The sequence below is a fragment of the Cherax quadricarinatus genome, chromosome 56 (genome assembly GCF_038502225.1).
Source record: "Cherax quadricarinatus isolate ZL_2023a chromosome 56, ASM3850222v1, whole genome shotgun sequence".
In the NCBI taxonomy this organism is placed as follows: Eukaryota; Metazoa; Arthropoda; class Malacostraca; order Decapoda; family Parastacidae; genus Cherax; species Cherax quadricarinatus.
Window position 1 is genome coordinate 11,988,770 of NC_091347.1, and position 60,000 is coordinate 12,048,769.

General features: G+C 45.6%; 1 protein-coding gene across 1 annotated transcript; it reads left to right on the plus strand.

Annotated features, from left to right (window-relative positions):
* Positions 1–21,760: 21,760 nt before the first annotated feature.
* Positions 21,761–35,278, plus strand: LOC138854371 (uncharacterized). The gene is made up of 2 exons (XM_070097079.1): positions 21,761–21,927; positions 32,851–35,278. Exon 2 carries the CDS (start codon positions 32,988–32,990, stop codon positions 34,506–34,508), a length of 1,521 nt encoding a protein of 506 aa, XP_069953180.1. The 5' UTR covers positions 21,761–21,927; positions 32,851–32,987; the 3' UTR covers positions 34,509–35,278.
* The last annotated feature ends 24,722 nt before the right edge of the window (positions 35,279–60,000 follow it).

The window sequence follows — 60,000 nt, forward strand, 5'->3', positions numbered from 1 at the left end:
TACTGTGTGATTGTCATCCAGGATACTATGTGACTGTCACCCAGGATACTGTGTGACTGTCATCCAGGATACTGTGTGACTGTCATCCAGGATACTGTGTGACTGTCATCCAGGATACTATGTGACTGTCATCCAGGATACTGTGTGATTGTCATCCAGGATACTGTGTGACTGTCATCCAGGATATTGTGTGATTGTCATCCAGGATACTATGTGACTGTCATCCAGGATACTGTGTGACTGTCATCCAGTATACTGTGTGAATGTCATCCAGGATACTGTGTGACTGTCATCCAGGATACTATGTGACTGTCATCCAGGATACTGTGTGATTGTCATCCAGGATACTATGTGACTGTCATCCAGGATACTTTGTGATTGTCATCCAGGATACTGTGTGACTGTCATCCAGTATACTGTGTGAATGTCATCCAGGATACTGTGTGACTGTCATCCAGGATACTATGTGACTGTCATCCAGGATACTGTGTGATTGTCATCCAGGATACTATGTGACTGTCATCCAGGATGCTTTGTGATTGTCATCCAGGATACTGTGACTGTCATCCAGGATACTTTGTGACTGCCATCCAGGATACTGTAACTGTCATCCAGGATACTGTGTGATTGTCATCCAGTATACTGTGTGACTGTCATCCACGATACTGTGTGATTGTCATCCAGGATACTGTGTGACTGTCATCCAGGATACTATGTGACTGTCATCCAGGATACTGTGTGACTGTCATCCAGGATACTGTGTGACTGTCATCCAGGATAATCACTAAATTTTGATTCTTAAAACAAAAATGATCACTAACTCCCTGCCTCTCTCATTCCTTCCCTCCCTATCTCCCTATTCCTTTCTACTTCTTTCTGTCTCCAATATATATATAATATATTGTCTATGCAAATTTGTGTATGCAATAATTTCGCAAAAATCGTTGTGAACATAACGAATATATATATATATATATATATATATATATATATATATATATATATATATATATATATATATATATATATATATATATATATATATATATATATATATATATATATATATATATATATATATATATATATATATATATATATATATATATATATGTATATATATATATATATATATATATATATATATATATATATATATATATATTTATGTATATATATTTATATATATATATTTGTTATTTTTATTATCACACTGGCTTATTCCCTAGCACCTTGCTCCCGGCAATTTAGTCGCCTCTTACAACACGCATGGCTTACGGAGAAAGAATTCTGTTCCACTTCCCCATGGAGATAAGAGGAAATAAACAAGAAATGGAACTAGAAAGAAAATAGAAGAAAACCCAGAAGGGTGTGTATATATATGATTGTACATGTATGTGTAGTGAGACCTAAGTGTGAGTAGAAGTAGCAAGACGTACCTGAAATTTTGCATGTGTATGAGACAGATAAAAAAAAGACACCAGTAATCCCACCATCGTGTAAAACAATTACAGGCTTCCGTTTTACACTCACATGGCAGGACAGTAGTACCTCACTGGGTGGTTGCTGTCTACCAACCTACTACCTAAGATATATATATATATATATATATATATATATATATATATATATATATATATATATATATATATATATATATATATATATATATATATATATATATATTATTTTTTATTATTATCACACTGGCCGATTCCCACCAAGGCAGGGTGGCCCGAAAAAGAAAAACTTTCACCATCATTCACTCCATCACTGTCTTGCCAGAAGGGTGCTTTACACTACAGTTTTTAAACTGCAACATTAACACCCCTCCTTCAGAGTGCAGGCACTGTACTTCCCATCTCTAGGACTCAAGTCCGGCCTGCCGGTTTCCCTGACTCCTAAGTGCACCACTCATCCTTTTCCCCTCATCAATTCTATGATTCACCTCATCTTTCATAGACCCATCTGCTGACACGTCCACTCCCAAATATCTGAATACATCCACCTCCTCCATACTCTCTCCCTCCAATCTGATATCCAATCTTTCATCACCTAATCTGTTTGTTATCCTCATAACCTTACTCTTTCCTGTATTCACTTTTAATTTTCTTCTTTTGCACACCCTACCAAATTCATCCACCAATCTCTGCAACTTCTCTTCAGAATCTCCCAAGAGCACAGTGTCATCAGCAAAGAGCAGCTGTGACAACTCCCACTTTATGTGTGATTCTTTATCTTTTAACTCCATGCCTCTTGTCAAGACCCTCGCATTTACTTCTCTTACAACCCCATCTATAAATATATTAAACAACCATGGTGACATCACACATCCTTGTCTAAGGCCTACTTTCACTGGGAAATAATTTCCCTCTTTCCTACATACTCTAACTTGAGCCTCACTATCCTCGTAAAAACTCTTCACTGCTTTCAGTAACCTACCTCCTACACCATACACCTGCAACATCTGCCACATTGCCCCCCTATCCACCCTGTCATACGCCTTTTCCAAATCCATAAATGCCACAAAGACCTCTTTAGCCTTATCTAAATACTGTTCACTTACATGTTTCACTGTAAACACCTGGTCCACACACCCCTTACCTTTCCTAAAGCCTCCTTGTTCATCTGCTATCTTATTCTCCGTCTTACTCTTAATTCTTTCAATAATAACTCTACCATACACTTTACCAGGTATACTCAACAGACTTATCCCCCTATAATTTTTGCACTCTCTTTTGTCCCCTTTGCCTTTATACAAAGGAACTATGCATGCTCTCCGCCAATCCCTAGGTACCTTACCCTCTTCCATACATTTATTAAATAATTGCACCAACCACTCCAAAACTATTTCCCCACCTGCTTTTAACATTTCTATCTTTATCTCATCAATCCCGGCTGCCTTACCCCCTTTCATTTTACCTACTGCCTCACGAATTTTCCCCACACTCACAACTGGCTCTTCCTCACTCCTACAAGGTGTTATTTCTCTTTGCCATATACATAAAATCACAGCTTCCCTATCTTCATCAACATTTAAAAATTCCTCAAAATATTCCCTCCATCTTCCCAATACCTCTAACTCTCCATTTAATAACTCTCCTCTCCTATTTTTAACTGACAAATCCATTTGTTCTCTAGGCTTCCTTAACTTGTTAATCTCACTCCAAAACTTTTTCTTATTTTCAACAAAATTTGTTGATAACATCTCACCCACTCTCTCATTTGCTCTCTTTTTACATTGCTTCACCACACTCTTAACCTCTCTCTTTTTCTCCATATACTCTTCCCTCCTTGCATCACTTCTACTTTGTAAAAACTTCTCATATGCTAACTTTTTCTCCCTTACTACTCTCTTTACTTCATCATTCCACCAATCGCTCCTCTTCCCTCCCGCACCCACTTTCCTGTAACCACAAACTTCTGCTGAACACTCTAACACTACATTTTTAAACCTACCCCATACCTCTTCGACCCCATTGCCTATGCTCTCATTAGCCCATCTATCCTCCAATAGCTGTTTATATCTTACCCTAACTGCCTCCTCTTTTAGTTTATAAACCTTCACCTCTCTCTTCCCTGATGCTTCTATTCTCCTTGTATCCCATCTACCTTTTACTCTCAGTGTAGCTACAACTAGAAAGTGATCTGATATATCTGTGGCCCCTCTATAAACATGTACATCCTGAAGTCTACTCAACAGTCTTTTATCTACCAATGCATAATCCAACAAACTACTGTCATTTCGCCCTACATCATATCTTGTATACTTATTTATCCTCTTTTTCTTAAAATATGTATTACCTGTAACTAAACCCCTTTCTATACAAAGTTCAATCAAAGGGCTCCCATTATCATTTACACCTGGCACTCCAAACTTACCTACCACACCCTCTCTAAAAGTTTCTCCTACTTTAGCATTCAGGTCCCCTACCACAATTACTCTCTCACTTGGTTCAAAGGCTCCTATACATTCACTTAACATCTCCCAAAATCTCTCTCTCTCCTCTGCATTCCTCTCTTCTCCAGGTGCATACGCGCTTATTATGACCCACTTTTCGCATCCAACCTTTACTTTAATCCACATAATTCTTGAATTTACACATTCATATTCTCTTTTCTCCTTCCATAACTGATCCTTCAACATTACTGCTACCCCTTCCTTTGCTCTAACTCTCTCAGATACTCCAGATTTAATCCCATTTATTTCCCCCCACCGAAACTCCCCTACCCCCTTCAGCTTTGTTTCACTTAGGGCCAGGACATCCAACTTCTTTTCATTCATAACATCAGCAATCATCTGTTTCTTGTCATCCGCACTACATCCACGCACATTCAAGCATCCCAGTTTTATAAAGTTTTTCTTCTTCTCTTTTTTAGTAAATGTCTACAGGAGAAGAGGTTACTAGCCCATCGCTCCCGGCATATATATATATATAATATATATATAATATATATATGCAATAAGATCACAGTAAACAGGTGATTTCAGAATATGCAAAACAACCACTCTGAAAGAATAGAGAAATTCCAAGCGCTTTCGTGACTATTCACATTATCAAGGAACTATGAAAGTAAAGCATCCAAGGAAGCTATATAAGGGGTTTGGTCGGCACCTCACTATCAGATCCCACAACGGTTTAAACACGTGACGCGCGGCGAGCCAACTTGGAAAGGTCCTTGGCACAACTCACCCCACAAACTATTCTACCCAAGAAATAAGAAATTTTAAAGATTATTTGTCCAGTGTATTATTAAATTCTTCCCAAATTCTATTAATTATAAATGGATCTAATTTATATAAACCAAAGGAAATATTCATATTATTGTCAAAACTGCTTTTTATGAAACAAGATTCAATTATATTCCTGTCGACCATGGACTTGCTTGATACTACTTTCTCAACTTTTTGAAAATCAATTGGATGGTTAAAATCTCTTACATGAATAAATAGAGCATTGGAATCTTGTCCAGTTCTAATGCTATATTTATGTTGTTTTAATCTTAGTTCGAGATTTTTACCAGTTTGACCGTAATAAACTTTATCGTAAATTTTACAAGGAATCTTATAGACACATCCATCAGCATTTTGGGGGGAATTCTTTATCAAAAGTTTTTTTACTGTATCGAGATTTTTTAATACAACTTTAATATTAAAAGTCTTAAGAAGAGAAGGCATATCAACCAAGTTTTCATGGTAAGGGAGAACCAACATATTTTTATTTGATAAACATATTTTATTTGATAAATCTTTTAAAGTTGCCAGAAATACTTTTTACAATCCAAAAAGGGACAACCAGCCTTATTCAAATAAAAATATGTTGGTTCTCCCTTACCATGAAAACTTGGTTGATATGCCTTCTCTTCTTAAGACTTTTAATATTAAAGTTGTATTAAAAAATCTCGATACAGTAAAAAAACTTTTGATAAAGAATTCCCCCCAATACACACACACAATACTCACACACTACTCACACACTACTCACACACTACTCACACACTACTCACGCTACTCACACTACTCATACACTTCTTCACTATATACTTCTATCTTTGTCTTCTGTTTTTCTTCCTTCTCAAACTATTATTTATGGGTTAAAGAACAGACATAAGATAGGAGGGAGAGATTATGTCAGGGAGAGGAGTGTGTCAGGGAGAGGAGTGTGTCAGGGAGGAGAGTGTGTCAGGGAGGAGAGTGTGTCAGGGAGGAGAGTGTGTCAGGGAGAAGAGGGTGCCAGGGAGGAGAGTGTGTCAGGGAGAAGAGGGTGCCAGGGTGGAAAGTGTGTCAGGGAGAAGAGGGTGTCAGGGAAAAGAAGGTGTCCGGGAGGAGAGGGTGTCAGGGTGGAGAGGGTGTCAGGGAGGAGAAGGTGTCAGGGAGGAGAGTGTGTCAGAGAGGAGAGGGTGCCAGGGAGGAGAGTGTGCCAGGAAGGAGAGTGTGTCAGGGAGAAGAGGGTGTCAGGGAGGAGAGGGTGTCAGGGAGGAGAGTGTGTCAGGGAGGAGAGGGTGTCAGGGAGGAGAGGGTGCCAGGGAGGAGAGTGTGTCAGGGAGGAGAGTGTGTCAGGGAGGAGAGTGTGTCAGGGAGGAGAGTGTGTCAGGGAGGAGAGTGTGACAGGGAGGAGAGGGTGCCATGGAGGAGAGTGTGTCAGGGAGGAAAGTGTGTCAGGCAGGAAAGTCTGACATGGAGAAGAAGGTGTCAGGGTGGAGAGGGTGTAAGGGTGGAGAGGGTGTCAGGGAGGAGAGGGTGACAGGGAGGAGAGTGTGTCAGAGAGGAGAGGGTGCCAAGGAGGAGAGTGTGCCAGGGAGAGAGTGTGTCAGGGAGAAGAGGGTGTCAGGGAGGAGAGGGTGTCAGGGATGAGAGGGTGTCAGGGTGGAGAGGGTGTCAGGGAGGAGAGGGTGTAAGGGAGGAGAGGGTGTCAGGGTGGAGAGGGTGTCAGGGTGGAGAAGGTGTCAGGGAGGAGAGGGTATCAAGGAAGAGAGGGTGTCAGGGAGAAGAGGGTGTCAGGGAGGAGGGGGTGAGGAAGGAAGGTGTCAGGGAGGAGAGGGTGTTAGGGAGGAGAGGGTGATTGAAGAGAGGGTGTCAGGGAGGAGAGGGTGTCAGGGAGGAGAGGGTGAGGGAGGAGGGTGTCAGGGAGGAGAGGGTGTCAGGGAGGAAAGTGTGTCAGGAAGGAGAGGGTGTCAGGGAAGAGAGGGTGTCAGGGAGAAGAGGGTGTCAGGGAGGAGAGGGTGAGAGAGGAAGGTGTCAAGGAGGAGAGGGTGATTGAAGAGAGGGTGTCAGGGAGGAGAGGGTGTCAGGGAGGAGAGGGTGTCAGGGAGGAGAGGGTGAGGGAGGAGGGTGTCAGAGAGGAGAGGGTGTCAGGCAGGAGAAGGTGTCAGGGAGGAGAGGGTGTCAGGAAGGAGAGGATGTCAGGGAGGAGAATGTGTCAGGGAGGAGAGGATGTCAGGAAGGAGAGGGTGTCAGGGAGGAAAGGATGTCAGGGAGGAGAGGGTGCCAGGGAGGAGAGGGTGTCAAGGAGGAGAGTGTGTCAGGAAGAAGAGGGTGTCAGGAAGGAGAAGGTGTCAGGGAGGAGAGTGTGTCAGGGAGGAGAGTGTGTCAGGGAAGAGAGTGTGTCATGGAGGAGAGGGTGTCAGGGAGGAGAGTGTGTCAGGAAGGAAAGGGTGTCAGGAATAAGAGGGTGTCAGGGAGGAGAGTGTGTCAGGGAGGAGACGATGTCAGGGAGGAGAGGGTGTCAGGGAGGAGAGGATGTCAGGGAGGAGAGGGTATCAGGGAGGAGAGGGTGTCAGAGAGGAGAGTGTGTCAGGGAGGAGAGGGTGTCAGGGAGGAGAGGGTGTCAGGGAGGAGAGCGTGTCAGGGAGGAGAGTGTGTCAGGGAGGAGAGAATGTCAGGGAGGAGAGGGTGTCAGGGAGGAGAGGGTGTCAGGGAGGAGAGGGTTTTCAGGGAGGAGAGGGTGTCAGGGAGGAGAGGGTGTCAGGAAGGAGAGGGTGTCAGGGAGGAGAGGATGTCAGGGAGGAGAGGGTGTCAGGAAGGAGAGGGTGTGAGGGAGGAGAGGATGTCAGGGAGGAGAGGGTGTCAGGGAGGAAATGATGTCAGGGAGGAGAGGGTGTCAGGGAGGAGAGGGTGTCAGGAAGGAGAGGGTGTCAGGGAGGAGAGTTTGTCAGGGAGGAAAGTGTGTCAGGGAGGAGAGTGTGCCAGGGAGGAGAGGGTGTCAGGGAGGAGAGGGTGTCAGGGAGGAGAGGATGTCAGGGAGAAGAGGGTGTCAGGAAGGAGAGGGTGTCAGGGAGGAGAGGATGTCAGGGAGGAGAGGGTGTCAGAGAGGAGAGAGTGTCAGGGAGGAGAGGATGTCAGGGAGGAGAGGGTGTCAGGAAGGAGAGGGTGTCAGGGAGGAGAAGGTGTCAGGGAGGAGAGGGTGTCAGGGAGGAGAGGATGTCAGGGAGGAGAGGGTGCCAGGAAGGAGAGGGTGTCAGACAGGAGAGGATGTCAGGGAGGAGAGGGTGTCAGGGAGGAAAGGATGTCAGGGAGGAGAGGGTGTCAGGGAGAAGAGGGTGTCAGGGAGGAGAGTGTTTCAGGGAGGAGAGTGTGTCAGGAAGGAGAGGGTGTCAGGGAGGGGAGGGTGTCAGGAGAGGTGGGAGGAAAGGGGGAGGGTGTGTACGAGAAGAGTGAGGGAGAGGAAGAGGGCGAAGGAGGAGGAGAAGGTGAAGGAGTATATGAGAAGTGAATGGGAGGGAGGGAGGGAGGGAGGGAGGGAGGGAGGGAGGGAGGGAGGGAGGGAGGGAGGGAGGGAGGGAGGGAGGGAGAGAAGGTGAACGAGAGAGAAAGTGAGGCAGAGTAATTTTTAACGAAAGAGAATGAGAGTCAGGGGAAAAGAGGATAACAAGTAGAGTGAGGAACCAGAAAAAGAGAGAGAACCTTACCACGAATAATAATAATAATAATAAAAATAATAATAATAATAAAAATAATAATAATAATAATAATAATAATAATAGTAATAATGATAATAATAATAATAATTATTATTATTATTATTATTATTATTATTATTATTATTATTATTATTATTATTATTATTATTATTACTGTTATTGTCTTTATTATTATTATTATTATTATTATTATTATTATTATTATTATTATTATTATTATTATTATCATTATTATTATTATTATTATTATTATTATTATTATTATTATTATTATTATTATTATTATTATTATTATTATCATTATTATTATTATTATTATTATTATTATTATCTTCATTATTATTATTATTATTATTATTATTATCATCATTATTATTATTATTATTATTATTATTATTATTATTATTATTATTATTATTATAATAATATTCATTTCTAAAATGTACAATATACAATTGATACAGGAATAGTTGATATTATCGGCAAAAATTATACAAAGCGCCAGGTTATGCCGAGCATTTCTGGCAGCCTTAAAATGAATATATTACTAACAGTACGTTTATATAATTAAGTTGGTTAATATGACTGCTATGATTTACAATCTCGGACATTAACTCTTTGACAGTAGTTAATGATCGTGACACTCTCTGAAGATACAACTTGCACACATGATAGTGATCGTGACACTCTCTGAAGATACAACTTGCACACATGATAGTGATCGTGACACTCTCTGAAGATACAACTTGCACACATGATAGTGATCGTGGCACTCTCTGAAGATACAACTTGCACACATGATAGTGATCGTGACACTCTCTGAAGATACAACTTGCACACATGATAGTGATCGTGATACTCTCTGAAGATACAACTTGCACACATGATAGTGATCGTGATACTCTCTGAAGATACAACTTGCACACATGATACTGATCGTGATACTCTCTGAAGATACAACTTGCACACATGATAGTGATCGTGACACTCTCTGAAGATACAACTTGCACACATGATAGTGATCGTGATACTCTCTGAAGATACAACTTGCACACATGATAGTGATCGTGACACTCTCTGAAGATACAACTTGCACACATGATAGTGATCGTGACACTCTCTGAAGATACAACTTGCACACATGATACAGTATCATCATTGATGTTTTTTTGAATTCTCTAGTTATCAATGGGGCTTATTGATAGGTTAGAATTATTCACTATTACATCATCATGGAACCTGAGTTAAATATCACAGGTATCCATAAGTACCTAGGTAGTAGGTTGGTAGACAGTAAACACCCAGGGAGGTACTACCGTCCTGTGGTAGTAGGTTGGTAGACAGTAAACACCCAGGGAGGTACTACCGTCCTGTGGTAGTAGGTTGGTAGACAGTAAACATCCAGGGAGGTACTACCGTCCTGTGGTAGTAGGTTGGTAGACAGTAAACACCCAGGGAGGTACTACCGTCCTGTGGTAGTAGGTTGGTAGACAGTAAACACCCAGGGAGGTACTACCGTCCTGTGGTAGTAGGTTGGTAGACAATAAACACCCAGGGAGGTACTACCGTCCTGTGGTAGTAGGTTGGTAGACAGTAAACACCCAGGGAGGTACTACCGTCCTGTGGTAGTAGGTTGGTAGACAGTAAACACCCAGGGAGGTACTACCGTCCTGTGGTAGTAGGTTGGTAGACAATAAACACCCAGGGAGGTACTACCGTCCTGTGGTAGTAGGTTGGTAGACAGTAAACACCCAGGGAGGTACTACAGTCCTGTGGTAGTAGGTTGGTAGACAGTAAACACCCAGGGAGGTACTACCGTCCTGTGGTAGTAGGTTGGTAGACAGTAAACACCCAGGGAGGTACTACCGTCCTGTGGTAGTAGGTTGGTAGACAGTAAACACCCAGGGAGGTACTACAGTCCTGTGGTAGTAGGTTGGTAGACAGTAAACACCCAGGGAGGTACTACCGTCCAGTGGTAGTAGGTTGGTAGACAGTAAACACCCAGGGAGGTACTACCGTCCTGTGGTAGTAGGTTGGTAGACAGTAAACACCCAGGGAGGTACTACCGTCCTGTGGTAGTACGTTGGTAGACAGTAAACACCCAGGGAGGTACTACCGTCCTGTGGTAGTACGTTGGTAGACAGCAACCACCCAAGGAGGTACTACCGTAGTGTGGTAGTAGGTTGGTAGACAGCAACCACCCAGGGAGGTACTACCGTCCTGTAGTAGTAGGTTGGTAGATAGCAACCACCCAGTGAGGTACTACCGTCCTGTGGTAGTAGGTTGGTAGACAACAACCACCCAGGGATGTACTACCATTCTGTGGTAGTATATTGGTAGACAGCAACCACCAAGAGAGGTACTACCGTCCTGTGGTAGTAGCTTGCTAGACAGCAACCACCCAGGGAGGCACTACCGTCCTGTGGTAGTAGGTTGGTAGACAGCAACCGCCCAGGGAGGAACTACCGTCCTGTGGTACTAGGTTGGTAGACAGCAACCACCCAGGGAGGTACTACCATCCTGTGGTAGTAGGTTGGTAGACAGCAACCACCCAGGGAGGTACTACCATCCTGTGGTAGTAGGTTGGTAGGCAGCAACCACCCAGGGAGGTACTACCATCCTGTAGTAGTAGGCTGGTAGGCAGCAACCACCCAGGGATGTACTACCGTCCTGTGGTAGTAGGTTGGTAGACAGCAACCACCCAGGGAGGTACTACCGTCCTGTGGTAGTAGGTTGGTAGACAGCAACCACCCAGAGAGATACTACCGTCCTGTGGTAGTAGGTTGGTAGACAGCAACCACCCAGGGAGGTACTACCGTCCTGTGGTAGTAGATTGGTAGAAACAACCGCCCAGGGAGGTACTACCGTCCTGTGGTAGTAGGTTGGTAGACAGCAACCACCCAGGGAGGTACTACCGTCCTGTGGTAGTAGGTTGGTAGACAGCAACCACCCAGGGAGGTACTACCGTCCTGTGGTAGTAGGTTGGTAGACAGCAACCACCCAGGGAGGTACTACCGTCCTGTGGTAGTAGGTTGGTAGACATCAACCACCCAGGGAGGTACTGTCGTCCTGTGGTAGTAGGTTGGTAGACAGCAACCACTCAGGGAGGTACTACCGTCCTGTGGTAGTAGGTTGGTAGACAGCAACCACTCAGGGAGGTACTACCGTCCTGTGGTAGTAGGTTGGTAGAAGCAACCGCCCAGGGAGGTACTACCGTCCTGTGGTAGTAGGTTGGTGGACAGCAACCACCCAGGGAGGTACCACCGTCCTGTGGTAGTAGGTTGGTAGACAGCAACCACCCAGGGATGTACTACCATCCTGTGGTATTAGGTTGGTAGACAGCAACCACCCAGGGAAGTACCACCATCCTGTGGTAGTAGGTTGGTAGACAGCAACCACCCAGGGAGGTACTACCATCCTGTGGTAGTAGGTTGGTAGACAACAACCACCCAGGGAGGTACTACCATCCTATGGTAGTAGGTTCTTAGACAGCAACCACCCAGGGAGGTACCACCATCCTGTGGTAGTAGGTTGGTAGACAGCAACCATCCAGGGAGGTACTACCATCCTGTGGTAGTAGGTTGGTAGACAACCACCCAGGGAGGTACTACCATCCTGTGGTAGTAGGTTGGTAGACAGCAACCACCCAGGGAGGTACTACCATCCTGTGGTAGTAGGTTGGTAGACAGCAACCACCCAGGGAGGTACTACCATCCTGTGGTAGTAGGTTAGTAGACAGCAACCACCCAGGGAGGTACTACCCTCCTGTGGTAGTAGGTTGGTAGACAGCAACCACCCAGGGATGTACTACCATCCTGTGGTAGTAGGTTGGTAGACAGCAACCACCCAGGGAGGTACTACCATCCTGTGGTAGTAGGTTGGTAGACAGCGACCACCCAGGGAGGTACTACCATCCTGCCAAGTGAGTGTAAAACGAAAACCTGTAATTATTTTACACGATGGTATTATTGCTGGTGTCTTTTTTCTGTCTCATAAACACACGGGGTATCAGGTATATCCCGCTACTTCTGTTTATACTCAGGTCACATTACATATGCATATACACGCATATATGTACACACCCGTCTGGGTTTTCTTTTATTTTCTTGTATAGTTGAATGCTTGTGTTTCATGGAAAAGAGATTCCCCAGTTTGTTAAGATGGGGAGTGATTGTATTGGTCACTTTGCAGACACGATTTATTGTACCTCGTAAGTAAGATGCCATGAACCGAGATTTGTTGGATGGACGAGTTTTGGTGAAATGAGGCTCTGTGGTAGTTGATGTTCTCTTTTCACTTATGTATCTGCTGAAGAAGATTGCAGAAGGGGATCGAGAAATAGAGATCAAGGTCCCAGGACCGAAACGTTTTCAAATGAATAAGATCAATCAATCTCCTGTGTCTCTGTCTCCCTCTGGGTTATTATTGAACACTGAACTTCTTATTCCTGTGTATATTGATCCTGTTGTCAAGGGATATATTGAACCTGTTGTTCATCTATACATTAAAACTTTTGTCCATATATATATATATATATATATATATATATATATATATATATATATATATATATATATATATATATATATAGATATATATATGCAATAAGATCACAGTAAACAGGTGATTTCAAAATATGCAAAACAACCACTCTGAAAGAATAGAGAAATTCCAAGCGCTTTCGTGACTACTCACATTATCAAGGAACTATGAAAGTAAAGCATCCAAGGAAGCTATATAAGGGGTCTGGCCAGCACCTCACTATCAGATCCCACAACGGTTAAACACCTGACGCGCGGCGACCCAACTTGGATAGGTCCTTTGCACAACTCACCCACAAACTATTCTACCCAAGAAAATTTAAAAATTATTATTTGTCCAGTGTATTATTAAATTCTTCCCAAATTCTATTAATTATAAATGGATCTAATTTATATAAACCAAAGGAAATATTCATATTATTGTCAAAGCTGCTTTTTATGAAACAAGATTCAATTTGGGAAGAATTTAATAATACACTGGACAAATAATAATTTTTAAATTTTCTTGGGTAGAATAGTTTGTGGGTGAGTTGTGCAAAGGACCTATCTAAGTTGGGTCGGCGCGCGTCAGGTGTTTAACCGTTGTGGGATCTGATAGTGAGGTGCTGGCCAGACCCCTTATATAGCTTCCTTGGATGCTTTACTTTCATAGTTCCTTGATAATGTGAGTAGTCACGAAAGCGCTTGGAATTTCTCTATTCTTTCAGAGTGGTTGTTTTGCATATATATATGTATATATATATATATATATATATATATATATATATATATATATATATATATATATATATATATATATATATATATATATATATATATATATATATATATATATATATATATATATATATATATATATATATATATATATATATATATATATATATATATATATATATATATATATATATATATATATATATATATATATATATATATATATATATATATATATATATATACATACATATAGAACCAGTTATTCATATATAGGTCGAACCTGTTCTTCATGTATATACTGAACCTAGTATCCATGTATATACCAAACTTCTTGTTCATAAACCTTCTGAATCTATTGTTCCAAGCTCTTCTCCCACAATGAATATACACAAAGCATTTGTCATACAGGATTGCAGTCTTGTTGATCCTGGGTACAAGGGACGGACGTCAGCAGTACCAGAATACAAGGAACGCAGTTCAGCAGTACCAGGGTACAAGGGGCGTAGTTCAGCAGTACCAGGGTACGAGGAACGCACTTTAGCAGTACCAGGGTACAAGGGACGCACGTCAACAGTACCTGGGTTCAAAGGATGCACTTCAGCAGTACCAGGGTACATGGGACGTACTTCAGCAGTACCAGGGTACAAGGAACTCACGTTAGCAGTACCAGGGTACAAGAGACGCATGTCAACAGCACCTGGGTATAAAGGATGCACTTCAGCAGTACCAGGGTACAAAGGACGTACGTCAATAGTACCATGGTACAAGGGGCGCACGTCAACAGTACCAGGGTACAAGGAACACACGTCAGCAGTACCTGGGTACAAGGGACGCACTTCAGCAGTACCAGGGTGCAAAGGACGTACGTCAATAGTACCATGGTACAAGGGACACACGTCAGCAGTACCAGAGTACAAGGGAGGCACGTAAGCAGTACCTAGGTACAAAGGATGCTCGTCAGCAGTACCTGGGTACAAAGAACGCACGTCAGCAATACCCTGGTACAAAGGACGTACGTGAATAGTACCAGGGTACAAGGGACGCACTTCAGCAGTACCAGGGTACAAGGAACGCACGTTAGTAATACCAGGGTACAAGGGACGCACGTCAGAAGCACAATGGACGCACGTCAGCAGTACAAGGGTACAAGGAACACGTCAGCAGTACTTTGGTACAAAGTACGTACGTCAAAAGTACCAGGGTACAAGGCACACAAGTCAGCAGTACCAGAGTACAAGGGACGCAAGTCAGCAGTAGCTGGGTATAAAGGACGCACGTCAGCAGTTCCATGGTACAAGGGACGCACGTCTACAGTACCAGGGTACAAGGAACGCACGTCAACAGTACCAGGGTACAAGGGACGCACGTCAACGTTACCAGGGCACAAGAGACGCACATCAACAGTACCAGGGTACAAGGGACGCACGTCAACAGTACCAGGGTACAAGGGATGCACGTCAACAGTACCAGGACACAAGAGACGCACGTCAACAGTACCAGAGCACAAGGGACCCACGTCAACAGTACCAGAGCACAAGGGACGCACGTCAACAGTACCAGAGCACAAGGGACGCACGACAACAGTGCTAGGGCACAAGAGACGCACGTCAAGAGCACCAGAGCACAAGGGACGCACATCAGCAGTTTCAGGGCACAAGGGACTCACGTCAACAGTACCAGGGCACAAGAGACGCACGTCAACAGTACCAGAGCACAAGGGACGAACGTCAACAGTACCAGAGCACAAGGGACCCACGTCAACAGTACCAGAGCACAAGAGACGCACGTCAACAGTACCAGAGCACAAGGGACCCACGTCAACAGTACCAGAGCACAAGGGACGCACGTCAACAGTACCAGAGCACAAGGGACGCACGTCAACAGTGCTAGGGCACAAAAGACACACGTCAACAGTACCAGGGTACAAGGGACGCACGTCAACAGTACCAGAGCACAAGGGACGCACGTCAACAGTACCAGGGCACAAGAGACGCACGTCAACAGTACCAGAGCACAAGGGACGCACGTCAACAGTACCAGAGCACAAGGGACGCACGTCAACAGTACCAGGGTACAAAGGACGCACGTCAACAGTACCAGGGTACAAGTGACGCACGTCAACAGTACCAGAGCACAAGGGACGCTCGTCAACAGTACCAGGGTACAAAAGACACACGTCAACAGTACCAGGGTACAAGGGACGCACGTCAACAGTACCAGGGTACAAAGGACGCACGTCAACAATACCAGGGTACAAAGGACGCACGTCAGTAATACCAGGGTACAAAGGACGCACGTCAACAGTACCAGGGCACAAGAGACGCACGTCAACAGTACCAGAGCACAAGGGACGCACGTCAACAGTACCAGAACACAAGAGACGAACGTCAACAGTACCAGACCACAAGGGACGCACGTCAACAGTACCAGAGTACAAGGGAGACGCACGTCAGCAGTACCAGGTACAAAGGATGCACGTCAACAGTACCAGGGTACAAAGAACGCACGTCAGCACAATACCCTGGTACAAAGAGACGTACGTCAACAGTACCAGGGTACAAGGGACGCACGTCAACAGTACCAGGGTACAAAGGACGCACGTCAACAGTACCATACAAGGGACGCACGTCAACAGTACCAGGCACAAGAGACGCACGTCAACAGTACCAGAGCACAAGGGACGCACGTCAACAGTACCAGAGCAAGGGGAACGTCAACAGTACCAGAACACAAGGGACGCACGTCAACAGTACCAGAACACAAGGGATGGTACAAGGGACGCACGTCAACAGTACCAGGGTACAAGGGACGCACGTCAACAGTACCAGGGTACAAGGGACGCACGTCAACAGTACCAGGACACAAGAGACGCACGTCAACAGTACCAGGGTACAAAGTACGCACGTCAACAGTACCAGAGCACAAGGGACGCACCTCAACAGTACCAGGACACAAGAGACGCACGTCAACAGTGCCAGAGCACAAGGGACGCACGTCAACAGTACCAGAGCACAAGGGACGCACGTCAACAGTACCAGAGCACAAGGGACGCACGACAACAGTGCTAGGGCACAAGAGACGCACGTCAACAGCACCAGAGCACAAGGGACGCACATCAGCAGTTTCAGGGCACAAGGGACTCACATCAACAGTACCAGGGCACAAGAGACGCACGTCAACAGTACCAGAGCACAAGGGACGCACGTCAACAGTACCAGAGCACAAGGGACGCACGACCACAGTACCAGAGCACAAGTACGCACGTCAACAGCACAAGGGACTCACATCAACAGTACCAGGGCACAAGAGACGCACGTCAACAGTACCAGAGCACAAGGGACGCACGTCAACAGTACCAGAGCACAAGGGACGCACGTCAACAGTACCAGAGCACAAGAAACGCACGTCAACAGTACGCACAGACACGTGCAGTACGAGAGCACAAGGGACGCACGTCACAGTCAAGAGCACCAGAGCACAAGGGCACGTCAACAGTCACGCAGTCAACAGTACCAGGGCACAAGGGACGCACGTCAACAGTACCAGGGCACAGAGGCGGTCAACAGTACCAGGGCACAAGAGACGCACGTCAACAGTACCAGAGCACAAGGGACGCACGTCAACAGTACCAGAGCACAAGGGACGAACGTCAACAGTACCAGAACACAAGGGACGCACGTCAGCAGTACCAGAACACAAGGGAAGCACGTCAACAGTACCAGGGTACAAAGAACGCACGTCAACAGTACCAGGGTACAAGGGACGCACGTCAACAGTACCAGGGCACAAGACACGCACGTCAACAGTACCAGAGCACAAGGGACGCACGTCAACAGTACCAGAGCACAAGGGACGCACGTCAACAGTACCAGGACACAAGAGACGCACGTCAACAGTACCAGAGCACAAGGGACGCACGTCAACAGTACCAGAGCACAAGGGACGCACGTCAACAGTACCAGAGCACAAGGGACGCACGACAACAGTACCAGAGCACAAGGGACGCACGTCAACAGTACCAGAACACAAGGGACGCACGTCAACAGTACCAGAACACAAGGGACGCACGTCAACAGTACCAGGGTACAAAGGACGCACGTCAACAGTACCAGGGTACAAGGGACGCACGTCAACAGTACCAGGGCACAAGAGACGCACGTCAACAGTACCAGAGCACAAGGGACGCACGTCAACAGTACCAGGGCACAAGGGACGCACGTCAACTGTACCAGGGCACAAGAGACGCACGTCAACAGTACCAGCGCACAAGGGACGCACGTCAACAGTACCAGGTCACAAGCTACGCACGTCAACAGTACCAGTGCACAAGGGACGCACGTCAACAGTACCAGGGCACAAGGGACGCACGTCAACAGGACCAGAGCACAAGGGACGCACATCAGCAGTTTCAGGACACAAGGGACTCACGTCAACAGTACCAGGGCACAAGAGACGCACGTCAACAGTACCAGAGCACAAGGGACGCACGTCAACAGTACCAGAGCACAAGGGACGCACGTCAACAGTACCAGATACAAGGGACGCACGTCAACAGTACCAGAGCACAAGGGACGCACGTCAACAGTACCAGGAGACAAGTGACGCACGTCAACAGTACCAGAGCACAAGGGACGCACGTCAACAGTACCAGGGCACAAGGGAGCACGTCAACAGTACCAGAGCACAAGGGACGCACGTCAACAGTACTACAAGGGACGCACGTCAACAGTACCAGGGTACAAGAGACGCACATCAACAGTACCAGAGCACAAGGGACACACGTCAACAGTACCAGGGCACAAGGGACGCACGGCAACAGTACCAGGGCACAAGAGGCGCACGTCAACAGTACCAGAGCACAAGGGACGCACGTCAACAGTACCAGGGTACAAGGGACGCACGTCAACAGTACCAGGGTACAAGGGACGCACGTCAACAGTACCAGGGCACAAGGGACGCACGTCAACAGTACCAGGGCACAAGAGGCGCACGTCAACAGTACCAGAGCACAAGGGACGCACGTCAACAGTACCAGAGCACAAGGGACGCACGTCAACAGTACCAGAGCACAAGGGACGCACGTCAACAGTACCAGGGTACAAGGGACGCACGTCAACAGTACCAGGGTACAAGGGACGCACGTCAACAGTACCAGGGTACAAGGGACGCACGTCAACAGTACCAGGGTACAAGGGACGCACGTCAACAGTACCAGAGCACAAGGGACGCACGTCAACAGTACCAGGGTACAAGGGACGCACGTCAACAGTACCAGGGTACAAGGGACGCACGCCAACAGTACGCCTCAACAGGGCACAAGGGACGCACGTCAACAGTACCAGGGTACAAGGGACGCACGTCAACAGTACCAGAGCACAAGGGACGCACGTCAACAGTACCAGAGCACAAGGGACGCACGTCAACAGTACCAGAGCACAAGGGACGCACGTCAACAGTACCAGGGTACAAGGGACGCACGTCAACAGTACCAGGGTACAAGGGACGCACGTCAACAGTACCAGGGTACAAGGGACGCACGTCAACAGTACCAGGGCACAAGAGACGCACGTCAACAGTACCAGAGCACAAGGGACGCACGTCAACAGTACCAGAGCACAAGGGACGCACGTCAACAGTACCAGAGCACAAGGGACGCACGTCAACAGTACCAGAGCACAAGGGACGCACGTCAACAGTACCAGGACACAAGAGACGCACGTCAACAGTACCAGTGCACAAGGGACGCACGTCAACAGTACCAGAGCACAAGGGACGCACGTCAACAGTACTAGGGCACAAGAGACGCACGTCAACAGTACCAGAGCACAAGGGACGCACGTCAACAGTACCAGGGCACAAGGGACGCACGTCAACAGTACCAGGGCACAAGGGACGCACGTCAACAGTACCAGGGCACAAGGGACGCACGTCAACAGTACCAGGGCACAAGGGACGCACGTCAACAGTACCAGGGCACAAGAGGCGCACGTCAACAGTACCAGAGCACAAGGGACGCACGTCAACAGTACCAGGGTACAAGGGACGCACGTCAGCAGTACCAGGGTACAAGGGACGCACCCCAACAGTACCTGGGCACAAGGGACGCACGTCAACAGTACCAGGGCACAAGAGGCGCACGTCAACAGTACCAGAGCACAAGGGACGCACGTCAACAGTACCAGAGCACAAGGGACGCACGTCAACAGTACCAGAGCACAAGGGACGCACGTCAACAGTACCAGGGTACAAGGGACGCACGTCAACAGTACCAGAGCACAAGGGACGGACGTCAACAGTACCAGGGTACAAGGGACGCACGTCAACAGTATCAGGGTACAAGGGACGCACGCCAACAGTACCAGGGCACAAGGGACGCACGTCAACAGTACCAGGGCACAAGAGGCGCACGTCAACAGTACCAGAGCACAAGGGACGCACGTCAACAGTACTAGGGTACAAGGGACGCACGTCAACAGTACCAGAGCACATGGGACGCACGTCAACAGTACTAGGGTACAAGGGACGCACGTCAACAGTACCAGAGCACAAGGGACGCACGTCAACAGTACCAGGGTACAAGGGACGCACGTCAACAGTACCAGAGCACAAGGGACGCACGTCAACAGTACCAGGGTACAAGGGACGCACGTCAACAGTACCAGGGTACAAGGGACGCACGTCAACAGTACCAGGGTACAAGGGACGCACGTCAACAGTACCAGGGTACAAGGGACGCACGTCAACAGTACCAGGGTACAAGGGACGCACGTCAACAGTACCAGGGTACAAGGGACGCACGTTAACAGTACCAGGGTACAAGGGACGCACGTCCCTCGTCTCAGCTGTATGGCAACTGAGTTTGTTAGTCACGCTGGTTTGTGATGCTTCACTCTAGCTTCATTTTATAGCTTCGGTCTTTAGCTTAGTTATATCCTTCCACTCTGTCGTCACTCTCTAGCTTCATTCTCCGTCTTCACTCTCTAGATTAACTCTCTAGCATCACTCTTTAGCTTCACTCTCTAACTTCACTCTCTAGCTTCACTCTCTAGCTTCACTCTCTAGCTTCACTCTCTAGCTTCACTCTCTAGCTTCACTCTCTAGCTTCACTCTCTAGCTTCACTCTCTAGCTTCACTCTCTAAGGAAGCCTTGATTGTGGGCTCCATTATTGCTCCATTAAATTACACTGTTACATTAATCAAATCCGTGTCAATTAAATAACTGGAGAATGTTTCTTCCGATTGGCTTTAAACCTTAAATACTGGCAAATTTTACTTAAAAAAGGTTTGATTGACCTTTGCTTATGTAAGTGCCAATACGACAATTTTCTCATGAGATTACAAAAATGAACTTTCCACGTGATTTGTTAATGCTTTTTCCGATTAGCTTCAAACCTTAGTTGCGAGTAAGTTGATAATGCATCTTATGAGAAGCTTCAAGTGCTAGTGTGTTTTGGAATATTAATCTCTCGGTTAGATAACAAGAGAGAGTCTCTTCAGTTTGGCTTTTAAGCTTACTTTCGGGTTGTGTAGGTCTTAATTTCCAGTTTTTGTTGAAGAAATTTGGATATCAGTTTCTGTGTGATAACTGGCGAATGCCACTTCCCATTCGCATCAGATCTACAGTGGGAATGCATCAGAAATGCATGCCACACTCTGCACTATTCCTTTCTCGAGACATAGTGGGATGGGGTTATCCGATATGGGATCGTGCAGTGACCGAAGTACGTCGTGTTTTACACTTTTCTGTGTTACAGTATTATTACCGCCCTACACTATACCTTTCAGAAGAACAAAGAAGTGAAATATCGGTCAGACTTGAACCATTATTAACAAGTCACACTGTGACTTGTAAGTCACACTTTGTAAGTCACCCTCTTATTTCTTAACGATTCAAAGACGGAAACTTCGTCACGACCCTTCCCTCCACTATGTGCCGATAATTTGTGTGTATACCCTTTTTCAGCGAACTGAGATAGAGGGTCTGGGCTTATCAGATACGGTTATCTGTTTATCGTATCGCCGAGCGACCGAAGTCCATATCTGGATTCTAGTTCCCCCTGACACCTGATTAGCTTTTATCGACGACGTATTAGTGAGCGTTAGAGAACGTCTAGCCGGGACCGCCGCTCAGAGACTGCCATCACTCAGTAACACTGAGCGCGGCTGCTGCCACCCACTCTTACAGTACCTGACTGCACTTTCTACTCTTCACCAGTGAATCTCCGCCACCAGATGGCTCAGCCACGTAAGACAACAATGATTTACCCGCTAAAAGAAATTCTTGATTTTGTTATTTGAATAGCAAGTCAATTTAAAGTTAGATTATAGCCTTCAATAGTATGTAATTTTTCATTAGTGTCCTAGTGCACAGAATGTCCTGAGTCACAGGGTGTTTCAGTGCGCAGGATATCTTAGAGCACAGGGTGTCCCAGTGTACAAGGTGTTTCAGTGTACAGGGTATCCCGGTGTGCAGGGTGTCCCAGTGTACAACGTGTTCCAGTGTACAGGGTGTCCCGGTGTGCAGGACGTCCCAGTGTACAGGGTGTCCTAGTATACAGGGTGTCCCAGTATACAGGGTGTCCCAGTATACAGTGTTACAGTATACAGGGTGTCCCAGTATACAGGGTGTCCCAGTATACAGGGTGTCCCAGTAAACAGGGTGTCCCAGTATACAGGGTGTCCCAGCATACAGGGTGTCCCAGTATACAGGGTGTCCCAGCATACAGGGTGTCCCAGTATACAGGGTGTCCCAGTATACAGGGTGTCCCAGTGTACAGGGTGTTCTAGTATACAGGGTATCCCAGTATACAGTGTGTCCCACTATAGTGTCCCAGTATACAGGGTGTCCCAGTATACAGGGTGTCCCAGTATGCAGGGTGTCCCAATATATAGGGTGTCGCAGTATACAGGGTGTCCCAGTATACAGGGTATCCCAGTATACAGGGTGTCCCAGAATGCAGGGTGTCCCAGTATACAGAGTGTCCCAAAATACAGGGTGTCCCAGTATACAGGGTGTCCCAGTATGCAGGGTGTCCCAGTATACAGGGTGTCCCGGTATACAGGGTGTCCCAGTATACAGGGTGTCCCGGTATACAGGGTGTCCCAGTATACAGGGTGTCCCAGTATACAGGGTGTCCCAGTATACAGGGCGTCCCAGTATACAGGGTGTCCCAGTATACAGGGTGTCCCAGTATGCAGGGTGTCCAAGTATACAGGGTGTCCCAGTATACAGGGTGTCCCAGTATACAGGGTGTCCCAGTATACAGGGTGTCCCAGTATACAGGGTGTCCCAGAATACCGGGTGTCCCAGTACACAGGATGTCCCAGTATGCAGGGTGTCCCAGTATGCAGGGTGTCCCAGTATGCAGGATGTCCCAGTATGCAGGGTGTCCCAGTATGCAGGGTGTCCCAGTATCCAGGGTGTCCCAGTATGCAGGGTGTCTCAGTATACAGGGTGTCCCAGTATACAGGGTGTCACAGTATACAGGGTGTCCCAGTATACAGGGTCTCCCAGTATACAGGGTGTCTCAGTATACAGGGTGTCCCAGTATACAGGGTGCTCCAGTACACAGGGTGTCCCAGCATACAGGGTGTCTCAGTATACAGGGTGTCCCAAAATACAGGGTGCCCAGCATACAGGGTGTCCCAGCATACAGGGTGTCCCAGTATACCGGGTGTCCCAGTATACAGGGTGTCCCAGTATACAGGGTGTCCCAGTATAGAGGGTGTCCCAGTATACAGGGTGTCCCAGTATACAGGGTGTCCCAGTATACAGGGTGTCCCAGTATACAGGGTGTCCCAGCATATAAGGTGTCCCAGTATACAGGGTGTCCCAGTATATAGGGTGTCCCAGAATACAGGGTGTCCCAGTATACAGGGTGTCACAGTATACAGGGTGTCCCAGTACACAGGGTGTCCCAGTATACAGGGTGTCCCAGTATATAGGGTGTCCCAGTATACAGGGTGTCCCAGTATACAAGGTGTCCCAGTATACAGGGTGTCCCAGCATACAGGGTGTCCCAGTATACAGGGTGTCCCAGTATACAGGGTGTCCCAGTATAAAGGGTGTCCCAGTATACAGGGTGTCCCAGCATACAGGGTGTCCCAGTATAGAGGGTGTCCCTGCATACAGGGTGTCCCAGTATACAGGGTGTCCCAGTATACAGGGTGTCCCAGTATACAGGGTGTCCCAGTATACAGGGTGTCCCAGTATACAGGGTGTCCCAGTAAACAGGGTGTCCCAGTATACAGGGTGTCCCAGCATACAGGGTGTCCCAGTATACAAGGTATCCCAGTATACAGGGTGTCCCAGTGTACAGGGTGTCCTAGTATACAGGGTATCCCAGTATACAGGGTGTCCCACTATAGTGTCCCAGTATACAGGGTGTCCCAGTATACAGGGTGTCCCAGTATGCAGGGTGTCCCAGTATATAGGGTTTCGCAGTATACAGGGTGTCCAAGTATACAGGGTATTCCAGTATACAGGGTGTCCCAGAATGCAGGGTGTCCCAGTATACAGGGTGTCCCAGTATACAGGGTGTCCCAATATACAGGGTGTCCCAGTATGCAGGGTGTCCCAGTATACAGGGTGTCCCAGTATAGAGGGTGTCCCAGTATAGAGGGTGTCCCAGTATACAGGGTGTCCCAGTATAGAGGGTGTCCCAGTATACAGGGTGTCCCAGTATACAGAGTGTCCCAGCATACAGGGTGTCCCAGTATACAGGGTGTCCCAGTATACAGGGTGTCCCAGTATACAGGGTGTCCCAGTATACAGGGTGTCCCAGTATGCAGGGTGTCCCAGTATACAGGGTGTCCCAGTATACAGGGTGTCCCAGCATACAGGGTGTCCCAGTATAAAGCGTGTCCCAGTATACAGGGTATCCCAGTATACAGGGTGTCCCAGCATACAGGGTGTCCCAGTATACAGGGTGTCCCAGTATACAGGGTGTCCCAGTATACAGGGTGTCCCAGTATACAGGGTGTCCCAGTATACAGGGTGTCCCAGTGTACAGGGTGTCCCAGTATACAGGGTGTCCCAGTATACAGGGTGTACCAGTATACAGGGTGTCCCAGTATACAGGGTGTCCCAGTATGCAGGGTGTCCCAGTATATAGGATGTCCCAGTATACAGGGTGTCCCAGTATGCAGGGTGTCCCAGTATACAGGGTGTCCCAGTATACAGGGTGTCCCAGTGTACAGGGTGACCCAGTATACAGGGTGTCCCAGTATACAGGGTATCCCAGTATACAGGGTGTCCCAATTTACAGGGTGTCCCAGTATACAGGGTGTCCCAGTATACAGGGTGTCCCAGTATGCAGGGTGTCCCAGTATGCAGGGTGTCTCAGTATAGAGGGTGTCCCAGTACACAGGGTGTCCCAGCATACAGGGTGTCTCAGTATACAGGGTGTCCCAGTATACAGGGTGTCCCAGTATACAGGGTGTCCCAGCATACAGGGTGTCCCATTGTACAGGGTGTCCCAGTATACAGGGCATCCCAGTATACAGGGTGTCCCAGTATACAGGGTGTCCCAGTATACAGGGTGTCCCAGTACACAGGGTGTCCTAGTATGCAGGGTGTCCCAGTATGCAGGGTGTCCCAGTATGCAGGGTGTCCCAGTATGCAGGGTGTCCTAGTATGCAGGGTGTCCCAGTATGCAGGGTGTCCCAGTATGCAGGGTGTCCCAGTATGCAGGGTGTCTCAGTATACAGGGTGTCCCAGTATACAGGGTGTCCCAGTATACAGGGTGTCCCAGTATACAGGGTGTCCCAGTATACAGGGTGTCCCAGTATACAGGGTGCCCCAGTATACAGGGTGTCCCAGCATACAGGGTGTCCTAGTATAGAGGGTGTCCCTGTATACAGGGTGTCCCAGTATACAGGGTGTCCCAGTATACAGGGTGTCCCAGCATACAGGGTGTCCCAGTATACAGGGTGTCCCTGTATACAGGGTGTCCCAGTATACAGGGTGTCCCAGTATACAGGGTGTCCCAGTATACAGGGTGTCCCAGTATACAGGGTGTCCCAGGGTGTCCCAGTATACAGGGTGTCCCAGTATACAGGGTGTCCCAGTATACAGGGTGTCCCAGCATACAGGGTGTCCCGGTATACAGGGTGTCCCAGTATACAGGGTGGTGTCCCAGTATACAGGGTGTCCCAGTATACAGGGTGTCCCAGTATACAGGGTGTCCCAGTATACAGGGTGTCCCAGTATACAGGGTGTCCCAGTATACAGGGTGTCCCAGTATACAGGGTGTCCCAGTATACAGGGTGTCCCAGTATACAGGGTGCCCCAGTATACAGGGTGTCCCAGCATACAGGGTGTCCCAGTATAGAGGGTGTCCCTGTATACAGGGTGTCCCAGTATACAGGGTGTCCCAGTATACAGGGTGTCCCAGTATACAGGGTGTCCCAGCATACAGGGTGTCCCAGTATACAGGGTGTCCCTGTATACAGGGTGTCCCAGTATACAGGGTGTCCCAGTATACAGGGTGTCCCAGTATACAGGGTGTCCCAGTATACAGGGTGTCCCAGTATACAGGGTGTCCCAGTATACAGGGTGTCCCAGTATAGAGGGTGTCCCTGTATACAGGGTGTCCCAGTATACAGGGTGTCCCAGCATACAGGGTGTCCCAGTATACAGGGTGTCCCAGTATACAGGGTGTCCCAGTATACAGGGTGTCCCAGTATACAGGGTGTCCCAGTATACAGGGTGTCCCAGTATACAGGGTGTCCCAGTATACAGGGTGTCCCAGTATACAGGGTGTCCCAGTATACAGGGTGCCCCAGTATACAGGGTGTCCCAGCATACAGGGTGTCCCAGTATAGAGGGTGTCCCTGTATGCAGGGTGTCCCAGTATACAGGGTGTCCCAGTATACAGGGTGTCCCAGTATACAGGGTGTCCCAGCATACAGGGTGTCCCAGTATACAGGGTGTCCCTGTATACAGGGTGTCCCAGTATACAGGATGTCCCAGTATACAGGGTGTCCCAGTATACAGGGTGTCCCAGTATACAGGGTGTCCCAGTATAGAGGGTGTCCCTGTATACAGGGTGTCCCAGTATACAGGGTGTCCCAGCATACAGGGTGTCCCAGTATACAGGGTGTCCCAGCATACAGGGTGTCCCAGTATACAGGGTGTCCCAGTATACAGGGTGTCCCAGTATACAGGGTGTCCCAGTATACAGGGTGTCCCAGTATACAGGGTGTCCCAGCATACAGGGTCTCCCAGTATACAGGGTGTCCCAGTATACAGGGTCTCCCAGTATACAGGGTGTCCCAGTATACAGGGTGTCCCAGTATACAGGGCGTCCCAGTATACAGGGTGTCCCAGAGGTCTGGATTCAATTGTAAAATAAAAAGCATAAACTGGGAGCATTAAATTATTTAAATTGAATAAATTATGAACCATGATCGATGTTTCTTTTACAGCTTTTGATAAAGTGACTTACTGCTGAGACTCCATATTAGTGTCTGCATGTACAGCACAACATAGCACGTACAACATAGCACGTACAACATAGCACGTACAACATAGCATGTATAACATAGCACGTACAACATAGCACGTACAACATAGCACGTACAACATAGCATGTACAACATAGCACGTATAACATAGCACATACAACATAGCACGTACAACATAGCACGTACAACATAGCACGTACAACATAGCACGTATAACATAGCACGTACAACATAGCACGTACAACATAGCACGTACAACATAGCACGTACAACATAGCACGTACAACATAGCACGTACAACATAGCACGTACAACATAGCACGTACAACATAGCACATAAAACATAGCACATACAACATAGCACATACAACATAGCACATACAACATAGCACATAAAACATAGCACATACAACATAGCACATACAACATAGCACATACAACATAGCACATAAAACACAGCACATACAACATAGCACATACAACATAGCACATAAAACATAGCACATACAACATAGCACATACAACATAGCACATACAACATAGCACATACAACATAGCACATAAAACATAGCACATACAACATAGCACATACAACATAGCACATACAACATAGCACATACAACATAGCACATAAAACATAGCACATACAACATAGCACATACAACATAGCACATACAACATAGCACATAAAACACAGCACATACAACATAGCACATACAACATAGCACATAAAACATAGCACATACAACATAGCACATACAACATAGCACATACAACATAGCACATACAACATAGCACATACAACATAGCACATAAAACATAGCACATACAACATAGCACATAGAACATAGCACATACAACATAGCACATAAAATATAGCACATACAACATAGCACATACAACATAGCACATACAACATAGCACATAAAACACAGCACATACAACATAGCACATACAACATAGCACATAAAACATAGCACATACAACATAGCACATACAACATAGCACATACAACATAGCACATACAACATAGCACATACAACATAGCACATACAACATAGCACATACAACATAGCACATACAACATAGCACATACAACATAGCACATACAACATAGCACATGCAACATAGCTCATACAACATAGCACATACAACATAGCACATACAACATAGCACATACAATATAGCACATACAACATAGCACATACAACATAGCACATACAACATAGCACATACAACATAGCACATACAACATAGCACATGCAACATAGCTCATACAACATAGCACATACAACATAGCACATACAACATAGCACATACAATATAGCACATACAACATAGCACATACAACATAGCACATACAACATAGCACATACAACATAGCACATACAATATAGCACATACAACATAGCACATATAACATAGCACATAACATACTAAACATAATACAGGAGTGCCTTTTTCAGCAGCGCCTTTTTCAGTGTTCCACGTCTTCGTTAGTTCATATTGAAGTAATTGTTCATTATGTTCCCCCGACGGCGATCTTCACCGTCGGTGGCCTTTTGTCTCCGATACACATCACGTACACGACTTAGACAACACCTGCAACATACAACACAATACGTGAAATATACGTAACACGAAACGCAAGTTACAGCAGAGTGGAAACGAAGCTCATGTTTGAGACAGGTTCACTACAGGACTTCAAATAAATATAAAAGGTTGTCCCGTAAGTCTTAACCACAAGGAAAAATGAAGAAAAAGGACAATAATAGTCTTTTGTTGTTGGACGTGCTCAATATATCCATTAATATTATTGATACATGATTACAGGGACGGATCTACAATGTAAACCATTTACACCATATGATGTAAATGGTTTACATTATTATTATTATAATCAAGGGGAAGCGCTAAACCCGGAGGATTATACAGCGCCTGGGGAGGGATGTGGAAGGCATTCAGGCTTAATTCAAGGAACTGGAGCACAGATCCAATTTCCTAAATCAAGAGCCCCTCACCAACATCAAGGAACCTTCCTTGAGGGGTAAATGGTTTACAGATTATTTAGATAAGTTTACTTTGTGGTGAAATACTTGTTAAACTTTTAGACAAAATTACCTGTTATTCTCTTGGTAGTAAAACTTTTCCAGCTTTTTAATGCTAAAATTTATATATAACTAAGTACATCAGTTTTAAGATATCAGCAAGATGGTCGCCTTAAAAAAAGACATGTTATCAGTGGCTATGACATTATAGCAGGAGCCTTGAAGATAAATATTGTATATTATCTACTTATCAGTGTTATCTGGTAATGATAAATGCAGGAGCTTGTAAACTGTAACTAACACAGGATATATACACTGACAGCTGCATTTCTCTCAGCTACTTATGATAAGAGTTTACTTCAGTTGCTATGTTAAGAATTACAGTATTGTTGTCTGGTGGTGTAAAATGTTTAATGACCCTAGTGTAGTTTACCTGGAGTTTACCTGGAGAGAGTTCCGGGGGTCAACGCCCCCGCGGCCCGGTCTGTGACCAGGCCTCCTAGTCGATAGGTTCTAAACTCCATTAACCAACCAACCAACTCTGAAGTCTTATTTACACATGTTCCATAATTTTTCTCTAGATTAAAAGAAATACAAGGACTATTCTTCCAAAAGATGGATCAGCTCTCATGATAATACTGATAAGGAATGTATATAAATGGTTCGGAGAACCGACAAGTTGATAAATTAGACACATGTGCAGTACTTGGGTATCTTAATTGTGGAAACGTTTGCCACATAGTGACTTCATCGGTCCAATACAAGTAAGAGGGACTGATTACCTCAAACTCCTGATCCTCACCATCCTTCTTTGTATTGGACCGATAAAGCCACTGTGTGGCGAATTTTTCCACAATAAAGATATCCAAGTGTTGCACATGTGTCTAATTTATCAACTGATAATTAACCTAGGGTTGCTGGTGACAGGCTGAAAGTGAAGCTACAACTGGGCATCTCTCTATCCATTCTGCTGAAGGATAGCAGCTCTAGAAGACGAGAAAACAGATTCTCAGAGACCTGAAAGCGCTGGTATCAAGTATACATGTGTGTGTGTGTGTGTTTATATATATATATATATATATATATATATATATATATATATATATATATATATATATATATATGCCTATGTTTGTGTATATTTTTATGTACGTCGTCTTCGTCTTATTTCTGAGGTCACCATGACTGTTAACGTACAGCACATACCTTTCTGGAAGTCTTGCGTTTGTGTAAGATATTAAAACTCTTGGAAATAAATACCTGGCACTCCCACCTCCGACTCGGACCACTTTTGACACTGTTGAATGCCTGTAAGAGAGTGTCCTATGTTTTAGTAACAAACCACTTAAATAAACACCCATATTAATGCTCTGACATCAAACCACACTATAGACAGAAAAGTAAAAGCCTTTACGTTAAACTGGGAACTGTATCAGCCACAACATTTTATAATCTTCAGTATAGTTCACTGTCAGATCATACGGCTAGAGAAACAGCGTCCACTGCAGTAATCTCGAATCGTATTTTTTCCGTTTTCTGCAAAACCATTTCCACGACCAATACCAATGTACGCGGCGCCTGTTCAGTGATAACCTAACTGTGCGCATGATCTTTCATCTTGGCAGAGTGGTAACACGCAGGTTGAAGGTAACCATCATCACCTTGTAACAGCAACGCATCCACACTTAATCACTAGCATCTACTTGTAAAATGAATTGTGCTAATTCTCAATTTTTTTTTTTTTACCAAAACTTGGACAATACTAAGGAGCATCATCACTGAATCAACAGCCTTTCACACTGGCATTCCCAGTGAAATTCCAACCTGAAACTCGTAATACTAGTGCTGAGGTAACTAGAAAATGATATTCTCGACCTGAGTAGCTCGTCCACAAGTAGAGCAGAAAATTCTATGAGTCAGCCGATGTTCCGGGAGCTAGCCTTCAACTCAGCTCTCAGCTGGTGGAAGTGAGGGATCTGCACACACTCCAGCAGCCATTTACGACTCAGTGCTCTAAAACTGGTTTTCGCTGAGTACATGCAAGGCGTGACTCAGGTTAGCTAATATTGTGTACTGACTCAAATCTGTAAACATATTTATGCAAATTAATCTGTATCAGAAAAGAAATATTAAAAAATATCTAATGCTACATAAATGCTTAATCAATAAGCATATACTGATATAATAAAAGTACACTGAAAATGTTCCAGTATTTGTACTGAGGTGTAAAAGGTCAAGAGCCCCTTGGCCATGGTTTTCAGAAGGTCAACAACCCTCTTGATCGTGAGTTTCAAAAGATCAAGAACCCCTTAACCGTGAGTTTTAAAAGGTCAAGAACCCTTTGGCCATAAGTTTTCAAAGATCAGGAACCCCTTGCTTGTGAGTTTTAAAAGGTCAAGAACCCCCTGCTTAGTGGAGAACTCCAGATTTATACGCCAGAGGTATACGCCCACTGTCAACCTGCTCCAACCTTTCTCAATAATCAAACCATCTCAACACCACTACCTCCGCTCTCTGAAATACTATATACTCTTTGCTCTAGCTAAGTAGCGTGTTTGTTAGCCTTTAATATACAGAGGATCGAGCCTCCAGCAGTTCTTGCTCTGAATGTGAAATATTAACCTGTGGAAGTCTGCCTTCACCCATATACTGTAAATAATTTATGTAAATACTAGATTTTTTCTATCGTGACATTTAAAAAAACGATATATGGGCTGGGGGGGGAGGGAGAATCTGATGTGCTTAATTTTAAGTGTTTCAGTCAAATTTATCTAGTTTACTAAAATTATGACTAAAAATGGTCATTTTCTTGTGTACAGTACAGTATAATGTGATCTAATTACTTCACTGATATATCTTTTTAGACGGTGGGAGTTAGATAGGGCACTGGAAAAAAAAAAAAAAAAATATGGTTATAAATGACCATAATTTTTAAAGGGGTGGACCGGTAAGCCAGCGGAAGGCCTCGGTCAGATGACCAAAAGCTCCAAAGGCGGGTCATCATCTGACTAAGACCCGCGTCAGGAAACATTTGTCCTGTTTCCTGACGAACCTTACCTAACCTAATAGGGCACTGGATGATGTTTGTCTGAAGAAATATCGACACGAAGGCAAAAAAAGAGACACAAATGCGGTATAATTCAATTTTTTTTTACAACGTTTAGCCCATACAGTAGACTTTATCAAATCACAAACACATCTACTCATAATCTCTACACAAGTAGATCTGTTTGTGATTTGCATGTGTTGTCAGAACTCCAAAATTGTTGTTTGAGTTCTGCTGAGGACAACTGGGAACACCTTGCTTAATCCACTTCATGTGTAGTTGATGTCTGAATAATTTTTTTTAATATAATCAAAACGCATTGTAATAATATATTGTTATGTATTGTGTATGCAGCTTCTTTTAAGAAATTTAAATAAGGGCGATTGTTAGCGTTTTGTTACTGTATTTTATGTAACCTTAAGATTAACTGCCTTCATTGGTTAACAAATTAATCAGTGTGATTTGTATTTGTACAAAAGTAAGGTTTTTCTTTCATTTCCCTGCATTTACAGTACTGTATGTAATGTTATTCAATGAACAAGACATTTTGCCTGAGTGATGATGTCAGCAGCACTCATGATTTCCTGTTTTTCATACACATTCACAGGTTCCAAAATTCAACTATTAAGGCGCTGACACTAACACCAAACTCGACTGTCTTAGCTGATTATGAAAAGACTCTTCTGAAGGACAGTTTCAGGCAGACGACGTAAAACTGAAGGTCTCGAAATACGGAAACTAGAGATGAATGTGGAACACAAACATGATAAAGATAAAGTGCAGAAGATGTCTCTTGGACAGAAAACAAATAGGCCAACAAAGGTGATTCTCTTAGTGGGTGCCACAGGTACTGGAAAGACAACTCTCATCAATGCCATGGTGAACTATATATATCAGGTTGACTTCACTGATAACTTTAGATTAGTTGTTACTGACAATAAAAATGCCCCTAAGACAGATCTGATCACAGCTTATGCATTCTACCAATTACCAGGAATTCCCTTCGAATACAATTATGTGCTCATTGATACTCCAGGTTTTGGAGACACCAGAGGCATTCAGCGTGATCGTGATGTGATGAAACAGCTAGAAATGTTTCTGAAGCAAGATTATGGGATTGATCAGGTTGATGGAGTTTGTTTTGTTACTCCTGCTTCTGCTGCAATATTGACTCAGACTCAGAGGTATGTCTATGATGGCCTTTCTTCAATGTTTGGTAAAGATATTAAGGATAATATTTATATTATGGCTACATTTGCCGATGCAAAGACTCCTCCTGTGTTAGATGCACTTAAAGAAGCTGAAGTACACTACTCTGGATTTTACAAGTTCAACAACAGTGCACTCTATGCTCGTAACACTGGTGGAGATGGAGGAAGTAGTGATGATTCAGATGATGAAGATTCAGCATACATTTGTAAGTTGTTCTGGGAGATGGGTTACAAAAGCATGACAAATTTCTTTTTAAAGTTAGGAAAAACTTCTCCAGCAAGTCTAACACTTACCAAACAGGTGCTTGAGGAACGAAGTCGCCTACAGTTAGTGGTAAATGGCTTACAGTGTCAGGTTCATTTAGGCTTGAGAATGCTTTTAAGATTGAATCAAGAGAGAGATATGTTGGCCCGTCTTGATGATGATATAAAAGCTAATGCAAATTATCAGGAAGAAGTTGAAGTTCCCAAGATAACCAAAATTGACTTGAATCCCAGGGAAAATGTGACTAATTGTCTAAAGTGTAACATGACTTGCCATTATCCATGTTATGATAAGAGCACTTCTGAATGCTGGGCAATGAAAAATAACTATTGTAGAGTTTGTCCAGAGAAGTGCTATTGGGACATTCATAAGTCCATGAAGTTCATTTATGAACACACTTGGATAAAGGAAACTCGCACAGTGCAGGAACTTTTGGACCGCTACGAGAAAGCTTCCAAGTTAAAACTTGACAAAGAAGATGCCATCAAAGCCATAGAAAATGACATAAATCAACATGCACAGAGCCTTATTGGCACGATAAAGGAAGCTCAGAGTCATGTAGAACGATTAGAGGAAATTGCCCTCAAGCCCAATCCATTGTCAACAAAGGAATACATTGACCTAATGATTGAGTCTGAGAAGATGCAGAAACGACATAACTTCGAGAAGAGAATTGAGCTTCTTGTAAAACTTAAGGAAGAAGTGGCAGTCATCCAGGGAGTGCGTGGAAACTGTAATCAATCTGGTGAATCCCTACTTAAATATTTTCAAAACCTTATTATTGACTGAAATAAAATTAATTGATCGATTAAAGGTCAAATGTGGGTTTAGATTTTAATAAGAGTGCAAGTGTCATGCATTAACCTTCCATGCATCCAGTTTGTTAATTAATGAGTGAAATTTAATTTCAAATGTTAGAAAATTTTATTTAGTATGAAGCATGTAATCCACAAACTATTGTATGCATTTACACTATATATAGCATTAAGTACTATATTTTAAATATTCGACTGATTAATACATGTACTGTATATTAGATAAAGACAACAATCCTAATAGATGCTCAGAACTTCAAATTATAATCCCAAAACATCACAAAATCAGCAATTATATAAAACAAAATAACCAAATTTAATACAATATAAGCCAAGGTTTATACAAGTTCGAATAATTCTTAAATGAGATATTTGTTCACTACCGGCGAACCTGAGGAACAACAACTTAATTAAACCTGGATATTTTACAAATACTCCTAAATGTTCTACATGAATTAGTTCAGTACGAACAATAAATTGTTTCTTACCCATTCATCATGTTTCATTATGGTGACTGGGAGCACCTGGCATTATACTATTCATTCCTCCCAGTTGTTGAGAATTGGCAATCCTGCTGGTGCCATAGGTGACCCTTACGGATACCACAGTGCCACTAGCTGGCAGTCGTCTTCCCTGTGTTCTTGTCACTGCACCCAGCCATGTTACATCACAATATCGGGGTTGTATGATAGGAATATGAATGCTGCACACACATGATGAATTAAAATATACAGACAGCCTGGATGGTATGTTTTTGTGTAATTAACCTTCATAACAGCACAGTCCCCCTTGAACATAAATAAATCCCATTTTTTTTTATTTCACGTGTTCTAATTCTTCCTAAGGATTAAAAACTCCGATTAGTTAGAACTAAAAAGTAAAGCTTTTTTTATATTTAGTAATGTACTTATGTTAACATATTGCTGAGTCTGATCAGATTTACCTTGACAATGAATTTCCATAAGAGGTCAGGTATTAAATTAAATTAATTGACTTCATGTATTGAATAACCAACTTGATTCGTGACCGTAATGACGGATAGTTGATAGTATTGTTTGTAAGTCATTTATCTAGTTTGTAAGTCATTTATCTAGGTACTTCCAGTAGGCTGTCAGTTGTACATTAGTGTCGATTAAATTTTCAGGCCTTTAATCCAACTAAAAACACAAAAAGTGGATCATCAATGAATTGTTACGTAATGTGAGTTTCAAATGCTCGATTATTACTGGTTTTGTGTACCATACAGTCTTTACTCTCATTTCCTATTTATTTTTTTAAATATTTCTTGCCGACTGTCCTCTCCTAGTTACCTGGAGTGGCGGTGCTGCTCCAAGTGACCGAAACGCACCTGTCTACACTACACTGAGATTCCCCATTCCTTTCTCTTTCTTTGCATTGCTCCTGAAGAAGCATTTGCAATTTGCATCTCAGAAGGCATCAAGAAACAGAGGAAGATCGCAGTCAGCAGGATTTGAAACCACGTCAGGGGAAATGGCAAGGTTCCGAAGTAACGCTCGACTCAACTCGGCCACAGATACCAGAACCTTGCCACCTTCCCTGATGAGATTTCGAATCCTGCTGACTGCGATCTTTCTCCGTATATACCTCCGCTTGTTTTTGCATGGTACATTGATATAATGAGTGTGTGTGGTGCCTAATAAGCTGAATTGACCAGTTAAGCTGTACTACCCTAAAAAAAAAAATGGACTTTTGCAAAAATTTCTGCTATAGATTAATGGATATATTTCTCGTTGAAAATACTGTGAAGTATAGGTAGCTTCCGATGAAACAAAACCAGTTTCACCTTTTTATCTTAGAACCTGCCAATAAATTCCATGTTCTCCCCTCGTTCAAAGTTGTCCCACCACGGCGACACAAACTAGTAGCTGTCTGAGGTAAGAAATGCTCAGATATATTCCTGCAAGTGGTATCCCTTATCCCCGTAAATGTTAGCCATTATTTCTGCAAATGGTATCCCTTATTCCTGAAAATATTATGTATTCCTTATTCGTGCAAATGGTGTTGTTTCAGCCGATTTACCAGGCGCTGAAGGTATTCAATCCCTTGATGCTCTGAGGAGGATTTCAGTCTGAAGAGTGGACCTTACTGGTACTGCCTTCCTGCCTTCGTACCTGCCTACCTTCCTGGCTGCCTGCCTGCCTTTTTTGCCTTCCTGTCTTCCTGCCTGCCTGCCTGTCTTCCTTCCTGCCTGTCTGCCTGCTTTCCTGCTTTCCTGCCTTCCTGCCTTCCTCCCTGCCTGCCCGCCGACCTGCCCGCCTACCTGCCTGCCTTCCTGCCTGCCTGCCTGCCTGCCTGCTTGCTTGCCTGCCTGCCTGCCTGCCTGCCTGCCTGTCTGCCTGCCTTCCTGCTTTTCTGCCTTCCTGCCTCCCTTTCTGCCTGCCTGCCTGCCTGCCTCCCTGCCTACCTGCCTCCCTGCCTGCCTGCCTCCCTGCCTGCCTGCCTGCTTCCCTGCCTTCCTGACTGCCTACCTTCCTGTCTTCCTTTCTACTCTCTGCCATCCTAAGAATTTTCATATATCTCAATTTGCCTTTTAAGTGTAACTGTCTTTGCCTTTTATTCTGGACTATTGAGGAGGAAAAATGGACTGGAGGCTGGAGAACGTGCAGTGGAGGCTGGAGAACTGGGAGCAGTGACTGGAGGAGGTGGAGCAGTTGCTGGAGTATGTAGAGTCACAGTAAGACATCCTTCAGCACCAACAATCACCAAAACTCACCGACTACTCACCGACTACTCACCGACTACTCTCCGACTACTATCCGACTACTATCCGACTACTCACAGTTCGGTCACCTGGTCATCATTGTATCATTATGAATTCTCGAATTAATCCCAAATACTGGCCATAAATGTTGCAATGATGACGAGAACCTGGGAATACACACACGCGCGCGTACCGTTTGGCACACGTAACACCCTGTGTAACACCCTGTGTAACACCCTGTGTAACACCCTGTGTAACACCCTGTGTAACATCCTGTGTAACACTATGTAACTACCTGTGCAATACGCTATGAAACACCCTGTGTAACACGCAATGTAACACCTTATGTAACACCTCATGTAACACGCTATTTAACACCCTGGTTTAGTTTTGTACTATGGCTTACTAAAGCACTCGTGGTGACACGTTGTCTTAGTAAATATTTAGTACCATGCATAAATGTGTTTATCCAAATTCTCGATTATGTTATCAGATTTATGAGGAGTGTGTGCTGACCTTGCAGGTTCTCGTCCCTCGCTATTTCCATCGTCGATTATGTCAAGACCATCCATTATGCATAGTATGAGCAGAGGGCGTGGTTGTCAACGACTTGACTGACGCCCTGGCAAGTGATTATGATAGTGTGATGAGTGGCTGTCAGCTACTTGACTGACACCAGGGCAAGGGTGTGATACTCTGATGTGTGGCTGACAGCAGGTCAAGGCAGAGCGGGTTGATATTACTCTTCCCTGAAGCACTCTGTATCACTGAGACCCGCTCCAGGCGACGCTTGTCCTGTTTCCTGACGAACCTTACCTAACGTAACCTGTTTCCTCAGGCTTTTCCCATTTACCTTCTGGTTAATCAGGCTGTTGCTGCCCGCAGGATCACATAGATATCCCAGCCTGTGTGACTTTTGTACCTCCCAATTTTCTCTCTGAAATTGAAACATTAGTTCGTGCAGTGTCTTACTTCCTCCCGGAGAATAAAGATTCTTGCACCGTTGATGATGACAGTGTTATTTTATTATTAATCACATACAATACCTACAAGTTGATGAATAAAGCACATGCGCAACACAAGGGTAACATTATTGATGAAAAGTTCCTCACCAGGTTTCATCAGTAGAATACAGGCGAATACAACACTGGAGCCAGAAGAAAAAGTAATCTTGAGGTGATCACTCCTTCAGCCGTGACGGGGCTATCTTGTCCTTCCTCTTCACTACGTTTATTCTCCACTTTCTCTCACTTCACTAAGTTGTGATAGTGTCCTACATTTGGTACGTAGCCAACGAATATTTGCCAAGATTATGAGAAATGTGTGTCGTGAGCCTCAGATCGAGCGCCCCGAGTACTCTCTGACGCTCCCAATAGTTTAAATATTTTATTACGAACCTGCGGACACTACATATTCTGTGTGTGTATACGAGTTGGATCTCTTCTTATACGTAATGTAAGAGAAGAAACATAAAAGGCACAATACAGTGACTGGAACGATACGCAAATAACCCGCACATACGAGAATCTTATAACGACGTTTCGGTCCGACTTGGACCATTTACAAGTCACTGTAGGTGGTTCTAGTCGGACTGAAATGTCGCCATAAGCTTCTCTCTCCCATGTGCAGGTTGTTTGTGAAAGGAATAGAATAATAAATATGGATGCACAAGTGCTTTCAGGCACACAATCACTCAAGTGCACAATCACTCAAGTGCACAATCACTCAAGTGCACAATCAATCAAGTGCACAATCAATCACTCCAATTTCCTATCTTGCTTTAGAGGGAATTGGAGCTATCCCTCTTCCTCCTCTAATCAAACTTGATTACCTCCCGCTCTGTTGATGCTGTGTGACCCATACGACTTTACCGCTTCCCCCTAGTGATAATTCTCGCATTTTAAAAGGTTTCGTAATCTGTCTTTTCAATGTTCCTGACGTTGTTTACGTTTCTTGTGTTTTCTAAATGTCGAGTGACCTGCCACTGCTGTTCTCTACGGGTCGTATGACCTGCCACTGCTGTTCTCTACGGGTGGGGCGACCTGCCACTGCTGTTCTCTACAGGTCGGGCGACCTGCCACTGCTGTTCTCTACAGGTCGGGCGACCTGCCACTGCTGTTCTCTACAGGTCGGGTGACCTGCCACTGCTGTTCTCTACGGGTCGTATGACCTGCCACTGCTGTTCTCTACAAGTTGTATGACCTGCCACTACTGTCTACAGGTCAGATGACCTGCCGCTGCTGTTCTCTACAGGTCGTATGACCTGCCACTGCTGTTCTCTACAGGTTGTATGACCTGCCACTACTGTCTACAGGTCAGATGACCTGCCGCTGCTGTTCTCTACAGGTCGGGTGACCTGCCACTGCTGTTCTCTACAGGTCGGGTGACCTGCCACTGTTGTTCTCTACAGGTCGGGTGTTGCCACTGCTGTTCTCTACAGGTCGGGTGACCTGCCATTGCTGTTCTCTACAGGTCGGTGACCTGCCACTGTTGTTCTCTACAAGTCGGGTGACCTGCCACTGTTGTTCTCTACAAGTCGGGGGACCCGCCACTGCTGTTCTCTACAGGTCGGGTGACCTGCCACTGTTGTTCTCTACAAGTCGGGTGACCCGCCACTGTTGTTCTCTACAAGTCGGGTGACCCGCCACTGTTGTTCTCTACAAGCCGGGTGACCCGCCACTGTTGTTCTCTACAAGTCGGGTGACCTGCCACTGTTGTTCTCTACAGGTCGGGTGACCTGCCACTGTTGTTCTCTACAGGTCGGGTGACCCGCCACTGTTGTTCTCTACAAGTCGGGTGACCCGCCACTGTTGTTCTCTACAAGTCGGGTGACCTGCCACTGTTGTTCTCTACAGGTCGGGTGACCTGCCACTGCTGCTCATGTGTCTTTTACCTCTTCTACATAATGAGCGGATCTGATTGTCTTCTGTTTCCTGGAAGGGCTACAATTCCCTGTGTTTTCCTTGTCATGGCAAGTCCTTGTGTATAATTATAGTTTGCGAGTGTTGATATTTTTTATTACGATGAATTTGTCCCGTTTCTATTCTCGGTCTCGTCTCTCTGTCTCTGTCTCTGTCTCTCTCCCTCATATATCTGTCTCCCCTCCCTCCCTACCCAGCTGTGACACCTGTGTGAAGCTCCTCTACGTCACTGTCAACAAGGAATGTTGTGATTCATACATGCCGCAGAGAAGATAAACAAGATTGTCTTGATGGTTGGAGAGCTACGTGTGTGTGGGTGTGTGTGTGTGTGTGTGTGTGTGTGTGTGTGTGTGTACTCACCTAGTTGTACTCACCTAGTTGAGGTTGCGGGGGTCGAGTCCGAGCTCCTGGCCCCGCCTCTTCACTGATCGCTACTAGGTCACTCTCCCTGAGCCGTGAGCTTCATCATACCTCTGCTTAAAGCTATGTATGGATCCTGCCTCCACTACATCGCTTCCCAAACTATTCCACTTACTGACTACTCTGTGGCTGAAGAAATACTTCCTAACATCCCTGTGATTCATCTGTGTCTTCAGCTTCCAACTGTGTCCCCTTGTTACTGTGTCCAATCTCTGGAACATCCTGTCTTTGTCCACCTTGTCAATTCCTCTCAGTATTTTGTATGTCGTTATCATGTCCCCCCTATCTCTCCTGTCCTCCAGTGTCGTCAGGTTGATTTCCCTTAACCTCTCCTCGTAGGACATACCTCTTAGCTCTGGGACTAGTCTTGTTGCAAACCTTTGCACTTTCTCTAGTTTCTTCACGTGCTTGGCTAGGTGTGGGTTCCAAACTGGTGCCGCATACTCCAATATGGGCCTAACGTACACGGTGTACAGGGTCCTGAATGATTCCTTATTAAGATGTCGGAATGCTGTTCTGAGGTTTGCTAGGCGCCCATATGCTGCAGCAGTTATTTGGTTGATGTGCGCTTCAGGAGATGTGCCTGGTGTTATACTCACCCCAAGATCTTTTTCCTTGAGTGAGGTTTGTGTGTCTGTGTGTGTGTGTGTGTGTGTGTGTGTGTGTGTGTGTGTGTGTGTGTGTGTGTGTGTGTGTGTATGTGTGTGTATGTGCGTGTGTGTGTGTGTGTGTGTGTGCGTGTGTGTGTGTGTGTGTGTGTGTGTGTGTGTGTGTGCAATGCGTCTGCTATTAAATACTACGCCCCTGGTGGACCCTGACCACCACACATTCTGTTCAATTAATGAATTTAGTCCAGGCTGCTGGAAGTTGCTGCCTCCAGCACTCTAAGGTGCGGAACCTGCCTGCTGTTGGATGTAGGTTCAACAGCCTGACTGATTACGGACCGAGCTGACCTCAGTGGATTAGAGATCATGCCTCCACCAATCCTTGAACTGAACCACCTACACGGCTTTAGTCTTCACCTGAATTATAAAAATAACAACAACTATAATAATAATAGCACTACTACTAATAACAATTAATAATAATAATAATGTACCCAACAATATACTACGTGTAGCTATCACTGGACTGTGACCAGAAGAATGTTACAGTTGCTAAGTGTGCGTCAGACTTGGCTGCTGACTTACAGTTTCAGCTGCAGTGACCAGCAGCTCCACGATAACACTCTTTTAACTCTCATTCATATTAAACCTCCAGCCACTTTGTGTCTCACTACCGCTGTGAGGTGTTGAATAACTCTGCTCTTCAAAGAAAGAGATCTTCATGAAACCACGGTTAGAACCCATGGCTCATGAGTCGTAAACCCCCAGGCCAGTACGTAAGCCACTGATCCAGCTGGCTACAGTAAAAATCGTGCAACTAGGTATATTTATATACACAGTAGGGAGGTTAGCATGGGCCCCCCCACTGTGACCACGAATGGAAGTTTTTACAAATAAATCCCCAGCCTGCGCTCACGCACTGTCCTGGAGTTCTGCAACTCACTTCCCATGGGTTCGACCCCCAACCCATACCGTGGTTTGTTTGCAATTGTGTTACGATTCCGTGAGTGAAGATCTTCATATGAGGCCGGTTAAGTCCGAATTTCTTTGTTGACTTGAAGGTTGGAACTATGTCATCTTTTTTTTCCCCTGGGGTGATGAGTTTTGTTGCTCTTCCCTTCACTCCCTCAGGTGTGGAATTTCGTATTTAGGGAAATCGAACCTGGAAGCGTATTCGAGGCGCGATCTAACAGGATCATTGTACGGCGTTTATATGTCGTTGTACAGGTTAATATGTCACTGTACAGTGTTAATATGTCACTGTACAATTTAAATACGTCACTGTACTGGATTAACATATCACTGTACAGTGTTAATAATTTCTCAGAGGTTCTGTGTTTGACATTTCCCCGAACGTCCTGTTGTCTCCGACTCTCGCAACTGGACACAATCTTGATCATTCCTTATAACCATTTAAATCTCTTCCCCTTCATTTATGACTTGTGAGTTTCTCGTAATGTTTATACTCACACTGGTTGTATGACAAGCAAAGAACAATGGCAACGAGGCTTATAAAATTCGACTCCCATCCGAGGTCCTCACCAGCAGAATACACAGAAGAGACGGCTGACAAAATCAGGTGACAGTATAAACACGATGATGCCAAATGATGCTGCCATAAGATACTGCTACATGATGCTGCCATAAGATGCTGCTACATGATGCTGTCACATATGTCACCTGAGGCTGTCCAATGAATTCATATTTCTTATCATTAGAAAAATGCAAAAAATAGGGCACAGTACCGTGACTGGAGAAAATGCAGTATTGAGCGTATATAAGCCTCCGTCTCCACCAACATGCTGTATTTTTTATCAAAATTGATGGACTGAACACATCGACTCCAGGCTGAGGGACTGATTACCTCAACCACGTCCTCATCTTCCACCTTTCTCTGCACTGGACTGAAGAAGCCACTGGTTGGCGAAACGTTTCCAGAATAAAGATACCCAAATGTTGCAAAAGTGTCTCATTTTTCAACTTGTCGGTTTTCTAAACAATGTATTCATATTATTGCAAGTCTCCTCGCTGTCTTCGTCTTCCACAGTATCTACAGGTCTCTCTGAGTACTCACACACACACTCACGGATAACGCAGGTCTCTCTGAGTACTCACACACACACTCACGGATAACGCAGGTCTCTCTGAGTACTCACACACACATTCATGGATAACGCAGGTCTCTCTGAGTACTCACACACACATTCAGGGATGATCCAGGTCCCTCTGAGTACTCACACACACACACACGCGTGGGTTCATGGGGTGCAGACGTGGGTAACAAGGCTCCGAGAACCTTAGCGTTGTAAGGCGTGCAATAACAGCTAGCAGTAATCAGTGGTAGTGGAACGTCAGTGAACAATGCTAGAGTGATAATTAAAGTTATTAGTTAAAAAAATTGAGAGGAAAGCTGAAATCATAATATTTCAAAGCGCAAACCGTTGGGGGTCTTAGGCGCTGTTGCCACATTGGCAGCGGTAGGCCTGAAGAAGTGACGTCTCGACAAGTTGTGTGCCATTATACATATAAAGTGAAGTGTATATAATGTGAAGTGTATACTATCATCAGTGAAGAGTGAAATCGCGTGAGGAAGCAGGATGTATGAATATATGGTTATAAACATCACGGGTGAAGGATCTCCAAAATAGGGATTTAAGGCCTACGTACGACGACTTCGTCATCAGCAGCTGGCAACTTGTCACCGCACCATTGAGCGCAAGTTTATTTGCCTATTTGTGGTTTGCATGTTGACGGCCCTGGCTGGCCTTGCATACTGTTTGATACTGGTCACTCACTCCTGCAAGATATTACCAGAATTAGAATAAAAATAGCATAGACATAGTGAATATAGTGTTGACGAGTGTTAGACAGTAGAGTCCAGCGAGGAGTACAGTTGTATTAATTCCAGTAGTTATTAGCAGTAAGAATACTTAGGTAGCTAGGAAGTCCTCTCCCAATGTGAACATGGAACAGGATAATAACCAGCAATAACTGATACTTAAATCCAGACACACACACACACACACACACACAAGGCGAGTAACTTAATATAAGCTAGGTGGGACAAGCTTTTAAGGGCAACATTGTAAGATGGTGCTAGGGTCAAGTCCCAGGAGGGTTGTGGTCAGGTCACAAAAAGTTGCGGCCAGTCATTACACCGCACAAGACACTCTCACACACACACACACTCACACACATGCACACACGCACACACGCACACACGCACACACGCACACAGGGGTAGGGCAGTGTTACTACCGGTAGTTATTAGCAGTAAGAATACTTAGGAAGCTAGGAAGTCCTCTCTCAATGTGAACAAGGAATATGATAATAACCAGCAACAATTAATACGTAAATCCAGAAAGGGCAATAAGTGGAGAGAGTAGCATAATTGGGAAAGATAAATGAGACTAAATTTGTGCCTACACGACGGATCTTTCAACCACACCACCTACCCCCCCTAACCATCCCTCCCTCACACACAAGCACACACACACAAGGGTAGGCACTCATAGAAGCTCTAGACCCTAGTAGCAAGTTCTGCTTTTTATAACCCAGAATTACTGGTATGTGTTAGCAGTATCTCCCCCTCACACCTCCCCCATACACACGAACACACACATATACACACATACACACACCTGCACTACGACAATATGGTAACTAACTAGTCGAATACACACACACACACACACACACACACACACACACACACACACACACACACACACACACACACTCACACACACGCCAGGAGCTCGGACTCGACCCCCGCAACCTCAACTAGGTGAGTACACACACACACACACGCACACACACACGCACACACACACACACACACAAACGCAGATGGAATAATGAATAAACATGAGGAGTGGAACGAAAGAATCAGTGAAAAATCCCCAGACATCATAGCAGTCACAGAAACAAAACTTGCTGAGACAATAACAGACACAATCTTCCCAACGGGATATCAGATCCTGAGGAAAGATAGAAGGAGTAGAGGGGGAGGAGGGGTTGCACTGCTCATAAAACACCGATGGGGATTTGAGGAAATGGAAGGCATGGACATGATTGGAGAAAGAGACTACATTGTAGGTACAATTCAGTCCGGAGAACATAAAGTAGTCATTGGAGTGATGTATAACCCACCACAGAACTGCAGGAGGCCAAGAGAGGAGTACGAAGAAAACAACAGGGCGATGGTGGACACACTGGCTGAGGTGGCAAGAAGAGCTCACTCGAGCAGAGCAAAGTTACTGGTAATGGGCGATTTCAACCACAGGGAGATCGACTGGGAAAACCTGGAGCCACATGGGGGTCCCGAAACATGGAGAGCCAAGATGATGGATGTGGTACTTGAAAACCTCATGCATCAACATGTCAGGGACACAACCAGAGAGAGAGGGGAGGATGAGCCAGCAAGATTGGATCTTGTGTTCACCCTGAGCAGTTCAGACATTGAAGACATCACTTATGAGAGGCCCCTTGGAGCTAGCGATCACGTGGTTCTGAGTTATGATTATATAGTAGAGTTACAAGTGGAGAAGGTAACAGGAACTGAAGGGGACAGGCCAAACTATAAAAGGGGGGACTACACAGGTATGAGAAACTTCCTGCAGGAGGTTCAGTGGGACAGAGAAATGGTAGGAAAATCAGTAAACGAGATGATGGAATATGTGGCAACAAAGTGCAAGGAGGCAGAGGAAAGTTTTGTTCCCAAGGGAAACAGAAATAATAGGAAGACCAAAACGAGCCCTTGGTTTACCCGAAGGTGTAGGGAGGCAAAAACTAAGTGCAACAGAGAATGGAAAAGGTACAGGAGGCATAGGACCCAGGAAAACAAGGAGATTAGTAGAAGAGCCAGAAACGAGTATGCACAGATAAGGAGGGAGGCCCAGCGACAGTATGAAAACGACATAGCATCGAAAGTCAAATCTGACCCGAAACTGCTGTATAGCCACATTAGGAGGAAGACAACAGTCAAGGACCAGGTGATAAGGCTGAGGAAAGAAGGTGGAGAACTCACAAGAAACGATCAAGAGGTATGTGAGGAGCTCAACACGAGATTTAAGGAAGTATTTACAGTAGAGACAGGAAGGACTCTGGGGGGACAGACCAGATGGGGACACCAGCAAGGAATACACCAACAAGTGTTGGACGACATACATACAGATGAGGAGGAGGTGAAGAAACTGCTAAGGGACATCGATACCTCAAAAGCAATGGGACCGGACAACATCTCCCCGTGGGTCCTTAGAGAGGGAGCAGATATGTTGTGCGTGCCACTTACCACAATCTTCAACACGTCCCTGGAAACTGGGCAACTACCTGAGGTATGGAAGACGGCAAATGTAGTTCCCATTTTTAAAAAAGGAGACAGAAAAGAGGCACTAAACTATAGACCTGTGTCATTGACGTGTATAGTATGCAAAATTATGGAGAAGATTATCAGGAGGAGAGTGGTGGAGCACCTGGAACTGAACAAGAGTATAAATGCCAACCAGCACGGATTCACGGAAGGCAAATCCTGTGTCACAAACCTTCTGGAGTTTTATGATAAAATAACAGAAGTAAGACACGAGAGAGAGGGGTGGGTTGATTGCATCTTCTTGGACTGCAAGAAGGCCTTTGACACAGTTCCTCACAAGAGATTAGTGCAGAAGCTAGAGCATCAGGCGCATATAACAGGAAGGGCACTGCAATGGATCAGAGAATACCTGACAGGGAGGAAACAACGAGTCATGGTACGTAATGATGTATCACAGTGGGCACCTGTGACGAGCGGGGTCCCACAGGGGTCGGTCCTAGGACCAGTGCTATTTTTGGTATATGTGAACGACATGATGGAAGGGTTAGACTCAGAAGTGTCCCTGTTTGCAGATGATGTGAAGTTAATGAGGAGAATTAAATCTGATGAGGACCAGGCAGGACTTCAAAGAGACCTGGACAGACTGGACACCTGGTCCAGCAAATGGCTTCTCGAATTTAATCCTGCCAAATGCAAAGTCATGAAGATAGGGGAAGGGCACAGAAGACCACAGACAGAGTATAGGCTAGGTGGCCAAAGACTGCAAACCTCACTCAAGGAGAAAGATCTTGGGGTGAGTATAACACCGAGCATGTCTCCGGAAGCACACATCAATCAGATAACTGCTGCAGCATATGGGCGCCTGAGAACAGCATTCCGTTACCTTAGTAAGGAATCGTTCAAGACACTGTACACCGTGTATGTCAGGCCCATACTGGAGTATGCAGCACCTGTTTGGAACCCGCACTTGATAAAGCACGTCAAGAAACTAGAGAAAGTACAAAGGTTTGCCACAAAGTTAGTTCCAGAGCTAAGGGGAATGTCCTATGAAGAAAGATTAAGGGAAATCGGCCTGACGACACTGGAGGACAGGAGGGTCAGGGGAGACATGATAACGACATATAAAATACTGCGTGGAATAGACAAGGTGGACAAAGACAGGATGTTCCAGGGAGGGGATACAGAAACAAGAGGCCACAATTGGAAGTTGAAGACACAAATGAGTCAGAGAGATATTAGGAAGTATTTCTTCAGTCATAGAGTTGTAAGGCAGTGGAATAGCCTAGAAAATGACGTAGTGGAGGCAGGAACCATACACAGTTTTAAGACGAGGTTTGATAAAGCTCATGGAGCGGGGAGAGAGAGGGCCCAGTAGCAACCGGTGAAGAGGCGGGGCCAGGAGCTAAGACTCGACCCCTGCAACCACAAATAGGTGAGTACAAATAGGTGAGTACACACACACATGCACATACACACACACATATATACACATACACACACACACACACACACACACACACACACACACACACACACACACACACACACTCCACCACTTGACACAAACACTTGACACAAACACGTACCTCCCCTCCCCTAACCACCTCTCCCCCTTCCCTAACCACCTCACCTTAGCCACCTACCCCTCCCCCAAACCACCTAACCCCTCCCCAAACCATCTAACCCCCAACTCCCTCCCTCCCTCCCTCCAATAACCATCCTCCCCCTCCCCCATAACCATCCATCCCCTCTCTCTCTCTCTCAAACACGTACTACCCCCTCCCCTAACCACCTCTCTCCTTCCCTAACCACCTAACTCTAGCCACCTACCTCTCCCCCAAACCATCTAACCCCCTCCCTCAACTATCTCTACCCCTCCAATAACCATCCTCCCCCTCCCCCACAACCATCCATCCCCTCTCCTCCTAACCATCTATTCCCCTCCCCCTAACCACCCGTCCCCCCTTCTGTGGAGCAACGGGGAAACCTAGAACCAGGATGAGGACAAGGGGCTCCAAGGACGAATCTGGGAGGGAGGAATGGGAGGCAGAGCTCAAAAAAAGGGAGGAAGACTGATGAAGGAGACTACATGAGCTGGGAAGGAAGATGGAAGAGAGGTTAGCAGCAGAATGCAGAAGGTGGAAGCAACAGGCCACAGCAGTAGAAATCAAGATAGAGAGATTAGAAGAGGAGCTGAGACATCTGAAACAGCATAGAGACAAAGATATTACAGAAGTAGCATCGGCAATGGCTACATCAGACACAGACAACAGGTCAGAAGAGAGCATGGAAACTAAACTGTATGCAGAGGTCCTGTCAAACCCACATGGGGCCAAAACAAAGACAGGGAGCACACTAGGACAGAATGAGAGGTTGGAAGACATTAAAGGAACTAGGACATGTGCAGGGACCATACCAGATACCTGTGGGGGCCAGGAACAGGTGAGCAGGAAGGACAAACCAAGAAGCATAGGGGCCATAACTAGGGAAGGGACTGAAGGAAGGAACACTCCAAGGGAAGGAACTAAAACACATCAGAGGATGCAATGGTAGTCACAGTGGGAGGTGGAAAGGGAAAGATCCGTGTTTGTCTATGGGCTAGACGAAGCTAAAGGGGAAACTTATAATGAAAGAAAGCAGGAGGAGAAAAAAGCGATTGAAGATATCATGAAGGTGATAGGCGAGGGGGACATGACCCAGGTGGCATATTTTCGGAGAATCGGGTGGTTCACAAAGAAAAGGAATCGGCCTCTCAAAGTAATTTTCAAGGCAGAATCAACCCGAACCATGATCCTGCAGGAGAAAGCACGGCTGAGAGGCAAGCAGGAGTTCTGGAGTGTGTACCTCGATCGAGAAAGAGAGAGTTCAAAAACGAAAGGAGAAATGGGAGGAAATGAAAAAGGAGAGCAGAATAACCCAGGATCAAATGGAAAGACAAGCACACCCCCCAGAAACACCTGCAGAAGGACTCCAGCCACGACACCCCCAAGGCAACTGAACAATCCAAACCAACCATCACACACCGATCCCTCTTTTCCCACCCCCCGCACCACAGTTACAGTATTAGAACAGAAGTTGAAGGTTTGGTGCACAAATGCAGATGGATTAACGAATAAACATGCGGAATGGCAAGAAAGAATTAATGAGAATTCCCCAGACGTCATAGCAGTTACAGAAACAAAACTCACGGAGACAATAACAGATGCAATCTTCCCACCAGGATACCAGATCATGAGGAAAGATAGAAGGGGCCGAGGGGGAGGTGGGGTTGCTCTGCTCGTAAAAAACAGATGGAAATTCGAGAAAATGGAAGGCATAGATGAGACAGGAGAAAGAGACTACATAGTAGGTACACTTCAGTATGGGGAACACAAAGTGGTCATTGCAGTGATGTATAATCCACCACAGAACTGCAGGAGGCCAAGAGAGAAATATAAAGAGAGCAACAGAGCAATGGTGGACACACTTGCTGAGGTGGCAAGAAGAGCTCACTCCAGCAGAGCAAAGTTGCTGGTTATGGGGGATTTCAACCACAGGGAGATTGACTGGGAAAACCTGGAGCCACATGGGGGTCCCGAAACATGGACAGCCAGGATGTTGGACGTGGTGCTGGAAAACCTCATGTACCAACATGTTAAGGACACTACCAGAGTGAGTGGGGAAGATGAACCAGCAAGATTGGACCTTGTGTTCACCCTGGGCAGCTCAGACATTGAAGACATCACGTATGAGAGTCCCCTAGGAGCTAGCGACCACGTGGTTCTGTGCTTTGAATACATAGTAGAGCTGCAAGTGGAGAGAATAACAGGAGTTGAATGGGAAAAGCCTGATTATAAAAGAGGGGACTACATAAGGTTGAAAAACTTCCTGCGGGAGGTCCAGTGGGACAGAGAACTGGCAGGAAAGCCAGTAAATGAAATGATGGAATATGTAACATCAAAATGCAAGGAGGCACTAGAAAGGTTTATTCCCAAGGGCAACAGTAACAACGGGAAGACCAGAACGAGCCCCTGGTTTACCCGACGGTGTAAGGAGGCAAAAAACAAAGTGCAATAGAGAATGGAAAAGGTAGAGAAGGCAGAGAACACACGAAAATAGGGAGGTCAGTCGCAGAGCCAGGAATGAGTATGCACAGGTAAGGAGGGAGGCCCAGCGACAGTATGAAAATGACATAGCATCGAGAATCAAGACTGACCAGAAACTGTTGTATAGCCACATCAGTAGGAAGACAACAGTCAAAGACCAGGTGATCAGATTAAGGACGGAAGGTTGAGAACTCACAAGAAATGATCAGGAGATATGTGAGAGAGAGGGGTGGGTAGATTGCGTTTTCCTAGACTGCAGGAAGGCCTTTGACACAGTTCCCCACAAGAGATTAGTGCAGAAGCTGGAGGATCAGGCGCATGTAACAGGAAGGGCACTGCAATGGATCAGGGAATACCTGACAGGGAGGCAGCAGCGAGTCATGGTACATGATGAGGTATCACAGTGGGCACCTGTGACGAGAGGGGTTCCACAGGGGTCAGTCATAGGACCAGTACTATTTTTGGTATATGTGAATGACATGATGGAAGGAATAGACTCTGAAGTGTCACTGTTCGCAGATGACGTGAAGTTGATGAGAAGAATTAAATCGATCGAGGACCAGGCAGGACTACAAAGAGACCTGGACAGGCTGGACACCTGGTCCAGCAACTGGCTTCTCGAATTCAATCCCAGCCAAATGCAAAGTAATGAAGATTGGGGAGGGGCAAAGAAGACCGCAGACAGAGTATAGGCTAGGTGGACAAAGACTACAAACCTCACTCAAGGAAAAAGATCTTGGGGTGAGTATAACACCAGGCACATCTCCTGAAGCGCACATCAACCAAATAACTGCTGCAGCATACGGGCGCCTGGCAAACCTGAGAATAGCGTTCCGATACCTTAATAAGGAATCGTTCAAGACACTGTACACCGTGTACGTTAGGCCCATATTGGAGTATGCGGCACCAGTTTGGAACCCACACCTAGCCAAGCACGTAAAGAAACTAGAGAAAGTGCAAAGGTTTGCAACAAGACTAGTCCCAGAGCTAAGGGGAATGTCCTACGAGGAAAGGTTAAGGGAAATCAACTGACGACACTGGAGGACAGGAGGGTCAGGGGAGACATGATAACGACATACAAAATACTGAGGGAATAGACAAGGTGGACAAAGACAGGATGTTCCAGAGAGGGGACACAGTAACAAGGGGTCACAGTTGGAAGCTGAAGACACAGATGAGTCACAGGGATGTTAGGAAGTATTTCTTCAGTCACAGAGTTGTCAGGAAGTGGAATAGCCTAGGAAGTGATGTAGTGGAGGCAGGAACCATACATAGTTTTAAGCAGAGGTATGATAAAGCTCAGGAAGCAAAGAGAGAGAGGACCTAGTAGCGATCAGTGAAGAGGCGGGGCCAGGAGCTCGGACTCGACCCCTGCAAACAATTAGGTGAGTACAACTAGGTGAGTACACACACAGGGATGATGCACACACACACACACACACACACACACACACACACACACACACACACACTCAGGGATGATGCAGGTCCCTCACACACACACACACATACATACACACACACATACACACACATACACATACACACATACACACACACATACACACAAACACACAAACACACACACACACACACACACACACACACACCCATATACAGGATTTCACACCTTCCTGTGAAGTGATACTCTAACCCTTCCTTCCCCCCCAGCCTCCCTCTCCCCTCTCTCTCTCTCTCTCTCTCTCTCTCTCTCTCTCTCTCTCTCTCTCTCTCTCTCTCTCTCTCTCTTTGCCTCTCATCTCTCTCTCTCTCTCTCCCTCTCCCTCTCTCTCTTCCTCTCACTCTCTCTCTTCCTCTCTCTTCCTCTCTCTCCCTCTCCCTCCCTTTCCCCCTCTCTCTCCCCCTCTCTCTCTTCCTCTCTTTCTCTCTCTCTTCCTATTCTCTCTCTCTCCCTCTCTTCCCTTGTCACTCCCCCCTCTCTCTCTTACTTTCTCCCATTTTTCCCCTCCTTCTACCCTCCCCTTCTCTTTCTCCCTCTCTCTCACTCTCTCCCCCTTTTTTCTTTTTCACTTTCTCTTTTAAAAAAAAAAAAAAAAATGGTTGGGACTCGCAGGAATCAGGGATCAGATGACAATGATACTGGTAGGGAGGAATGGATGGAGGAGCAGTGGAAAAGGATAGAACAAGAATGGGAGAGAAAATTAGGAGAGCTTTCTGAAAAAATGGAGAAAGAGCTCTCTGTGAAATGGGAAAAGAGGTTGGAGAAGGAGACGAAGAATTGGGAGGCACAAGTCGAAACTGCAGTAGCCAGGGTAAAGGTCCTAGAATTTGAGGTAAACAGGCTGAAGCAAGTCTCAGGGGTAGTGACCAGAGAAGACACACCATACGAAGCTGAGAGGCTGAACAGGAAGGAAGGAGATATGAAATATGCTAAGGTCCTATCAGCCTGCAAAGAAGGGCCAGGGAGTGGAAGGGAAGAGCAGATGGGTGCAGATGGAGAGGGAGATAAGTCGAATGCTGAGGCACAACCATGCTACCAAGAGCCACTGGAAAAATCAAGGGAGAAAATGGCCACATACAGACAGGAACCAGAGTCACAGAGGGAGAGGCAATGGGAGGAGGAAAGGGCAAAATCAGTGTTTATCCATGGGCTTCGGGAGAGAGAGGAAAGGACACACACTGAAAGACGGCAGGAAGAAAGAAAGGAGATTGAGAAAATCATCACGGAAATAGGGGGAGAAGACATGGACGAGATTGTAAATTTTCAGAGAATAGGGGGGTACTTGAAGGGGAGAAACCGACCGATCAAGCTGATTCTCAGGACAGAAACAGTGCGGAACAGGATCCTCCAAGAAAAACCACGGTTGAGAAGCTCGGAAGAGTACAAGAAGGTGTTCCTAGACAGAGACAGAACACAAAAAGAGAGACAGCAGCTGAGGGAGAGGACAAAAAAGCGAAAGGAGCTAGGAAAGGAGACAAGGATGGAACCAGCAGAGGTCAGTCAGAGCAGAACAGAGCAGCAAGAGCAAGCACACACACAACTATCCTCAGAACCCCACAACCTATCACACCATCCCAACACACAATACAATCCATACCCACAGCTTCCACCCAACCCCCAACCATAGAATCCCACAGTATACTACCAGGTCTCCCACCCCCACAGGCTCCCCAAACCACAGTGTTGGAAAGGAAACTGAAGGTATGGTACACAAACGCTGATGGAATAACAAACAAGTGGGAGGAGTGGCACGAAAGAGTCAAAGAGGCATCACCAGACATCATAGCAATCACAGAAACCAAACTTACAGGTATGATAACAGATGCTATCTTCCCAACGGGATACCAGATCCTGAGGAAAGACAGAAGGAACAGGGGGGGGGGAGGAGTGGCATTGCTGATCAAACACCGATGGAATTTTGATGAGCTGGAGAGAGGAGACAGCGGAGAAGAAAGTGATTGTATAGCGGGAACGCTTCACTCTGGAGGTCCCAAGGTGATAATTGCAGTGATGTATAACCCACCACAGAACAGCAGGAGGCCAAGGCAAGAGTATGACGAGAGCAATAGAGCGATGGTTGACACACTGGCTGCAGTGGCCAGAAGAGCTCATACATGTAGGGCAAAGCTCCTGATCATGGGCGACTTTAACCACAAGGAGATCGAATGGGAGAACTTGGAGCCACATGGGGGCCAAGATACATGGAGGGCTAAGATGATGGAGGTGGTACTGGAAAACTTCATGTACCAACACGTAAGGGACACTACAAGAGAGAGAGGAGAGGATGAACCAGCAAGACTGGACTTAGTATTCACCTTGAGTAGTGCAGATATTGAGGACATCACATATGAAAGACCCCTTGGGGCCAGCGATCATGTGGTTTTGAGCTTCGAATACACAGTAGAGCTACAAGTGGAGGGGGAAGCAGGAAGGCCAGGACGAATGAAACCAAACTACAGGAAAGGGGACTACACAGGAATGAGGAACTTCCTGAATGAGGTTCAGTGGGACAGAGAACTGGCAGGGAAACCAGTTAATGAGATGATGGAATATGTAGTCACAATGTGCAAGGAGGCTGAGGAGAGGTTTGTACCCAAGGGTAACAGGAATAATGAAAAAGCCAGGATGAGCCCATGGTTCACTCAAAGATGCAAGGAGGCAAAAACCAAGTGTGCTAGGGAATGGAAGAAATATAGAAGGCAAAGGACCCAGGAGAATAAGGAGAGCAGTCGTAGAGCCAGAAACGAATATGCACAGATAAGAAGGGAGGCCCAACGTCAATATGAAAACGACATAGCAGCAAAAGCCAAATCTGACCCGAAGCTGTTATACAGCCACATCAGGAAGAAAACAACCGTCAAAGACCAGGTAATCAGGCTAAGGAAGGAAGGAGGAGAGACAACAAGAAATGACAGTGAAGTATGTGAGGAACTCAACAAGAGATTCAAAGAAGTGTTCACAGAGGAGACAGAAGGGGCTCCAGAAAGACGGAGAGGTGGGGTACACCACCATGTGCTGGACACAGTACACACAACCGAGGAAGAAGTGAAGAGGCTTCTGAGTGAGCTAGATACCTCAAAGGCAATGGGGCCAGATAACATCTCTCCATGGGTCCTGAGAGAGGGAGCAGAGGCGCTATGTGTACCCCTAACAACAATATTCAATACATCTATCGAAACAGGGAGATTGCCTGAGGCATGGAAGACAGCAAATGTGGTACCAATCTTTAAAAAAGGAGACAGACATGAAGCACTAAACTACAGACCAGTGTCACTGACATGTATAGCATGCAAAATCATGGAAAAGATTGTCAGGAGAAGAATGGTGGAACATCTAGAAAGGAATGATCTCATCACCAGCAGACAACATGGTTTCAGAGACGGGAAATCCTGTGTCACAAACCTACTGGAGTTCTATGACATGGTGACAGCAGTAAGAGAAGAGAGAGAGGGGTGGGTGGATTGCATTTTCTTAGACTGCAAGAAGGCGTTTGACACAGTACCACACAAGAGATTAGTGCAAAAACTGGAGGACCAAGCAGGAATAACAGGGAAGGCACTGCAATGGATCAGGGAATACTTGTCAGGAAGACAGCAGAGAGTAATGGTACGAGGCGAGGTGTCAGAGTGGGCACCTGTGACCAGTGGGGTCCCACAGGGGTCAGTCCTAGGACCAGTGCTGTTTCTGGTATTTGTGAACGACATGACGGAAGGAATAAACTCCGAGGTGTCACTGTTTGCAGATGACGTGAAGTTGATGAGAAGAGTTCATTCGATCGAAGACCAGGCAGAAATACAAAGGGATCTGGACAGGCTGCAGACCTGGTCCAGCAACTGGCTCCTGGAGTTCAATCCCACCAAGTGCAAAGTCATGAGGATTGGGGAAGGGCAAAGAAGACCGCAGATGGAGTACAGTCTAGGGGGTCAGAGACTACAAACATCACTCAAGGAAAAAGATCTTGGGGTGAGTATAACACCAGGCACATCTCCTGAAGCGCACATCAACCAAATAACTGCTGCAGCATATGGGCGCCTGGCAAACCTCAGAACAGCATTCCGACATCTTAATAAGGAATCGTTCAGGACCCTATACACCGTGTACGTTAGGCCCATATTGGAGTATGCGGCACCAGTTTGGAACCCACACCTAGCCAAGCATGTAAAGAAACTAGAGAAAGTGCAAAGGTTTGCAACAAGACTAGTCCCAGAGCTAAGAGGTATGTCCTATGAGGAGAGGTTAAGGGAAATCAACCTGACGACACTGGAGGACAGGAGAGATAGGGGGGACATGATAACGACTTACAAAATACTGAGAGGAATTGACAAGGTGGACAAAGACAGGATGTTCCAGAGACTGGACACAGTAACAAGGGGACACAGTTGGAAGTTGAAGACACAGATGAATCAAAGGGATGTTAGGAAGTATTTCTTCAGCCACAGAGTAGTCAGGAAGTGGAATAGTTTGGGAAGCGATGTAGTGGAGTCAGGATCCATACATAGCTTTAAGCAGAGGTACGATAAAGCTCATGGTTCAGGGAGAGTGACCTAGTAGCGACCAGTGAAGAGGCGGGGCCAGGAGCTTGGACTCGACCCCTGCAACCTCAACTAGGTGAGTACAACTAGGTGAGTACACATACACACATACACACATACACACACACACACATACACACACATACACACACACACATACACACACACACACATACACACACATACACACACATACACACATACACACACACACACACACACACACACACACACACACACACACACCTTAGGGATGATGCAGGTCTCTGAGTACTCACACACACACACACACACACACACACACTCAGTGATGTTGCAGGTCTCTCTGAGTACTCACACACACACACACACACACACACACACACACACTTAGGGATGATGCAGGTCTCTCTGAGTACTCACACACACACACACACACACACACACACTCAGGGATGATGCAGGTCCCTCTGAGTACTCACACACACACACACACACACACACACACACACACTCAGGGATGATGCAAGTCTCTCTGAGTACTCACACACACACACACACACTCAGGGATGATGCAGGTTCCTCTGAGTACTCACACACACACACACTCACACACACACACACACACACACACACACACACACACACACACACACACACACACACACACACACACACACACACACACACTCACACACACACACACACACACACACACACACACACACACACTCAGGGATGATGCAGGTCCCTCTGAGTACTCACACACACACACAACACACACTCAGGGATGATGCAGGTCTCTCTGAGTACTCACACACACACACACACACACTTAGGGATGATGCAGGTCTCTCTGAGTACTCACACACACACACACACACACACTCAGGGATGATGCAGGTTCCTCTGAGTACTCACACACACACACACACACACACACACACACACACACAGGGATGATGTAGGTCCCTCTAGTACTGCACACACACACACACACACACACACACACACACACACAGGGATGATGTAGGTCCCTCTGAGTACTCGCACACACACACACACACACACACACACACACACACACACACACACACACACACACACACACACACACACACACACACACACACACACACACACACACTCAGGGATGATGCAGGTCCCTCTGAGTACTCACACACACACACACACACACACACACACACACACTCAGGGATGATGCAGGTTCCTCTGAGTACTCACACACACACACACACACACACACACACACACACACACACACACACACACACTCACGGAGTACAGTCCTAGGGGGCCAAAGACTGCAAACCTCACTCAAGGAAAAAGACCTGGGGGTGAGTATAACACCGAGCATATCTCCTGAGGCGCACATCAATCAGATAACTGCTGCAGCATACGGGCGCCTGGCAAACTTACGGATAGCGTTCCGATACCTCAGTAAGGATTCGTTTAAGACTCTGTATACCATTTATGTCAGGCCCATACTGGAGTATGCAGCACCAGTTTGGAATCCACACCTAGTCAAGCACGTCAAGAAATTAGAGAAAGTGCAAAGGTTTGCAACAAGACTAGTCCCAGAGCTACGGGGATTGTCCTACGAAGAAAGGTTGAGGGAAATCGGCCTGACGACACTGGAGGACAGGAGGGTCAGGGGAGACATGATAACGACATATAAAATACTGCGCGGAATTGACAAGGTGGACAAAGACGGGATGTTCCAGAGAAGGGACACAGACACAAGAGGTCACAATTGGAAGTTGAAGACTCAGATGAATCAAAGGGATGTTAGGAAGTATTTCTTCAGTCATAGAGTAGTCAGGCCGTGGAATAGCCTAGAAAGTGACGTAGTGGAGGCGGGAACCATACATAGTTTTAAGGCGAGGTATGATAGAGCTCATGGAGCAGGGAGAGAGAGGACCTAGTAGCAATCAGCGAAGAGGCGGGGCCAGGAGCTGTGAATCGACCCCTGCAACCACAAATAGGTGAGTACAAATAGGTGAGTACACACACACACACACACACACACACACACACACACACACACACACACACACACACACATTTATATATATATATATACACACAAACCTTCACAATACACTAATCTGAATAAGCTTTTTAATCTGCCAAGCTCTTCAGTCACTTCTCCATAAATATATAAACTCTTATATACACACATAGGTAAGCTCGTCAACACTCCGTAAATCAATCAGCTCTTCACTACTTTCTAAACAGGTAACCTCTTCACCGCTTCTTAATTAGGTAAGGTTTTGTCAACATAAATAGGTAGGCTCTTCAGTGTACATAACAGACAAGTTCTTCACTACAGAATTAGGTAAGCTTTTTACTACTTAGTGAAAAAAACAGATAAACGTAACAATATTCATAAAACATGGTAGATGTTAAATAATCTCTGGTCTCACTACAAATGTACGTGCAAAATGTAGATTAAATTCTAATATAAACTAATTCGAGGTATATATCGTGTTTATTTATATGTCGTGCCGAAGAGGTAAAACTTGCGATTTTTTGGCTTAAATAGTAACGCTCTTCTTGCCGAATAAGGCAAGGGAAAATTTGTGTATGCAATAATTCTGCAAAAATCATTCTGAACCTAACCAAAAAAATATATTCATTATGTTTGTTATTAAGTTATTGTAAACTTATCTAAAATATATTTAGTTGGTTTAGGTTAAATTAAATTGCGCTTGTTATAATAAGGTTAGGTAAATTTTCTAAGGTTCTTTTGGTACAAAATTATTAATTTTTACATTAACATACATGAAAAATATATATCTTTAAATGTATACGAGAAAATTTTAGGAAGGACTTTATTTTAAACAAGTTCTTGTAATTGGCCAACCAGTTTTACCTATTCTGCTTGAGGATTGTGTGACTGTAGGAATACACGCGTGTACAGTTGCGTGTATGTATATCTATGTATACTCATTAAAACTTTAAGTCGTCTCCATTGCTTTGGGTTTCCCTAATATGGTCAAATATAATAGCCCTCCCAACTTTGAATACTTTTGGTGAGTTTTATTACCAATATAGAACAACAATCACCACAAAAACACACAACAATCACCGCAGAAACGCAACAATCACCACATACACACAACAATCACCACACACACAAAAATCACTAACACACAACAATCACCACACACACACACAACAATCACCACACACACACAACAATCACCACACACACACACAACAATCACTATGCACACAACTATTACCACACATACAACAATCACCACACATACAACAATCACCACAAACAACAATCACTATACACACAACAATCACTACACACACACAACAATCACTACACACACATAACAATCACTACACACACACAACAATCACAAGACACACAACAATCACTAGACACACAAC

What these genes read in the sequence shown, in the direction of transcription:
- LOC138854371 (XM_070097079.1), top strand. Translation starts at nt 32,988, where the DNA reads ATGAATGTGGAACACAAACATGATAAAGATAAAGTGCAGAAGATGTCT.